Genomic DNA, 62584 nt, shown 5'->3' on the forward strand with positions numbered 1-62584 from the left:
GTTTTTGTTGACGATGAACAGTCAGCGTCATATTATTATAGTTCGTGACATTCAAAGTGGCCAAAAAGTTGACAACACAACCTTATTCCAACTGTAACAAAAACGTGTTGCGAACATAATAATATTGGCTACTTTGGGTGTTAGTTACGAACTATTTGACGCTGAGTGTACCAGTAATTTAATAATGATGTTGGAATGCAAATGGAATGAAATGACAAGTTTCAATACGGTTCAGCGTCATGACAACAGTCAATTTGTGGCTTTTTGGTGTAATATCCACTGGTATTAGTACTATTTTGGAAGTAGTTTTAGCCAATAATTCCGTGGTTAGCATTGCCTATTTCAAATTATAACGGATTAGACGTATTCCACTTTGAGCACCCGTTCAAATAGCACCTGGCCTATTAGCCAGCACTAGGCTTCTGTATTGTAGGTGCTATAAGTGGAATACTTAAAAATAAATTTAAATTGACATTTTATTAAATCGATATTTTGGGCAGGTGCTTCAAGCACCTGCCCAAAATATCGATAGGTGCTCTAAATGGAATAGTCCAGGTGCTATTCGTGCAGGTGCTTTGGACGGGTGCTCTAAATGGAATAGTCCAGGTGCTATTCGTGCAGGTGCTTTGGACGGGTGCTCAAAGTGGAATACGTCAGAGATTATATCAAACAAATATAAATATTATAAATGCGAAACTTTCGATGTCTGGATGTTTGTTACTCTTTCACGCAAAAACTACTGTAAGGATTTTGATGAAACTTTACAATATTATTGTGTACTAGCGGCCGCCCGCGACTTCGTACGCGTGAATCTCGTTTCCCCCCCCCCATTCATCTATCTTACGCGGTTCAGATTTTTTCATACAAATATTTTTTTCCGCTAACTCCCGTTCCCGTGGGAATTTTGCAATATCCTGTTGTTACTAAGCTTTAAGTTTACTAAGGTACCTGCATNGGTACGATCATAATAGGCTTAGGATGCAAGGCGCGATAAGCTTTTATCGCGCCATTTAATCGTTTTTACGCGATAAGCCCATACATTTGTCGTCTAAAATCGACGATATGATTTTATCACGGTGCGCATCCTAGCCCGGCTGATTGTCAATACATCTGCTAATGGACCTTAGGCATTGCTAGAAAAAACGCTAAACGCGTGAAATTTTGTCTCTTGTGGACCCCCATGTGCGAATTACTTTAAGAATATAAATTCAAAATCAACTTTTCCTGAACTATGTCTTTTTTGGATAATTATAAATTTTTTATTATTCCCGGAAACCTCTGAAACGAATTAGAAACGAATAATAGTAACTACACTTTATGTCCCACTGTCACAAATTTCAAAGCCACCTTTGTTTTAAATTTCAAAGCGTTTTCATAATTCACAAGACTTTTACACTTTACGATTACACGCCGCAGATGTCATCGCATCGGCCCATAAATTCTTCATTACAAAGTACAATCTCGCTAATTAGATTCTGTACTTTTTCCTTCTGGTTCTAATTAAAAAGCGATAATTCCTTGAAATGAGTTTTATGATTTACGACTCTTTTATTCTGTGCGGCTACATTGTAGTTTTATTAGTATTTGCCTTTATCTTTGGTTGTTAAAACGTTTTTATTACGTCATGGTGGATTGAAATGTTTTTGTTGACGAAGTATACAGGGTGTTAGGTAAATGGGTATATGAGCCGACACTAGCCCATGTTAACATGGCCATATAAATGGTATGGTGAAGTCAGAAAATTGATACCTTCATTTTAATTATTTTAATTTTCATACCAATCGGATTTTATACAATTTATTTTGTATGAAAATTAAACAAAATAAAATAATGATATCAAATTTCTGACTTCACCTTACCATTTATATGCCCGTGTTAACATGGGCTAGTGTCGGCTCATATACCCATTTACCTAACACCCTGTATATGTAATAGTTCGTGACACCCAAACTGGCTAAAAAGTTAAATAAAAACTTTATTACAATTGTAACAAGAACGTGTAGCGAACTTGTTGGCTACTTTGGGTGTCACGAAATATTTGACGCTGAGTGTACCAGTAATTTAATAATGATGTTGGAATGCATATGGAATGAAATGACATGTTTCAATACGGGTCAGCGTCATCACAACAATCAATTTGTGGCTTATTGGAGTAATATCGACTGGCATTAGTATTATTTTGGAAGTGGTTTTAATCAATTATTTCGTGGTTAGCATTGCCTAGTTCAAATTATTTTAGGTGTTTATAATTCTGATGAAATCAAACAAATATATTGTTGCCTATCGAAAAAATAATCATTTTCTGACTTGAAATAACGATAGACGCATAGTGTTACAATAGTGTACAAAACGTCTAGTCAAATGACCTACCTACTTACTAGTTAATTACAAAAATCTCTACTGCACTATAGATTTTTTTTTTCATTTCAACCGCATACATAATTTTAAAACCTAACTGAAACGAACTTTATTTGTTAATTTCTGTAAGTTACAGTGATAAGTTGCGCAGTTAAAATTAAACAAAGATAGTTACTGGAATGAAGACGTTCAGCTTTCGCGCTTTAATTAAAAACTTGGATTCATTGCGGCCTCGCCAGATGGCGTGGCAAAGGCTGCAATTAATAATAACAATAAGTGATTGTTTAGTTTATTCCACTTATTTTACGGTGGAGTTTGTTAGTTTAAATGAATGTTCTGAGCACACTATTAAATGATTCCTTTATACCAAAACGTATCATCTCGCGTACTCTCACATACACTGGCGACTGTAAAAAGGTTGTGTGATTAGGATTGCATTTGAATAAATCTGAAAGGTGTTTCCGTTATGAGTTTTTCTACAAACTAACAAAAGTAGAAGAGTATGTTTAATTACTTATGTGGTAGGTAATAAAATATGTATTTTGATTTGATATTTCATTGCCATCGGTGCTATATGTCAATAGCATCATGGTTTTGGTAAGCGGTTCGCAATGACATTCTTGAATTGATCGATTTGACCGCACTTTAAGAATGCTTTCAGAGTCACTTTATTTGTCGCCTACATTGCATAATATCTAAGCAATCTATTCTATCAAAATTATTGTTAATTGACGTAGTATTTAAGCACTATCACTGAATTCAATTGGATCAAATGAAGCAATTACCACAGGCTCCAACTGATCTAAAATTCCCAATTACCGGTGTTAATTTCGTTTCAATGAAGTTGGTAAATTCTTGTGTAAACGAACCTGGAAACAAACTGGACGGAGGTGAGACCAGACGGCGGACGGCGAAATTGCGGGTATTTGTCAAAGTCCCGCGGAAATGGTGCATAAATAAAGTCCAGTTGGAAAAAATATTTGGGCGCCGCTACCATCGGATATTTGGGAATGAAATCTGTATGAGGATAGAGCAAAATAACAGTTGAGGTAAATATAAAACTGAATTATACATCCTCCTTTTTTAAGTCGGTCAAAGGTTAATTCAGATGCTACCTAGGGTTACGAGCATTCAGCAACTGTAAGAATCGTTTGTGATTGTTCAGTCTTCCAATATTTAGTATCGATAGGCAATAGTTGGAACCCCAGATCGATTTTCAAGACTTAGAATAGATCCTATAGACCTACTGGCAAACTATGTAAAACTGCATCTTACTTTGCTATGGAGAGGTAGGATTTTTTTTTCTTTTTGAGCCCATGTTGCGTATTTTACAACTTTGATACGAAGACTATCTGTACTTATGTAAATTGCGACTATTAAGTTGAAATCATGCAGTCAAAGGCAAACATCCCGTTCAACTTTCAATGGTAGGGGTAATGATCTATGGCGTATTTTTACGAAATAAGCCATAAAATTGGGAGTTAGCCGGCGTTGTCTTGCCGGCTTACTTTGTGCACTCTGTTTAACAAACGGTTTTATTGCTTGCTGATATTTTCAGGATGGACACGAAAAAGTATTATTTTTGCGACTTTCAGCCCGAAATGGATTGGTATTCCGTATTTTGTAATGAATTACATGGGTAAAAAGATCGAATAAGATAGTTCTTTTGGTTTTTTGTAATTAAAACAGTGTTTTGAAACATTGACGTCATCGGCTTGTATTTCCCTACAAAATCTATGGGATATTTTCGATTTGACATTTCTTAAAAGTACGTCAATTGATTATGCTGTCACCACAAAATCCCTATCCTAAAACACCGCAATGAATTGGAGTACCTAAACCGCAAGTACATTGCAGAAGCACTAATATACAAAATACCCCATGCTTGATAACATTACCGAATTATTGTAATTCATGTAACATTTAATTAAATTAAATAAATAAATAAATAAATTCTTTATTTCCACCACAACATTACATGTTCACTATATTGCATTACATAATGAAGTTGAGAGTTATTAAGTTGAAAATAGGGTAAGTAAACACATAATATTGGAGAGGACTGGAGCCTAAACTAGGAAATTCCTGTATTTCAGGCCTCCAGACTCTCCGCCCGAACCGTGTGTTATTGTTTAATTTTGCTTAACTAGTATACAAATATAGAAAAAGAAATAAAAATATACCAGAGAATCTAAGATAATCTAAGCCTAAGTAACTCAGGAGGTGAGAGTGTGGATGCGTGTGTGTGTGTGTGTGTGTGTGTGTGTGTGTGTGTGTGAGTGTGTGTGTGTGTGTGTGTGTGTGTGTGTGTGTGTGTGTGTGTGTGTGTGNAGAGAGAGAGAGAGAGAGTGTGCGAAATGATGAGTGTTGTGTAAGCGTGTAAGTATAGTGTGTGAGTATGAGATGGATCTGTATACAATTGTGATTGTTATTGTGTAAGTAGTGCTTCCGTTTGGTGATAATTTAGTTCCAATAAGTAATTACTAAGGATTGTCTTACATTCATATAGGATTTTGGGATATATATTTAGTGCTGTGTTTCATATTTTGGTAATATTGGCAACTAGACAGTGGGTCATTTGTTTTATAGCAGGACCAGTTCCGTATTATTGTTATGATAACGTTACCTTAGGGCGGCTTATAACGATAACAGTTACGTCGTTATCGCATCGTGTTACATTTACCGTTATTACCGTAATAACGGAGTACGAGATGGATATTCGGACGAAAATAATAATTATTATTTTGACACAGATGTTCCTAATTACATCTAAATTCGTCCAAAAGTTGAAAAAGCACCTTAAAAATCGCAATATTCGTAATCGGTACCTTTCACTCGTACCTTATTACTTTAGATAATAAAATTAAGAAAGGAAAAGTTGTCAGCTATAGTTAGGTTCTAAAATGCGTCAGTATCTTTTTTTCTTTCAATTATTAAAATTTGTATTCACGACTACCAAAGTCCCAGACGTACCTACACGTACCTTATCATAATTGCTATCCCTTTTAAAGATAATTCAGTTAACATATTTCTATCTTTTCAAAGAGAATTAATTTCATTTCCATGTTTGTTGCACCTGACAATAAAAACAAACAACACAAATGCACGCCATGTCGGGCATCGTTGATTCTATTAGTAAAATAGAGTAGAACAAGAAAATAAAGGAACAGCATGTAAGGGTGTAAAAACGTGGACAAGCCCACAAACTGTCACAGCTCAGTAAAGAACAGTAAGACCACCTGTGTTAAATAATAAATATTTATCCGATAAAGTGAAAATATAATCCGGGCCTTTTCAAGGCGAGAGTGAATAAGCACTTACAGGGCAGATTATGTATCATCCTACACAGCATATTATTATCATCAGGTGCGATTGCGGTCAAATACCTGCTTTGTTCTGCATAAAAAATATAGGTATCTAATTATTGTTTAGTGTTTATTGTACTGAACTACCTACAATGCCAGCTGTTATTTTGAGATCATACTAATTATCTATTTTAAAGGGGACAGTTGTTCTCGTTATCCTCACTTAAACATTTATAATTAGGTATTCAGGATCTAGTGCTTCGATCCAATAAAAGACGGACGTGTTGATAGGTAAGTTGAGTGCCGCGAAAAGGTTAATCAGAAGTACAGACGAAAGAATATCCAATTATCCAGCTAAACACTGTGAGATCTTTCGCAGTTGTAATAGGCGTAATAGGCGTTACTTTGCAACATAAGTGTACAGTCCGATGGTCAGTCAACTGTATAAAACAACTACCTATTATTTTCTTCTGAAACATGAAAAAAAGACAAAAAGGCCTACTAGATACAACCCTTTTTGACTGTGGCGTTAATTAAACGCTTGTGTCGCGGCCGCGGCGCGCGGACTAGTAAATCAATCAGGCGGCGGCCGGTTTTCATTTAATCAAGCGTTTATCGGTCGCCAGTAGGGTCACTGTGCATACACACAGCGAAACAAGAACAGCTTAAACACTTCAAAAAAGATGTTCAAATAAAAACGTTCATACAATAAGACTAACAGTTGAGCGTTCGTTTTAAAAACATAACCCTCCTTCTGGCGCAGTCGGGTAAAAATATGATTGATCTTAGGTTGAACTTGCAACCATCGGCTATTTTGGAGCTTGAATGTCAAGAGAGAGCCAACTTAACAATGCATTTGCTCTTTTACTTAGAAAATACTCTAAAACCGTTACGGATTAATAAGTAAATAATGAGTCACAGAGCACGTGTTGCCTTACAGCGCCCTCTATGCTGCGCTTGCGCATGCCTCAGTTTAATACATAGCTGAGTAATTTAGTTGTAGCTAATAATTATGTATAATTTAACTAGGTCTAGAAATTACCAAAACTACAAACCTATTTACATATTTCAGTAAATTAGTATTCAGTTGTTCAATGAATGGTGACTTCAGATTGAGAACTACATAGCAATTCCAATTAAATCCAATCAACTAATGACGTAACGTTTGTGTTTACTGTTCAGTTTGTGCTATGTCGGTTCCGCTGTTTCGTCGCATGATTGATTCGTTTGTGATTATATTTCAGAGTTCAACAAGTTAATGGACTTAGTAAGTATATCTGCCGCGTTTTAACGCGAAATTAATTTGCCATTTTACCTTGTTATTTTGGGCGGCTTGAGATAATTTTATCCAGATTAATTTCTTTTTTAAATATCTCGTCCATCGTCAAGGGATGTCTTATGTATGTAACTGAGTTTGAGTTTGAGAGTTCTGAGTTTGTTCCGGCGTTTCTTCTCAGCACTTGCCATTATTATGTTAGTCTCGAATATGCAATCGTTCGTTCGTTCGTTCGTTTCAGCCGAAAGACGTCCACTGCTGGACAAAGGCCTCCCCCAAGGATTTCCACAAAGACCGGTCCTGCGCCGCTTGCATCCAGGTACTTCCCGCGACCTTCACCAGATCGTCGGTCCACCTAGTGGGAGGCCTGCCCACGCTANGTTATTGTTTAATTTTGCTTATTACCAGTATACAAATATAGAAAAAGAAATATAGGTATACCAGAGAATTGAAGATAATTTAAACCTAAGTAACTCAGGAGGTGTGTGTGTGTGTGTGTGTGTGTGTGTGTGTGTGTGTGTGTGTGTGTGTGTGTGTGTGTGTGAGAGAGAGAGAGAGAGAGAGAGAGAGAGAGAGAGAGANAGAGAGAGAGAGAGAGAGAGAGAGAGAGTGCGAAATGATGAGTGTTGTGTAAGCGTGTAAGTATAGTGTGTGAGTATGAGATGGATCTGTATACAATTGTGATTGTTATTGTGTAAGTAGTGCTTCCGTTTGGTGATAATTTAGTTCCAATAAGTAATTACTAAGGATTGTCTTACATTCATATAGGATTTTGGGATATATATTTAGTGCTGTGTTTCATATTTTGGTAATATTGGCAACTAGACAGTGGGTCATTTGTTTTATAGCAGGACCAGTTCCGTATTATTGTTATGATAACGTTACCTTAGGGCGGCTTATAACGATAACAGTTACGTCGTTATCGCATCGTGTTACATTTACCGTTATTACCGTAATAACGGAGTACGAGATGGATATTCGGACGAAAATAATAATTATTATTTTGACACAGATGTTCCTAATTACATCTAAATTCGTCCAAAAGTTGAAAAAGCACCTTAAAAATCGCAATATTCGTAATCGGTACCTTTCACTCGTACCTTATTACTTTAGATAATAAAATTAAGAAAGGAAAAGTTGTCAGCTATAGTTAGGTTCTAAAATGCGTCAGTATCTTTTTTTCTTTCAATTATTAAAATTTGTATTCACGACTACCAAAGTCCCAGACGTACCTACACGTACCTTATCATAATTGCTATCCCTTTTAAAGATAATTCAGTTAACATATTTCTATCTTTTCAAAGAGAATTAATTTCATTTCCATGTTTGTTGCACCTGACAATAAAAACAAACAACACAAATGCACGCCATGTCGGGCATCGTTGATTCTATTAGTAAAATAGAGTAGAACAAGGGAACAAGTAAATAAAGGAACAGCATGTAAGGGTGTAAAAACGTGGACAAGCCCACAAACTGTCATAGCTCAGTAAAGAACAGTAAGACCACCTGTCTAATATTTATCCGATAAAGTAAAAATATAATCCGGGCCTTTTCAAGGCTTACAGGGCACTTACAGGGTTTGCGGTCAAATACCTGCCTTGTTCTGCATAAAAAAATATAGGTATTTAATTCTTTTTTGTGTTTTTTGAACTGGACTACAACGTCAGATGTAATTTTGTGAGCATACACATTGTTTAGTTTATCTATTTTAAAGGGGCTGAAACGAACATACGAATAAACGAATTCAAAATCTACTGATTGGGTGCAATAAAAGATGAAAGTAAGATGATTGCCGTGACAAGGTTAATCAGAAGTACAGAATATCCAGTTATTCAGCTATACACTGTGAGTCTGTGACATCTTTTGCAATTGTAATAGGTGTTACTTTGCAACACAAATGTATATTCCGATATTCTGTCAACTGTATAAAACAACTACCTATTATTTTCTTCTGAAACATGAAAAAAAGACAAAAAAGCCTACTGCATACAACCCTTTTTGACTGTGGCGTTAATTAAACGCTTGTGTCGCGGCCGCGGCGCGCGGACTAGTAAATCAATCAGGCGGCGGCCGGTTTTCATTTAATCAAGCGTTTATCGGTCGCCAGTAGGGTCACTGTGCATACACACAGCGAAAATAGAACGGCTAACCAATTTCATGAAAAAATCTTCCGACAATCACAATACACGCGGACATCTTTGACTTATGATGAGCGCTCGTCTTACAAAATAATATTGAGCAAAGTAGGAATCGAACTCGCGACCACTGACCATTTGGACGCTAAGAATTCCAATATGATGCAGAATAAAATTGTAATTCAAAGTATTTCTGTAATTTTCAACATCTTTAGTATTTTAGGCGAGATATAGGAGACGACGAGACGAGACCTAGACGTCTAGAGAGAGTCAAGGAACTAGATGGTACTCAAAAAAATAGACCTAAATAAAATCGTTTACCTAAAACTTAGTACTTATTTTAGAGAATGGATTTTAATTCAGTCACAGATTTCACAAATATAGCAGTCTTACATATTAAATCCAATCAACTAATGACGTAACGTTTGTGTTTACTGTTCAGTTTGTGCTACGGCGGTTCCGCTGTTTCGTCGCATGATTGATTCGTTTGTGATAATATTTCGGAGTTCAACAAGTTAATGGACTTAGTAAGTATATCTCCCGCGATTTTACGCGAAATTAATTTGCCTTTTTACCTTGTTATTTTGGGCGGCTTGAGATAATTTTATCCAGGTTGGATGTCATTAGTAACAGACTTTTTGACAGAAGGACTTAACACATATATATATATATATATATATATACGTGCTATAGCAACTCAGCCTAAGCTTCTATCTGTAAATAAGCTATACTAGCTATAGCTAGTATAGATAGAAGCTTAGGCTGAGTTGCACTACCTAACTTTGACCATAACTTTAACGATAACCGGTGTTTTTGTATGGAGTTTGACAGATTTTTGACGTTTGTCAAAGTTAAAGTAAGATGGTGCAAACCAGCTTTAGCTATACGACGTTACAGTACCTATGTATTTTTATGTTAGGCACATTTGAAGTTTTCTCAACTTGATATTTTACTAAAATGGGATCAATCTTACATGTCTATGTAAATCATCTTAATTGAAGGCAGGTATGTCATGTTGGTTGATACATAAAATAATATTAGGTAGATTTTTCATCAGATCAAATGTGAACTTAAATAGAGAAAATAAAGCTAACTTTAAAGCGTTAACTTTGAACTCCTAATGCTTTTAAGCACCAGTTCTTATCACTGAAAATCTCTTTCAAACGCTAACCTATTGTTTAAAACCACTGCGTACTTTTAAAAGGACCTCTTGTGCTAAAGACAAAGATAAGGTCTGCTTTCCAATGAAAACTAACAGGTTCTTTGTAGAGGTCGTTCTGTAGATAACGCTGTCCACACTTAGTTTGTTATAGGTAATTGTGGATTGGGAGCTGAGTACAATCTTACTCTGTTTATTGTTTTTTTAATGTAAAGTCGACAACACATTATTTATACTGGGTTGCACCATCCTTCTTTGACTTTAACAAACGTCAAAAATCTGTCTAACTCCATACAAAAAACACGGGTTAACGTTATAGTTACTGTCAAAGATAGGTAGTGCAACTCAGCCTTAGATTTCATCCATATTTTTTTCAAAATCGCACTAATTACAAATTATTATAATGATACTGAGCTTAATATGCTTTTATCAGTAGTACAGAATAGCTCTACCTATTCTTTGAATATTTAAGTTGAATACTTGTATTGATGCTGGCGCCAGAACTTTGGACTCTATCGACTCTGTGATTCAATTTCCAACTGGTAGCATGGCATACACAGTAAAATTAGTTTTTACAGGTATTGTACAAAGAAAAGCAGAAGAATTGTTCAAGAGAAAGGTGTTTTGCAAAGGCAAAACTGACATAGTGATCTATCAACGCACAGCCCAAACCATTGGACGGATCGGGCTGAAATTTGGCATGCAGGTAGATGTTATTATGACGTAGACATCCGCCAAGAAAGGATTTTACGAAACTCCACCCCTAAGAGGGAAAAACGGGATCCACGCGTACGAAGTCGCGGGCGGCCGCTAGTTATAAGAATAAACGCTATGTCATATATTATGATAGTTCCACCTACCGCATTTTCGATAGCCTGTAAAGTTAAAATGTTGTGTACAATACGTAGGTATAAAGAGGTTTTAAAATACAAATAAAGCATGAATGACGACTTCAACAATAAGAAGGCGGCATAAAAGATAACAGCCGCGGATGAAACACATACATTGTCACTTCAGAGTAATGTCACGTCATTGTCACAGAATTATTACACTCCTAGACTTCTCGTCATTACACGTAAGATGCATTTTTGCGGCCACTTACATTTTAGAGCAAATAAGTGAAGGATTTTAATATACCATAAACCAGGGATGCCATTATCAATGCGGCAAAGACAATAAATCAACCTTATTATTACTGTGATAAGGCAGAGTATCGGTCAGTCTTCGACGTGAACGCGGTAGGCGCGATTCTTGCAAAGTTGCCTTGCGTCTGAAGTTTTCAGGTTTTAAATTATTAGTTCTTAAGGGTTTTCGAATAAGGTTGACAATGGATTGTGTAGAGTTCTTAGTGGTTTCGGTTAGAGAGTTCACAGACGAGCGACTGCTTGCGATAGTGGTAGCCAGTTGTCGGCGACTATTAGCAGACTCGCGCCTTTCGCTGTCATGACAATATGTTGACATTCTTACTCTTACTAAGTATACGTTAGTCATTGCGCCCGTCTTCGACACTGCCACTAGAGGCTGCGTGACCGCATTGAATAAGAAAACGTCAAAGAAACTATGGTGGCTTGCAGTTTGCGGTTGCAGCTTGCAATCTGCAGTGCATCTTGGACTTGTAACTTTAACCCCTTATTAATATAAAGTTACACCTAGGATGAACACTGGATTTGGTATGGAAATGACATTTCCATACCAAATGACAATTTAAGCCAGAGTTCAACTACAACTTTCATTAATAAGGGGGATAAGTCTCAAGCAGTCGCCGATATACTGTCGCTCGTCTGCGAGCTCCCTTAGTGGAACAATTTGAGTGCACACTGTCCTTGCAGCAGCTTTATGTCTCAATTATCAGCAACTGTCGCAGACTTAAGTCGCAAGTAGTCGCCGGTATACTGTCGCTCGTCTACGAGCTCCCTTAGTGGAATAGCTAGAGTGCACACTGTCCTTGCAGCAGCTTTATGTCTTGATTTTATCGGCAACTGTCGCCGACTTAAGTCGCTAGCAGTCGCCGGTATACTGTCGCTCGTCTGTGAGCTCCCTTAGTGGAACAGTTAGAGTGCACACTATCCTTGCAGCAGCTTTATGTCTCAATTATCAGCAACTGTCGCCGACTAAGTCTCAAGCAGTCGCCTATATACAGTCGCTCGTCTGAGCTCCCTTAGTGGAACAGTTAGAGTGCACACTGTCCTTGCAGCAGCTTTATGTCTTGATTTTATCGGCAACTGTCGCCGACTAAGTCTCAAGCAGTCGCCTATATACAGTCGCTCGTCTGAGCTCCCTTAGTGGAACAGTTAGAGTGCACACTGTCCTTGCAGCAGCTTTATGTCTCGATTTTATCGGCAACTGTCGCCGACTTAAGTCGTAAGCAGTCACCGGTATACAGTCGCTCGTCTGCGAGCTCCCTTAGTGGAACAGTTAGAGTGCACACTGTCCTTGCAGCAGCTTTATGTCTCCCCGAAGATGCTGCAAGCGGCTTACTGTTTCTCAGTAAAATGTTTTCCTAGTAGAACATCGGACGTGCCATGCACTTATTTCTTTGCTTGAAGCGTTAGAATGTTGCTGTTTTAGTTCATTTCATATCATTGGGGTTTCCATTAATTTTAGAATTTAGAGTTTCATAGAAATATTCTCTAGATTAATAGTTACCGCAATAGACATCTTAAAAATCGACGGAAAAAATTTGCTGTGCCTTTTTCACTATAAGGTTTTAAACTTTTTAACTAATTCAACGATCATTAGTGCCAAAATACTGGTCAAAATTGAATAAATATTTTTGATTTGATTGTGTATTTTTCTACTATGCTACATACGAGTAGGCACATACGTGTGTGAAAATAAACACTACCTACGAACTTTTCAAACAATCATTCAATTTATAACACTCACACAATGCTGCCTAAAACATCGAGCGTACCTGTAACAAAACAAAAATATTAAATTAGATACAAAAATTCTGTCAGTCATTAATTAGGTCAGCGGACCGTGGGCCTTCATTTAATTACGAGAAAGATTAAATTTTCCGTGTCACAGAGTTATGGCTTTCATATGCAAATCGCTGGATGAGAGGAGAGCGATGAGTATTTGTGACACACGGGCCGTTAGTTCGGAGAGCTTTGCTTATCATAATTAAATCAAATCAAATGATTTATTAGCATTACATGTGTGGTTTGACAGCTAAAACTTCATCACCAAGCTCCATTCGCAGACTTTGGCCTTATTTTTAAATCAAATCTTGTTTATCTGCTTGTTCGCTACGAATCAGTGGTAGAGTTATGAACGACGTTCTGTGTACTTACCATGAGTTTACGTTAGGTGTGCTAGCTAGCGACTGCGGCAAAAAATCTATGAAGACTTTAGTTCTTGAAAGCTGTACAATTTGTCAGCACACCTAACGTAAACTCATGGTAAGCACACTTCTAAGTAGCTGTTTGCTTAGTATATTAAATTTTGACATGTTACACCACACTACAATAGGTACACAATAAAAATAAGAGCCAATAGTTTTTTTTAAACTAGATTCCAGTAGGTAACCGTCCTCTCCAGTACTTATTATGCTTAAAAAGACAGCCGCCTGATTAGTGTACTTCTCACTTTGTTTGATTGTTTCGTGCAACTGCTTGGGGTAAGTGTAAAAAGTAACAATTGCTTTTTTTAGCACTACAAAGTAAAACTTTAATAATATCATGAACTTTTCATTGCATTCCATGTACTCGTATGATAGGTCCTTATTTTTGCTCGCCAATCTGTGCGGCTGTGTGTCGAACCACAACAGCCTATGATGTAATATTTATTTAGTCTTCATATCAATTCCCTTTTGTTGAAAAGCGAATAGCCAAATTTGCATTGCAATAACCCGAGCATTGTGTATTGTGGGCTCTATCAAAACTTAAAGTAATTCAAACCGTATGTATATTGGATTAAGTATCAATGTTGATGTGATCAACCCTCAGTTTCAGTTTAAATAAACTTACTGTATGAAGGTCTTACCATTACTAACGGTGATTAAAAGTATACAATATTAGTCGTTTATCGTATAGTATGTTTATATGTTTGACTTTAATCACCAGGAATTTTATCCTTTTCAGAAAAAAATCAGCTTTATTTGAACGTAGATTTTCAATATTTTAAACACATTATCATTTTAACGATTACTTATCGAGACAGGTATTAGTAACATTTAGTGATTGCGCTTAAAGTTTTGATAAACACGTAAATAATTTTGTTAAAAGATACAATCTATGCTTGAGTTTGTTTTTCATCGTTTTGGCATACGAAGCTTTGATGTCTGAATTCACATCGAATTTTTCATTACCTACTCAGATGAACAAAAAGCGTACAGACTAACATTTTTATTATTTTTCAAATACAAGCAAAAAAACCCTTAATGCATTCCATTTGCAACGGTCCACCTCATGTAGTTTGAGTGACAAAAACGTGACAAAGTTTCGAGTGCTTTCCAGAATCTTCCATTACGAAGAACGAGCGAAGTTCCTCCGGCCCATTTAGGGCACGTTAAAAACAATCGGACGCAACTGTTCTGTGCCGGAGTGGCACACAGGATCAAGGTTTCAGAAGACCCGTTCCTAGATTATCTTTGGGCATATAAAACCTGCGTAAAGGGATTTCCAGAATTCGAGAATTTTACCACCTCTTGCTCCTACTTTTTTAGAAGGGGAAAAATGATTCAGACTGTATAACTTGCCATAAGTTGTGTAGAGAAGACTATGAAGGGCTCACCAAAACAGAAAGACGAGTTATACCTACTAAAATGACCCCGTTGTTCTACTTGCTTTGCTTGGGAGGTCAATATGGGATTCTAGACAAAGACTAGTAGCCAGGATTTACAGCTTCATCGCCAAAGGGATTCCAAAAGCGTAAGGTAACGTCTCTCTCGAACGACCCATGTTAAGCACACAGCTGGCATTAACTGAATGAGAAAAGTCCTAAGAGGTACTGATCCTTGGGGGAGGCTCACGTCCAGCAGTGGAAATGATGACGAAGGCTTCTTTTCGTTCCGAAATCATTCTTTGTGTGACATTGAGTTGGTTAACTACAATTAATTTTATCTTGGAACCGGCAAGGAATTACCTTACTTGCTCGGAATAGAGGTATTTTGGTACCTACTACTACTACCGGTCTTACAACGCTACTCGTTTAAGGCTTGGTATTTCTTCTAAAGTAGGTATTTCGCGCTGTCAAAATCTGCGCGCGCAATTCTTCGCCGAAAACAGCGCGTCAAAGAGCTCCCGCCACAATTTCCAGCTACACAGTATAGAAATACGCAGTTGGTTAGGTTAGGTTGACTTCCTTCCCTTCAAGCGTCACACTCACAACACTTTCTAATAGAAATCATATCCAAGTGATACAAATTAAAACACCTTTCAGACTCTTTGGGAATANTGTGTAGGAGACTAGGAGTGTGTATTTTATGAGAGTGTATGTGTGTGTATATATTATTTATGTGTGCGATAGTGAGTGTATATGATGTGATGTAGTATTGATATCAACTTCGAAGAAAATGACTGCCAAAATTACTTTCTACCCGTTCCACACGTCTTTCATGAATTATATTAAGGTATTGTTAAACTAAATTTTAAGTAGATTGAACCAAGGAATCACTTTGTCCCATACAAACTTTGCCCCCTTTTTTCACCCCCTTCATTTCATGACCCCATTTCGGAAAATCTTTTCTTATGAGATGCCTACGTCATAAAAAGAACACACCTTCCAACTTTCAGGTCTCTACGATATCCGTCAGTCATTTAGGAAAAAGCGTTTTTATTAGTTGTTCAAAACTCTTGAAAACGGGCATTAGTCCTTTTCGGCAAAAATGAAATCAACCTTTGAATTAAATAACAATACACCACAAGATATTATTAAAATTTTGTAACTATAACTATAAATAAACCATATCTAACTGAAAAAACGTCTTAATGTCAGCCAATAGCTATTCGTTTTGAAAAATCATATTTTCTGACATTTTGTGAAAGCGCCCTCAAATAGCATTTTTTTGAATTTTAATTTGTACTTAGAGCTTTCATCATCGTTTTGTAATACAAAGCTTTGATGCCTGAATTCACATCGAATTTTTCATTAGCTGCTGAAAAATTCGATGAAAGATGAACAAAAAGCGTACAGACTAACATTTTTATTATTTTTCAAATACAAGCTAAAAACACTTAATGCATTCCATTTGCAACGGTCCACCTCACGTAGTTTGAGTGACAAAAACGTGACAAAGTTTCGAGTGCTTTTCAGATTCTTCCATTACGAAGAACGAGCGAAGTTCCCCCGGCCCATTTAGGGCACGTTAAAAACAATCGGACGCAACTGTTCTGTGCCGGGACGGACCGGAGTGGCACACAGGATAGAGGCACAGAAGACCCGTTCCTAGATTAATTATCTTTGGGCATAAGAATTAAAACTAGCTTAAAGGGATTACGAGTATTTCACCACAAAATAAAAATTCATAAAATTCATTTATTTTTGCAAATAGGCTTTTAAAACGCGCTTTTACACGTCCCAATATTAACCCTACCACTGCTTCGGGACCATAAATGGGCCAGTGCTGAGAAGAAGCAGCGCAATAAACTCGCTCCTACTTTTTTAGAAGGGGAAAAATGAATAAGACTGTATAACTTCCCATATTATTATTATGTTGTGTAGAGAAGACTATGTTGGGCTCACCAAAACAGAATGACGAGTTATACCCACTAAAATGACCCCCTTGCTCCGTTAATTTTTTTGCTTGGGAGGTCACTATTGGATTCTAGACAAAGACTAGTAGCCAGGATTTACAGCTTCATCGCCAAAGGGATTCCAAAAGCGTAAGGTAACGTCTCTCTCGAACGACCCATGTTAAGCACACAGCTGGCATTACCTGAATGAGAAAAGTCCTAAGAGGTACTGATCCTTGGGGGAGGCTCACGTCCAGCAGTGGAAATGATGACGAAGGCTTCTCTTCGTTCCGAAATCATTCTTTGTGTGACATTGAGTTGGTTAACCCATTATAGACTGAGTTTTCCTAAAGTGTCAGATTTTTGTTTTTTTGAATTAGGTTCATAATTATGGTCTACATAATGCTATACAAGCATTAAAAAAATAATCCGACCTGTAATCTAGAAAAAAAATGCTGGTACCATATGGTACCGCTAGCCTCTTACCGTGTCAGTCGGTTAAAACATAACTTTATCATGGAGTTTATAAAAATGGGGTAAATTATATATTTTACTATTATTATAATATGTATTAATATACAAGCAAATAACAGAAGTTATATTAAATGTAAAAAAACTGTATATTGGGTAAGCAATATTCATTTTTATCTTTGAATATTCAAAAATTTGGAATGGAGCTTGGCATTGCACGCTGCACATCGTCTCACGTTACATTTTCTATACTCTAATATTGTTCGAGAGTTGCAACTATCTTGAGTTCATTCTATAAATATCTGCTTCGTCTTGGGACCTTCATCGTCCTCCAAAACTGCCAATGTTTCGTGTAAGTTACATCTAAAATAAATAAAAACCCATGGTTTTGTAAAGTATGGGAAACTATTTTACTTTATCTTCCTGTATACCTTATATACCATTGAATATATCACACACTTCCCAATAAATACAGTAAAAACTAAAAATCATAAAATAATTAAAAAGACACGGTAAGCGGCTAGCGGTACCGTACGGTACCAGTAATTTTGACATACAATATTTCCCATTTTTATTACCTATCGACGTAACTTTACACCATTTCACAATAAGAGCACTCATGGAGAATACAAGATTGTAACAAAATCAGTATTTCACTATCACACAAAAAAAATATGATCACTTACTTGAATGGCGCGTCAATTTTCAAGAGAAAATTTTGATGCGCTCATTTCAATCAACAATTACACACAACTGAAAAGAATAACTGTCAATTTTTATTCCTAGAAGCATAGACCATATCTATTGGCTACTACTTGCATCAATCAGAGCACTGCATCTTTTTACATGTTAATGTATAGAGCCAAATTAAAACACACAAAAAAGTGGTACCATATGGGACCGCTAGTCTATAATGGGTTAACTACAATTAATTTTATCTTGGAACCGGCAAGGAATTAGGTACCTTACTTGCTCGGAATACTTAGTGGTATTTTGGTACCTACTACTACTACCGGTCTTACAACGCTACTCGTTTAAGGCAGTGTGCACACTGCCCTACAACGGGGTAAACATCGAACTGCGAACTCGATCGAGGCTACCACGTATCTTAACGACTTATAAAATATCGCCCCTGTTTGTCTTTTGTCGCCGCTGCACTAAAGTTTACTGCACTTTTACGACGCTTTAGCACCAAAGGCCAGACAGGTTTATGTGCAAGTAAGTAACATTAAAATTTTAAATCAAATAATACAGGGAAATGGTACTGATATTTACAAAATGGGGTCTCGCACGGAACTTTTGAATAAATGTTTGTATTTATTTGAAACAATAGTGTGCCTATACATTTATAAAATTAGTGTTAATAGTAAGTAACTTAATTATTAGTATTTTTCATTCCACATGAATTTATAAAAAATATTTGACCGAGAGAAAAAGCTTATTATTAAATTGTGTTACTGAGTCTTGCGTTTCAGAAGTACTAACAACTACGGTTGTTTCTATAAAGATCTTTTTTTGTTAAAAATGAATGTTAAATGATTTAATTTTAGTGGTCTCTTTAATATCACAATGTTTTACCTAAAATCGAATCCGTTCAACATCGAGTATCGTTCGAGAACGACTAGTACCGTGCGCTGGGGGTAAAGTGCACTTGGAACGAAATGAAAGTTCTTGTTTCTTCGCGTCGATCTGATTTATCGTTCGCGGCGGCGCCACCGTCGCTGTTCGCTGCAACATGTTGCGATGCGAGAAAAAATTGCTTTTATTTGTTGGGCCACTGTCGCACCAGATGTTCGAGATTAACATTTGCAAGTTCTATGATATTTTATGTGCTTTAGAGTTTATTTAGAACTTAATAAAATTAATGTAGGTTTGTTGTAACTTAATACGAGTCTTTCTGAAACTTTTGTTACTGTAAACTTTCAGATATACAATACGTATTTGTGATAACATGTTCTTTCGCCTGAAATTCTACATAAGTGGGACATGTAACTTTCGTTTGACTGACGTCTGTTAAATAGGTGAATATTTAATTGATATCTTTATTAAGGAAAAAGGTCGTATAAAATTAGATTTTTAACTTCTATTTTATTTTATTTATTTGATCACCAAAAAGGTTACATCGTAGCATTCACAAGAAAAACTTACAAAAACGACACTTGTTAACTTACTTATATCAATTGACTTGCACTCTTTTAACTTAGTATCATTTCTATGTATTTGATTTGAACAAGAACGATATAGTACGAGAGCCCACGACCAAAACCATGTCTCATAGCAATACGGCAAAAACCCTATAAAATCGTTAGATTGTATGATTCTGAACCCGACTAGGTGTGTAGTAACGGTCGAAAGTGTAGCAACTGCGTAGGAGGCCATTTCTGCTGTGTCAAAAAAAAAGACAGTCGGTATTAGCAATACGTCTGATAGTGAAAATGTACATATATTTTATAATTGTAGATATTACGAAAAAGTTTGTTTTCAGACATTTTGCGCGTAGCATATAGCCTGTGCGCATTTTTGAAAATGTCAACAAATTTAGCCAACCTGTATCATAGCAATACGGANCGCAGTGTGCACACTGCCCTACAACGGGGTAAACATCGAACTGCGAACTCGATCGAGGTTACCACGTATCTTAACGACTTATAAAATATCGCCCCTGTTTGTCTTTTGTCGTCGCTGCACTAAAGCTTACTGCATTTTTACGACGCTTTAGCACCAAAGGCCAGACAGGTTTATGTGCAAGTAAGTAACATTAAAATTTAAAATCCCATAATACAGGAAAATGGATAAATATTTACAAAATGGCGTCTCGCACGGAACTTTTGAAATTATTATAATATTTATTTGAAACAATAGTGTGCCTATACAAAATTAGTCTTAATAGTAAGATATTATTATTTTTCCTTCCACATATTTTTAAAAATTTTTTGCCCGATAGAAAAAAGCTTATTTTACTATTAAATTATATATTTGTAAGCTGTTTGTTTTCTGAATAAAACAAAATAAAATAAATAATTAAATTGAGTGATTGAGTTTTTACTACTATGCGTTTTGAAGCACTAACAAATACGGTTGTTTCTATAAAGAATTTTTTTTTGTTAAAAATGAATGTAAAATGATTTAATTTTTAGTGGTCTCTTTAATATCACAATGTTTTACCTAAAATCGAATCCGTTCAACATAGAGTATCGTTCGAGAACGTCTCGTACCGCGCTGGGGGTAAAGTGCACTTGGAACGAAATGAAAGTTCTTGTTTCTTCGCGTCGATCTGATTTATAGTACGCGGCGGCGCCACCGTCGCTGTTCGCTGCAACATGTTGCGATGCGAGAAAAAATTGCTTTTATTTGTTGGGCCACTGTCGCACCAGATGTTCGAGATTAACATTTACAAGTTTTATTATATTTTATGTGCTTTAGAGTTTATTTAGAACTTAATAAAATTGATGTAGATAAATAGTTTTTTTGCCTACCTAATACGAGTCTTTCTGAAATCTTTGTTACTATTAACTTTCAGGTATACAGTAAGGCTGAGTTGCACCACCTAACTATAACGATAACCGTGTTTTTTGTATGGAGTCTGACAGATTTTTGACGTTTGTTAAAGTTAAAGTAAGATGGTGCAACGCAGCCTAAGTATTTTCAATACTTAACACGTTCTCTAATCTGAAAAAGTCTACATAAGTAGGACTTTGACTGACATCTGCTCTGACCAACAAAAAAACTAAATAGGTAAGCACTTAATTGAGATCTTTATTAATAAGGAAAAAGGTCATATAAAACTAGATTTTAAACTTTGATTTTATTTCTTTGATCACCAACAAGGTTACATCGTAGCATTCACAAGAAAAACTTACAAAAACGACACTTGTTAACTTACTTATATCAATTGACTTGCACTCTTAACTTAGTATCATTTCTATGTATTTGATTTGAACATGAGCCTTCATCAATCTCTCAGCACTAACCTTCCTCAATCATTCTATTTATTACATACAACTGTAAACTAAAAACGTATATAAACAAAATTTAGTCCCATTCAAAGATATCCATAAATCATACAATAATTTACACCGTCACCGCCACAAAGGCTAGTTACTCGGTATTGAACATTGACGATAAATTGCAGGTAGTGCAATATTAATCTAGAATGCTACGCGTACGTATGAAATGTACGCGTTACGCCAGCGCGTAGTAAACACGAGAGCGGAGACGAATTTTCCAACCAGTGAAATATTTTCTAAATATCATATTTCCAGATCGGCGGTAGCGGCTTGCAATGAGGGCTATCGTTTTAGCACTCGCCAGTTAGCGCCACTGTAGAGTACGGTCCTGTCACTTGCTAGTAGCGAAGACAGTGGCGCCGGCTGGTGAGCGCTAAAGTGGTAGGAGGACTATCGCATTTGCACTCATCAAGATGGCGCCACTGTAGAGTAAGGTCCTGTCAATCGCCAGGGGTGCCAACTGTTAAGTATAAAAACGATAGCCCTCATTGCATCCAGCCAGTGCTTTCTTGCAAATTTAGAAATCATGGGGAGGCGTATGTTCAGCAATGGACATCCTGTGGCTAAAATGATGATAATGATCCGGAACCTACAATCTGAAAAATCCGTCTTCAAAGCTCTCCCTTTTCTAGGTTGATTGTTATTTTATTATTTCAGATCTGATAACAATAATAATTGTCTCGTATTAAGTTTTCTGTAAAGTTACACTGGTGGGTCTGATTGAGGTCCTTACAATAGGGTAGGGAGCTTCCGATATAATCAGACACCTATACGGTGGTTCAAAAAGTCAGCCACCATGGTGTCAAATCCCACTCTTAACTCGTTACTGTAAACACGCGATTTTAAAGCTTACAACCATAATTATGTGTTACCATAATGTTTAGCAAACATGAAAAAGGAACGGTCAATCTACGTCAGCGATAAATCAAATGGGTAATTAATTGTTGTAAATGTGTCAACAGATTGAGCCATTAGTCAAATATTTACCTGTGTATTATTTACCAATAGATGTTCTAAATATTATTATTATGTAACAAGTTTTAACACACTTGCGATAAAACTAGGAGAGCATCTTCCAAAACTGTATGGTTGGACACATACATCTTCTATTAGATTTTGCTAAAACACCTAAATGAAACCAGGTGTAATTTGTGTGAAAAAAATAAAATCTATCGTTTTAAATAAACGTGAAACATGGTACCATCAGCAAACAAATCGTCAAAATGACAAACAACACAACCTACGTTTTGGAATTTTTTTGGCTACTTTGGGTGTCACTAACTATTTGTCGCTGACTGTAAATAACCTCTTTGATCAATAAAAAGTTTAGTTTTCGTATTGATCGATTTCTGTTATTTTTTCCTAAAGGGAATTTCCACTGGAAGTCAAAACGTCAGGCTCAAACTGCCAACCCTTGGGTATTCCAGCTCAGCAAAGGCACACGATCTGGGAGCAAGCATTTTTTGTGGAGGGATGCATTATGCATACCTTCTGCCGAGGACGACTGCGCTCGCCTCCTTTGGAGTCTACTTTACATAGAGTCAACGTTATCCTGCATACCACTTTTACCCTATTCTCGACTGAATTTTTTCCAACTTTCAAAAGTTAAGTTTCTCACTTACGCCCGTATTCACAACGATGCTTGCTTGAGTGAAGCAGCAACTCGAACGCACAGCGTTGAATAGAGCTCTGTGATTGGTTCGTGTGTCACCCTGTATTAGAGACCTAAGTACTTATTATTATTCTGTGGCATTAGTCAAACCTTGTGAACGTGAATCATGTCGTTCAAAATGGATAGTTCTGTTTGTACTACGTGCCACTTAATTTTTAAAATATAATATCCTACTTATGATAAAAGCCCGAAAGTTTGTGTGCAGATGATTATTACTCTGGAATTTGATGAAATTTTTCAGCCGCGGGCAGAAGCTATAGTTTTATAAATTACTTTGCCAGGAATTGAACAGATTAACTGGTGATTGTTGGTGTAAGTCACATATTTATCGATTCTTTTCGTCTCCTCGCATGGTCGGTACCTACTGCCGACAGTCGCGACGTTCAGATTTGCAATAGCTCACTCGTTTCCTCTTTGGAATGATTTAGAGACGGTAGGAATAGTTTTGTCGATAGGAAAGTAACTAGGTAACGATCGCTTATCCTTGAAAATTTTGGATAGAAACATTTGAATATAACTGTAACTTTTCGAGTTTCTGGCGATAAGTTATTTCGGTACGGCTAGCACGAAAAACTTTCGAGTTCAAATCGTTTGCGTCCTCGAATCGCCATCAAAAGACTTAGTAAGAGAACTACAACAGCGCCCTTGTGAACGTGTCGTAAAGTGAACTTAGTATGAGATGTGGTTGCACGAAACTTATCTTGAGAGTCAAAATTGTCACGTTATCGTTTAATTCGAAGATTGAGTATCGAATTTTATCGAATACGCAAACGATTCGAAGACGAAAGTTGTTCATGCTAGAGGTACGGAATTAAAGTTTCGCAGAGCTAAAATCATTCAAGAAAATCTTGTCAAAGTCTCTAAAATTAACCGAAACATAGACCGTAGGGCAGACCGACAAATAACTAATTGATTTATACACCGTTGCATCTAANACATCTAAGTTGACAACTTTACTGAGAATACAAATTTATATTTTCTTTTGGCATCTAGCAAGCAGTTCTAAACGAATGTTTCCACTCTAATCTAAGTTTCCTGATTACAAATCACATTACAGATTATGCATGGCACTCAACTTCCGATAATCTGTAAATAGCCCCCATCCATCTCCCACTTAAAAATATGTCGGCGCTTGCTGCCTTTGATGCCGCCATCATAACAACCGTCTGCAGTGCATCACGGACCATTATAAAAAGATCTTTTACACAGGGTGGAAACGATAAGAAGAACTATTCCCAGATACCATCTCTCGTTCCCACCGCTGCAACTCCTGTGTAACTAAGATCTACTACAGCTTGATTAACAATAAAAGCCCAACCAGTGAATAAAGTTTGTTTCGGGGGAAAGTTAAACTGTCATTGGACCCGCATCGAATTTAATCAGAAGAACATAGGAGGAGTTCAAAGTTAAGGTTTGGCTTCAAAAGTGGAAACAATAAGTGATATCATTCGATTATTTCTTAACTATACAAGATATCGAGAAACTGGTTTCTGGTCCTGGAATGCTTCACGAGCACTGGATCTATCCGAAAATTCAATGTTTCTTTCACAGCTTTCATACATTTAGTACAGCCACACAATAAATAGGTGTTAATTATTTTTATTAAATAATAAACTGAAAATAAACTCATGAATTTTATTGCATTCTTATTTAAAATTATTTATAGAAAACATTGTTTTCCGGTTGATACTGTTTGATAGAGCTCGTGAAGCTCTTTCAGGAGCGGTAACCAGTTTTTGGATAGTTCAGAAATAAACGAATCGATTACTTATCGTTTCCACCCTGTATATTTGTAGGCATAAATCGTTCCTGAAATCTAGAGATCGGGGGAGTAGAGGGATCAAGTAACTTTGGTGGAGTCGTTCTGAGAAGTACACAGTGATGCATCAACAATGTTACCGTTGCTGTCAAGTGTTTTTAATTGATCTGTATTGCATTGTAATAAGGTTACTAATACAGTGGTTTGATAATCTGACTAATATGGCTAGGGTGGCTTTTAGTAGCTTTTAAATAGATGTTGAAAGAAGTCGACAGCCAGTTCAAGGAGCCTAATAGGCGTTGCTGCGCCAGAAATAATTTACAAATTACTTTGCTGGTGGCTGGTGGGTCTTACGCTTGTAACGGTTTTCGGATATTTTTGGAATTTAATTACCTATTTGTCAAAGTCAATGCGAGCTATCAATTTTGGACTTGGAATAGGTTTTGACTAAAATACAAATAGAGCCCGTATCGCGTCGGAAAGTGTAGAAAAAGAGTGTAAAAAAGAGTATTATGGAAGGTTCGTTAAAGCCGAATTCAAAATTAATAACTATTGAGATAAACTTAGTAGAGAAAAAATACTACAAAACAACATTATTTTACTAGACCTTTTTAAGATTACCGGGGACAGATTAGACTAAAGTCGAAGATAAGTAGATATTTCACTATTTATCGTAAACATCTATATATATAAAAGAAAGTCGTGTTAGTTACTTCGCTTATAACTCAAGAACGGCTGAACCGATTTAGCTGAAAATTGTCAGGGAGGTAGTTTAGAGCCAGGAGAAGGACATAGGATACTTTTTATCCCGTTCGAAATTTAAAAAAAAAAGTCTACTTATTTATTGCCATTAAGGCGGAACAAAGTTCGCCGGGTCAGCTAGTTAGAGATAAAACTTTGCTCTTTGATGTTTCGAAAACATTTTACTATCATGCTAACTTTATTATTATGTCCTACATTTTATGTCACTTAGAACACGCTCCCAATAACTTAGGACGCTTAGCTGGGGGCATTCCCAGCCGTAAAACGTATAACAGAAACATATTTCGTGAAAAATAAATAGAAACGGAGTCTGTCATAAACTGCTAAGTGACGTGGAACTAGGGCTGCCATCAGTCCGGGTTTCCCTGGATTTTTCCTAGTTTAGAGGGCGTCCGGGCGGGGATTCTTTTGGTGTCCGGGCATTAAAATATTAAGTCTTAGGCCAATACCGAGCGATGCGACAAATTTTTATAAAAATCTGTTGACATATCCGGGTTCTAGGCTCTAAAATCCGGGGTTTTCACGAGTTTTGTCCTGGTTCTCAAATTGTAGAGATGGCAACCCTACTGGAGCGGACCCGCCACGTGTCGTACTTATTTTTAGGGGTCCCTGGAGATCGTAATTCTCACTGGAACAGTAAGTGACTGCTGTATTTTTGACGTTTGTAATAAAAACATGTGGTAATAATGGTTAAAATACCTTCAAGGTCTAAATTTGCGCTGGAAATCAGTGTTTTGCCCTTTTTAGGGCAGTGTGTACGCGGTACAAACACACTTAACGCAGGAAATATAATTATAATTTTTACTCTTAATTTTTATACTTTTGTTGCTTTAGTCTCCTGTTGTTGGTCAACTAAAACTATGCTAACTATTTATAGGTTAGTGTTTGCAAATAGGTATCAATTTATGAGATCTGCCTGATATCTCACTTAAAATTTTAACAATTAACCTGAAAACTTCATTTCTGAATTGAATTCAACATTGTGATTACAAACACCCAAAATGGACACAACACCCACAACTCGCAAAATGCAAAAATAAGTTGAATAAGTAAGTATCTATTTTTATTGTTAGCTGAAAATTTATATTGGCGTAAGTAATTGTTTTGAACTTTACCCCTAATTCTCAGGAAAACCCGCAGATAAATTTTTAACTTTTAGTACAACGCGTACATTAAACCTGACAGATCCAGTTTGATTTTGACCCTTATTGCTTACCACTTAACGGGATAAAGTTCAAACTGTCACGTTGACATGACACCACACCCTACTTTTCCCATACAAAATAGATTAGCTCACGACTCGACTGAACCCATGCAAATTTAATAAGATGTGAGACTGTCTGTCAGCCTGTCTATGTGACATGAGATTGCTTTCCATCCACTCTGCCGGTGTGTCGGGCAACCCACGTGGATAATCTTTGAGATTTGGATACACACGGTTGATCAGAATGGTCAACAAAATAAGTACGTAACTAAAAATAAAAAAAATATATCAATAAAGAAACAAATTAATAAGAATGTATTTCCATTACACCAAAAGAAAACTAAGTAGGTACTTAGGAATGTCTGAAAAGTAGCTATTATCGTAAATAAATAGGTAATTTCAATAAATATTAACTTTTCTTTATTCAAATCATTTACACTGTCATCGAGGAAACTGTTCCTGCTACATGTCCTCGTAGTTCGAAATATCCGGTATGGTTCACTCGTGGATTAATAAGGATGATAAGAGAAAAGGACAAGATTCATAGAAAGTTTAAGATCTATAAAAATCCTAGAGATAGATTAGAACTTAAGTTATGCAATCGCCGCATCAAATCCTTGTTGTCAACATGTTACTCTAACTACGTTAAATATACAGAGGCATCCATACANTTTACTAGTATAATCTTCGCTACCAGTCTTAATAATAGTTACAATTTGTTCATAGTTATACATTGATCGGGACCCATGCATTGATTTGTGATTAGTGAACTGTGATAAACGTTATTTCTTAATTATAAATAATCCAGTGAACAAAATAACGCACAATCATTCTAAAGGTGACAAGTGTTGGACCGAACGCGTAAGCGACGCCGTTTGCCCGGCGGTTACGACCTTTTTCTCGCGGCATACACAGTACGAGTCATCGGCTTCGCTTGGACCGGGCTCGGGTGGCATTCCGACGCTGCTTTGAGTAACTTGCCTATTGCTACGCATTAGAACACATTTTTGGTTGACGGAAAACTGCAATTATGCCGCCGAGTAAATCTGCTGTTTGTGCGGCTTGCGCGAAGAAAATAACAAATCGCGAGTTTTTGGTTTGTTGTCAATGCGATGGAACTTATGAGATTGAATGTGTTAATTACTCTTACAAGATTTTTACACTTATGAGCAGAGAAAAAAAGGATAGTTGGCAGTGCCCCGCCTGCAAAGGCAAACAAAGGAAGATGGACAACACAAACACTCCTGTTCAAGGTCAGCGCATGCATCCTATTCCTGGTGCTTCCGACAGGGCCACTGAGGATTGTAATGTGACTCATAGGAGACCTGCGGCGGATAGACGGCTTAGTGATTCGTCGCCGTCCGTTTCATCTCCGTCTCCTATGGCCGACGACGCCCTGCTTTCTACCATTCGGAAGGAAATCCAGTGCTCTGTCGCGGAATCTGTAGAGGCGGCAGTAAAGATGCATTTTACCAAAGAGTTTAACGAAATTAAGAGGGAACTGGCTGCTTTGAGGGAGCTTCGCGAGGGTTTGGAGTTTCTCAGTGCAGATTACGACCGTTTGAAGGCAGATTTGAAAGATTCTCAAGAGAAAGTCTCCCTGATAAGTAAGGAAAACTCGATACTGACGGGTAAGGTGGCCGATCTAACAAATAGAATAAATCTTATTGAGCAACATTCCCGTGAAAGAAACATTGAAATCAATGGCGTCCCTGAGAAAAATACCGAGAATTTACTAGCTGTTGCTCGTCAACTATGCACAGCTGTATCTGTTCCGCTATTGGACTCTGATGTCCTCACCAGTACCAGGGTTAGAAAGTTGCATGAAGAAAGTGAACGACCACGTTCAATTATAATAAAACTGCAAACGACCAAGAAGCGAGACGAAATACTGGCTGCAGTCTCTAGATTCAACAAGGCTAACCAGAACGATAAACTCAACACCTCTTCTCTTGGGTACGGTGGCAAAAAATTACCGGTTTTTGTATCCGAGCACCTTTCTCCCTTTAACAAAGCGTTACATGCAAGTACCAGAAAAACAGCGCGCGACAAAAATTATAAATACGTATGGATACGCAATGGAAGGATATTCGTACGTAAAGATGATCAGGCTCCTGCTAAACTTATTAAATGTCATGACACGTTAGCTGGCCTGTGAATAGGCTAGTTGTAGCTAAACTAAGTAGTCTGTGTCCGTGTGTCAGTAACAAAATTCCTAGTGTACTATCAAAATTTTAGAGGCATGAAGACTAAAACGAACGATATAAAATTGGCAATATTGTCTAATAGCTTCGATATTATTGTGGGAACTGAGACATGGTTGGATGATACCATAAAGGATGGTGAGCTGTTTGGCAATAACTACCATGTTTATAGACGTGACCGCAACTCAACGTGTCTGACGAATAAACGTGGCGGTGGAGTCCTTATAGCCGTCTCCAAGTCCCTAAGCTCAAAAAGAATGAATGACTACGAGAGCACTTATGAGGACCTGTGGGTTTCAGTGAAAGCAAAAGTTTGCGATAAATATGTTGAGTACTTCTTTTGTGTGGTGTATTTGCCCCCTCCAGTGACAACAAATACCTTGGAGGTGTATCTCGAGAACTGTAGTTCAGTGATGCAGTCATATAATAATAGTAATACTGTCATTTTGGGTGATTTTAACTTAGGTTTTATAGATTGGACAATAAGTTCAGATGGTAATAAATTAGCTCCTTCAAACTATCACTGTGCCTTGGGTCATCAACTGATTGACTTTATGTCTCTGAATGATTTGTCTCAGTACAATTATGTTAAAAATTATAACAACAGGATCCTAGACCTTGTTTTATGTAATTCGAGTAATTTGAGTATTTCGGAATGTCAATGTCCTTTAAGTAGACTTGATTCTCATCACCCAGCACTAGAAATCGAAATCAAAGATTGTTTTATAACATCATTAAAAAAGAAAATGTTTGCTACACACAATTTCAGGAGGGCGGACTATTCTTCGGTTAATCTTAAATTAAGTCAAATTGACTGGGTCTCTGAGCTGGACCAGTTGGGTGGTGTCGATGCTACGGTTTCAAAATTTTATCAAATCATTTACACTGTCATCGAGGAAACTGTTCCTGCTACATGTCCTCGTAGTTCGAAATATCCGGTATGGTTCACTCGTGGATTAATAAGGATGATAAGAGAAAAGGACAAGATTCATAGAAAGTTTAAGATCTATAAAAATCCTAGAGATAGATTAGAACTTAAGTTATGCAATCGCCGCATCAAATCCTTGTTGTCAACATGTTACTCTAACTACGTTAAATATACAGAGGCGTCCATACAGCAAAACCCAATAAAGTTTTGGTCGTTTGTTCGTCAAAATAACAGTGATTCTACTGGTATTCCAGAAGAAATGCACTTGAACGGGAAAACTTCGGACAACGGTCAGGGAATTTGTAATCTTTTCGCAACCCATTTCTCCTCGGTATTTACTCAGCCGGATTTTTCAACGCTCCCGACTTTGATAGATAGATATCCACAGTTCTCTCTTAGCAATGTGGAAATAACTGAGCATCAGATCCTAAAACTATTGAGGTCAATTGATGAAAGCAAGGGCCCCGGACCCGATGGGATACCCCCGTTATTTATAAAAAAAACATCACAATACTTAACATTACCATTAAAAATCATTTTTGAACAGTCTCTGAGGTCAGGTATTTTCCCTTCTAAATGGAAGCATTCAAACGTCATACCCATTCATAAAAAAGGTAGTAGGGAAGACATTACTAATTATAGGCCGGTCTCAATCATAAGTATAATCCCCAAGATATTTGAACGAATTATTTGCCCTGTTCTGACTGAGTATTTGAAATATATCATAGTTGATTTTCAGCATGGTTTTTGTAGAAACAGATCTACTGTCACTAACCTGATGGATTATATTACAGATATAACCAAATCAGTGGATGGTCAGCTACAGATAGACTCTATATATACCGATTTTTCTAGCGCCTTTGACAAGGTTGATCACGGGATTTTGCTGGTTAAACTAAAATGCTATGGAATACATGGGGACCTTCTACGTTGGTTGGCTTCGTATCTTGAGGACCGGGTACAAAGTGTTACCGTGCACGGTTTCAAATCGGATGAGTACATTGCTCGTTCGGGTGTACCCCAAGGTTCGCACCTTGGGCCGATCCTCTTTTTAACATTTATTAACGACATTTCTGATGTTATCAATCATAGCAGTTGTTCCATCTTTGCTGACGATTTAAAATTATATAAGACTATAAATAACCAGGACGATGTATCTCTCCTGCAAATGGATATTGATGCCGTTAGCAAATGGTGCTCGGTGAACAGGATGGTACTTAATCCTCAGAAATGCGTCCATATAAAATTTACAAAAAGGAGGAATCGTATCGAGTCATCCTATACTGTGCTCGGTCAAACCTTGAGGGATGCGTCCAGTGTTCGTGACCTCGGTGTGTTGCTGGATCGTAAGTTGGGGTTCGTTGAGCATATAGATAATATAGTGACACGTTCTTGGCGAATGCTTGGTTTTCTTAAACGCACGTGTGGAAGTTTCAAAAATATTAACACTTTACTAACAATTTACAATGCCCTAGTCCGCAGTAATTTAGAATACGCCTCAAGCACATGGAATCCAACTTACAAAGTCCACTCCCATAGAATAGAACGCATCCAAAAAAACTTTACACGATACCTTGCTTTTAAAAGTCGCGACTGTCCCCGAGGTGCTAATTATTCCACTAGACTTTCTTTTTTCAATATGACTTCCTTGGAGAGTCGGCGGAAACTACTGGATCTCATGTCTTTGCACAAGCTCATTCATGGTAGATTGACTTGTCCCGGTCTGCTTCAGCGGCTTGATCTCGCTGTTCCGTATCACATTCCAAGACATCCATCTACAAAAACATTCAGATTGCCACACTGTAGAACCAACCTGGGTAAGGGCGCCCCCTTGTATCGATGTATGCGTACTTATAACGACGTCAACGACCATGGCATCGACATCTTCCTGGATTCAGACCGTTCATTCAAGAAAAAATGCATGAGCTACTTGAAGTTGTGTGATGGCTAATGGCTAAATAGGGAACTGTTGCCAAATTTTATTTTTACTGAGTTATTATTAATTTAACTATTGGATTGTTTTGTTAAAAATTGTTTTTTTTTCTTTTATGTGTAACTACCTAGATTAATTGGTTAAAATCTGTTCTTTTTTTTTCTGTCGGCAAGCTTATTTTCCTTGAATGCTGTATTTACCTGTAAAGGCATATCTTTTAGATTCTAGCTTTCTAATAATGTAACGATGCATGTAAATTGATATGTTGTTGGTAAATCTTAAACAATAAATAAATAAATAAATNCAATAAATAAATAAATAAATAAATCTGGTAAACTGAGACTGACTTCTGTCTGACATTAAACAAAGCGGCCATCTTGCAAATTCGTTAGATGGCGTCGCTTACGCAGGATTCAATAAACTGTTTAGCCATTTTAATTAGAAGTGAGAACCCAAAATTCCTCTGTCTCACTAATAATATTGATTATATTACTTTAAAAGAGAAACTGTATAAAAAATATGTGCATTTTTCAACTCAGTTTCATGAAAGAATGATTTTTGTTTTCGGTTCCATTTTTCGCCGTCTGCATTGCGAAGTTGGTAGTTGGTAACGATACCTACTTACTAACGATAAACATGACGGCTAAAAATAGATTATAGTGTAAGCACTTCGGGGTAATACAGTCTAACCTGGAAATCCCTAGGGCCTAGTGTGAGTTTTTTTTTTATAGTAAAAGTATTACGGATTGTACAGCGCCCCTAGCGGGAAACTTTCAAAAACTAAAATTTTCATACATTTTTTAAACTCACACTCAGCCCACTGGTTAGGTAAGCCAAATCTGGATAGTGAGAAAAATCTATAACTGACAAAAACTGATTTAATTATAATCAGACCCCGCTTTTTTAAGTCCTGAAAACCTCAACGACTGAAAAAAAATCATCAATCATCTCCCCTACATGTAAAGTGGGGTAATTTTTTTCGTCATCTACCCCATTCTGTGGGGTATCGTTGGTTAGGTCTTTAAAATTACTTAGGGTCTTTTAAGATTATTTTTCGATAGGGAACCGTTTGCGAAATGTTCAAATTAAGAATCGTCGTTTAAAATAAATTTTATTCCACTTATGCCCGTTTTCACCATCAATCCCTAATTTTTAAGTGATACATATGACATCAAAATTTATGTTAATTGTTACCATAGCGCTCTCTTAAAAATTAGGGATTGATGGTGAAAACGGGCATTAGAGGCTCTAAGTTAGAGCACCTGCTGAAATTATTGATAGGTGCTAATTGGTGGAATAGGCCAGGTGCTATTTGGGCGGGTGCTCAAATTCAATGTGGTATCTGTATGGGGTCCCGTACGTAGAGGCGAAGGTCGATTTAGCGAAGTACGTTTTGGCGAAAAACATTCATTGTGGTACGCTGGAGCGAAAGGCCACTGAAGCGAAACACTCGCGGCCGAAAAAGTAGGTACCTACTTTTGCTGACCTAGGAGAGCTTAGTTTTGATTTTATTTTTGATCAATGACATTTAGTAACAATTTAATTTCATCAAAACACATCATGTTATTTTGTACATTGTTACCTATTGTCAGCAAAAGTACTTTTTCGGCCACGAGTGTTTCAATTCAGTGGCCTTTCGCTCCGGCGTACCACAATGAATGTTTTTCGCCAAAACGTACTTTGCTAAATCGACCTTCGCCACTACGTACGGAACCCATCTGTATGAGTTCGACTGTACCTATCAGAATTAACTACATACATTTGTGTGCGAGCGAAACGACGCACGCGCAGCACAGCAAGTCACTTCAATCAGGCATCTCATATGAGAAACACGCGCCAAATTATAGCTACTCGAATCCCTATTTAGTTTGTTAAATTTTTATTTTTATATCTTCATACCTACTCATCCGCCTCAGACCTTGAAAACGTAAGTAAAACACATTTTTTTGTTGTAAAATGAAAAACATTGTCTCTGTTTGTACTATGTAAATATTATATTTACATTTTTACATTAATTTCAGCGCGAAGTGTGTATTAGACGTGTAGATGTTTTTTATTAATTTTTAAAGTTTAGTTTTTAAGTTTAAAGTTTTAGGTAAATGTGTTACAGGTACCTACTTAATAACAATAATATTATCAACAGTCTAGAAGTATGTTTCTTTCTATAATAATATGGACTATCTCTGATCTGATAAAAGTATCATGTATTATCATGGTTAATAAAATAATAAATGGATCTAAGACTTCATACATTAGGTATGCGCTTCGTTTAAAGTATGCGCACACCGGTGATTTTTAGTTGGCCGATAGTTGTGCCCGATTTTAAATTGTATGAAGAATCGGCCAAATCGAATCGGCGTAGTGTGCGCCCTCCCATACATGCCCATACTGATCAACTGCCCGACTAAACTATCGGCCAACGAAAAATCAACGGTGTGCGCCTACTCGAGTAAGGCGATTCTTTCTAAGGTGTTCGAACGGGTAGTGCATATTAGACTGAGTAGTTTTATGGATAGATTCAACATCATTAGTCAGGAACAAAATGGCTTTCGGAAAGATCATAACACAACCTTAGCCATTTTTACTCTAGTCAAGTCGATAATGGAAGGTCTTGATAGTAAGATACCAGTAGCAGCTCTTTACTTTGATTTAAGCAAAGCTTTTGACTTCGTCGACCATGACCTGCTCATACGGAAACTTCAAAATTATGGCATCAGAGGAACAGCTAAAGACTGGTTCCAGAGCTATTTACAAAATAGGCAACAGTGTGTGGAAATAAGTAAGTTGGAAAAAAGAAAACGTTCCTACATGAAAATGACATACAGATCTGATTACAGGGTAAATGGGTGTGGAGTTCCGCAAGGAAGCATACTGGGCCCTATTCTTTTCATATTATACATCAATGATCTACCCAAAATAACAAAACACAAATCTATTCTCTTTGCTGACGATACTACTCTAATTATAAAGGGAAGGGATGCGGACTATCTAGAGACTGAAATAAATACAACTGTTAAGCGAGTTATTAAATGGCTAAGCGAAAATAATCTAAAAGTAAATATTGACAAAACTAAAATAATGCAATTCAGGACATATCAATCTCATACACCTAATATTAAAATAGATTATGANTAATAAATAGATATCATCACTTTATTTTTTTTAATTTTCATTCAAAATAAATTTTATAAAATCCGATTTGTATGAAAATTAAAATAATTAAACTGAAGATATCAATTTTTTGACTTCATTATACCATTTATATGCCCATGTTAACATGGGCTAGTGTCGGCTCATATACCCATTACCTAACACTCTGTATATGATATTAATATTTACTCTTGTCCACCTTTAATGAGCCTACATAGGCGTTTACAATGAATCACAAATCAATTGTATCGCCGGTTTTAGCTCCTATCGAGACACGAAATCGAATTCCTCGAGGTTAACCCTTCCATATTTCTCATTGACACATGATAAGGGAGAGTCCGCTAATTTGGACCAGTTTTTTTCAATCCCATTTTACACATAGTTTTCTTTTGTTTTTGCTAATGTCCATGGTATATAATAAAAGATACATTATTCAACTTACTATTTCATAAGNATCTACAAAAACATTCAGATTGCCCCACTGTAGAACCAACCTGGGTAAGGGCGCCCCCTTGTATCGATGTATGCGTACTTACAACGACGTCAACGACCATGGCATCGACATCTTCCTGGATTCAGACCGTTCATTCAAGAAAAAATGCATGAGCTACTTGAAGTTGTGTGTAGCTAATGGCTAAATAAGGAACTGTTGCCAAAATTTATTTTTACTGAGTTATTATTAATTTAACTATTTGGATTGTTTAAATTAGGAAACGAAAAGGAACAGTTGTTAATAACATAGACAATCGATATTGTTTTACACGTTATCACGATTTTGAGTACAAGTTTTGTAATTCCAATTATCGTAACGCACACTTGTACCTAATCTACTTTGCCAGTCTTTTGCTTTCATTTATTGTTAGTCAAACATAACTACGCTATTATAACTTCAAAATATGATTTACTAAAAACAAAAATTCAAAATCCTTTAGTAAAGTTCCATACAACTTGATGTGGTACAATTTAGCCGACTAGGTGATAGTGCTTTTAAAAAATTGGTAAAAAATATAGCTTATAAATACCGAAAAATGTTTCAAATAATTGTAATCCACACTAATTTACGCTTCTAAATAATATATTAGAAACACCCTGTGATTAAATTTAACAAAATTACAAACTAAACATGTATTGTCAAAAGTTACATGAAAACAATGAAAAAATACTTTTCAAAATAAAACACACGTGTTTTTTGTCACGGCAAAAACCACATGGCCGATATTAATTGATTTTAGTTGTGTATCGCTGAGTGTGGCAGTTACAGACATTCAATAAATACTTTACGAAATATGAGGGTGGTACAATTTACCCGGCGGTACAATATACCGAACTCTCCCCTAAGTAGGTAAAATCACATCAAGTGTTTCGCATACTACACTTCGTGACGCCCTGAACCGTTGAGACTTTACGATTCCATGCTAGGGCCGTCGCATGCGAATATTTAAGGCAGTATAAATGATAATTTAATAAAATATTCCCCAGATTCGTGATAGACGAAGCGCACTGCGTCTCACAATGGGGTCACGACTTCCGACCCGACTACAAGCGGCTGTACTTACTGCGACAACGCTTCCCCGGCGTCAAGATCATGGCGCTAACTGCCACCGCCACGCCGCGCGTGCGCATCGACATTCTACACCAGCTGCAGGTGCGTGGGCCACGGAGGGCACTGGGGGTCACTGTCAGGGGCGCGGGGGTCAACGCCTCGGGACACGGGAGACACAATTGGAGTCACAAGGGCCACTTATGGGCGACGTATATTGTGGTATACGTCGATACGTGATTATTAGAATGTAATTTATTTTCTTCTATACCTAATTTAATTAATTTATCTTTTCCCACAGGTGAACAGCTGCAAGTGGTTTTTAAGCAGCTTCAACCGGCCCAACCTGGCGTACAGGATCTTAGAGAAGAAACCCAAGAGCGTGAATCAGGATGTGGCCAATCTTATCAAGGAAAAGTTCTTTAGGTAAGCCCTTACAAATGACTTTCTTACTATTAATTTTTAATTTAGTACTGATTTTAAATCCTCTATTACACTGTGTAATAGCTACGCTCACGAGACACATTGGCTAATGAGGAATCACTTTGCCATAAATGAGAAGTGGAGATATACTATGCTCCCGTGTCAAATTGATATAGTGGAGGACGGAATTATTATACTTTATTCCTTACCGCTACAACTCCTGTGTAGTCAGGATCTACAGCTTGACCACCAATAAAAACCCACCAGTGAAGTTTGTCCAGGGAGAAAGTTAAATTGTCATTGGACTCGCTACGAAATTAATCAGTCGATCCTTAATTTCGAACTCCTATCTTCTTCCATAGGAGAAATTAATGTGTAGATTGTATTTCCTTTTTTGTATTTTTCTTGAATTCAAACTCGTCCTCCAGGGCCTCCGGCATCGTGTACTGTCTATCGCGCAAAGACTGCGACAACTTGACTCAAGACTTACGGCGTTCCGGCATTCAGGCGGCGTCATACCACGCGGGGCTCAGTGACAAGCAACGCGAGGCTGTCCAGGCTGGATGGGTCGCTGATAAGCACAAAGTGGTCAGTGGATATATTAGTACACTTTAAATTTATTTATTATTATGTATTTGTCCCCTCATTAGGTGGACCGACAATCTGGTGAAGGTCGCGGGATGTACCTGAATGCGGGCAGTGTACCTATCTTTGTGGAAGGCCTTTTGTCCAGCAGTGAAGGAACGAATGAAAAAAATGTTCTAATTCCAATTCTATCAATTTCAAATCCATATCTCAATTAATTATTAGGACCTGCGCATAACTCGCGTGATTGCCCGCAAGCGTGTCTGGATGGAAAAATTGTATAAGCCACGTCAGACGTCCGGAGTAGGCACCCACCCGCTCCGTTCACTCGTGCAACGTAGCCCCTATGCTACTGTAGCCGTTAGCAACCACAATAGCCGAAGCCACAAGCAACTTTCTGCACAGAAACACCATATTCGTCATCATCATAGAAACAGGGTCACCTGACAATAGCTCTGAGAAAAGCTGTTTCTTGAGGTGGTCACAACAAAACAGCTCTTCTTAGAGCTATGCAACGGCTCTTGTCAGGGTCACAATCTTGTTTCTATGATTCTAATACTAACCAACCCAACAAACCGAGCACTGTAGCTTAGTTATAATAGGGTTTCTTTTCTCTTAGATCTGCGCAACGATAGCCTTCGGCATGGGCGTGGACAAAGCTGACGTGCGCTTCGTGGTGCACCACAGCATGCCCAAATCCGTCGAGGGATACTACCAGGAGGCGGGACGCGCCGGACGAGACCAGGAGCCCGCCGCCTGCCTGCTCTACTACTCCTACTGCGACGTGCTGCGCCACCGCCGCATGATCGACAGTGAGTGGGGGGCACCCGGGGGGCACCGCCCGGCGCGACCAGGAGCCCGCCGCCTGCCTGCTCTACTACTCCTACTGCGACGTGCTGCGCCACCGCCGCATGATCGACAGTGAGTGGGGGGCACCCGGGGGGCACCGCCCCGCGCGACCAGGAGCCCGCCGCCTGCCTGCTCTACTACTCCTACTGCGACGTGTGAAAGTCAAAGTCAAAGTTTTTTATTCAGGACTTAGGCCACTTCTAGGGCGCTTATACACGTCCCAAATAGCTTACCCTACCACCACTTCGGGACAACATAATATGGGCGTGCGTTGAGAAATCTATTGCTCCTACTGCGATTCCTACTTCTAAAAGTGTAAATCTTAGCTATACTTGAGTTTGAATAGTGGGAAAGAGGAGCGATTCGATACCCCCAACCTCCCATCAATCCATCTTGTGGCCGTACAACCCTCGGTTACGCCTGACCTAAATTAGTGCATGTGCTTGGAATTGCATTTTATTATCGTAGGTAGGTTGCAGACAATCACGCGGCGTGATTCACGCCACACTTCGTCACATCCTACCATAGAGATATAGAGAGATGCCAACTAATGCGCTGAGTTCGAAACTCAGTGTCGCATTAGAAATTACACAAAGAAATCACAATATGTGCTCATTATCCACTTTGGTATCAGTACTCACCGTTCGAATAATCTTTAGTACTACGCAAGCAATGTAAACTGTTTACATTATGACGTCGCAGCTGTCATTATTGCTTTCACGAGTACCGTGTTCTGTTTTGGGCATATTGCTGCGACACCGGCCCCGCCCCCTTGTCACATCTCCCTTTAGTTACTGTGATCTGTGCATCCTATAGTCCGGGCACGTAGAATATCGTCCAATGACCCCAAGCTACCCAAACTTATCGTTTGCGCGTAATTATGCGGCCGCAGTGAGTGTGCGAGCGCGACAGCAACATAATTACGCGCGAGCGATAACGATGGGTAGCTTGGGGTCATTGGACGAAATTCAACGTGCTCGGCGACCGGACTTTACAAATCCTTTGTAATCTAACAACTTACATCTCCTTTTCCAGTGGAACGCAACTCAGTGGCGGAAGCCAAACGGGTCCACATCGAGAACCTCCTTCGGATGGTGGAGCTATGTGAGAGCGTGACGGAGTGCCGCCGCGCGCACGTGCTAGCGTACTTGGGAGAACGGTTCAATAGGGAGCTGTGTATGGCTGCGAAAGAGACTGCTTGCGACAACTGCTTGCAAGCGCACGATTACAAGGTCAGTGTTATATCGAACCTTCTAAGGATTAGGCCCCTGCCTCACCTCACCGACGAGGTGGTCAGACGCGGTGAGGAAGTCTGTGACCGCGGTCTGTGGAGGAATACTATACAGGGTGTCCCAAAAAGTAGTGTCAAGCCGAAGCCCAGAGGTAGAGCATCACTAGGGCTATCCAAATCACCCCCATGTACGTTCCGCGATTTTTGGCAGCTTTCGAGTTATGATTGTTTTAAACTGTGCTTAAGCACTTTTTTGGTCACTGTGGCGCGAATAGTTACATGACTGATTTTTTATTATTATTATTCACGCAGCGGTCCCTTGGTGCCCTACGAGTCCAATATAATAACATTTTCAGGGCTCTATTTCGACTACCTCGGTACTGTAGTGCCTCGGGCATGTTCGCGGATGCTCATATTGACGATTTTCACTCAATTATGCGCAAAACAACTGCGTCTGTGTTACAAAGACTGAGGACAAGTGGGAATGGAATCCTGAAAATGATTGCTGAGAGGCTGGACTCAGCCGTCTATGGTCGCTTTGTTGACTTACACATTAGGCATGTGAAGCTATACAGCGTCCATAGATAAAGAGTCAATATACAGAACCCATGATGTACGACTAACATATTTCTAAGAACATTGTTACTAACTCTACTAATATAGTCTCTAAGTTCAAATTGTTACTAACCAAACTATGGACTGCTTTTGTCTGATAATAAATGATTTTTATTTTTATTTTATTTTTATTTTTTATTTATTATTACATTGGTACTAAGCCTAGCTGATTCAGAAGTATTTACATCCATAACACGAATGCAAACTAAAATCCTGTATGTTGTAAAAAAAAAGTCATAACTCGAAAATTCAAAAGTCACGATGAAATCACCATGCCCAAATGGGTAGCCCTAGTGATGCTCTACCTTTGGGCTTCGGCATGACACTACTTTTTGGGACACCCTGTATGTGGTCGTGATCCTCATCAGTGAGGGACCGAGGAAGTAAGGATGGTGGAGCTATGTGAGAGCGTGACGGAGTGCCGCCGCGCGCACGTGCTAGCGTACTTGGGAGAACGGTTCAATAGGGAGCTGTGTATGGCTGCGAAAGAGACTGCTTGCGACAACTGCTTGCAAGCGCACGATTATAAGGTCAGTGTTGGATAAGAATTCTTTGCGCAATATAAATTGCTAAAATTCTTTTGTGAAATCCATCCACAAGGTGGACCGACGACCTCATAAAGATAGCAGGTAGGCGCTGGATACAGGCCACTACCAACCGGGCGATGTGGAAATCATTTTGGGAGGCTTATGTTCAGCAGTTTTTGTCCTGTAGCGGCTGTAGCTGAAATGATGATGATAAATATTCTTTAAGAAAATTCCAAAGACAAAAGGGAGAATTTGACCTACACTCCTCACAGAGGGATGGGGAGGCCTGATGACCCTGATGTTCACATATTTCTCCCTTCGTTTCTGACAGGAAGAGTTGAGGTGGTCACATTATATTCTGCCGGAACCACACAAATACCTGCCGGGACTAAATGGCTAAGGGCCTCCGCTAAAACTGTATCGAAAAATAATATGCGCTGCGTAGTGTAGCGCGCATGCGTGTGACGTTTTCATACACGCAGCAAATGCCCGCTCTATGCGCCTGCGCAAGTTTTAGCGCCGGCTCTAAATGTTGCACTGCTATCGTCACTTAAATAAATATCCTCAGACATTTTACACTGCGTTTCTAGTCCCAAACTAAGCAAAGCTTGTACTATGGGTACTAGACAACGGATATAAACATACTTAAATACTTTTTTTTTTTTGTAAATTCATACTTATTATACATAGAAAACACCCAGTCCAATACAAACAAATATGTTCATGCACACAAATGTTTATACTGTGCGGGAATCGAACCCGCTACCTCTGGAATAGTAGTCCGTTTCGAACCACTACACCAAACGGCCGACTATATAAATAGTAAGGTGGGGCACAATGTTACACGGGGTACAATGTTACAATGCATATTTCTCCGTCCTTTTCTATTACTTGTATGATGTTGGTATACACGTTTGTCAAGCTCATAAGAGCTGCTGAACTGAGCCGCTGAACATCATAGAACTATAGAAAGGGACGGAGAAATATGTATTGTAACATTGTACCTCGTGTAACATTGTGCCCCACCTTACCCTATTATGTAATCGCGCTTATTTACGTCACGTCACTTTGTATCCAGCCGGTAGACGTGACGGAGGAGTGCCGCGTGATCGCGCGCAGCTTACGCGACGCGAGCCGCTCGGGGCGCTCGCCCTACACGCTGCTACACGTGGCCGACGCGCTCAAGGGCTCTATGCAGCAGCGCTTGAAGCCGCTGCAGGACTCGCCGCTGTTCGGAAAGTGAGTTTTACCACATAATAATAATATATTCGTTCGTTCGTTTCAGCTGAATAACGTCCACTGCTGGACAAAGGCCTCCTCCAAGGTTTTCCACAAGGAACGGTCCTGCGCTGCCCGCATCCAGGCTCTTCCCGCTACCTTCACCAGATCGTCGGTCCACCTAGTAGGAGGCCTGCCCACGCTACGTCTTCCAGCCCGTGGTCGCCACTCGAGAACTTTTCTGCCCCAACGGCCATCGTCTCTACGAGCTATGTGCCCCGCCCACTGCCACTTGATTTTGGCAATTCTGCGAGAGATATGTCGGTCACTTTGGTTCTCCTGCGGATCTCCTCATTTCTAATTCGATCACGCAGGGAAACTCCGAGCATAGCCCGCTCCATCGCCCTTTGGGTGACCTTGAGCCTTCTTATGAGGCCCATCAATAATAATATGTACACGTACAGAAAGTTTTCACCGCGAAGGAATTAAAAAAATACTTACTCAATGTCGTCAACAATGTGGTGTAATTATTTAGCTTGTGTCAGAGTCGAGCACCATTTCGTTTACATGCGTCAGTGACCAGTACTGTGCCGATGCGATAGGGCTGACTGCTACAAGAAGCTACTGTGTCGCCATCTAGCGTACCACACGCTTTTCTTCTTTCCATAGCGAATATTTTTTTTACAATGGGTGAACAATACGCGTGCGTACGTCACTCACTACTCGCTCGTGAATCCCTTGTGGATTAAGGGCTATATTTCACCGGGACACCATGGCGGCGCAACCAGTCGCCGGCTACCAACAAAATGTATGCAGCTTTGCGCAACCAAACGGACACCAGGTAGGTAACTCTCTATAGAACTGCATACGTTTTGTTGGTAGCCGGCGACTGGTTGCGCCGCCGTGGTGTCCCGGTGAAATATAGCCCTAAACCTGCTAGCAGGTACGCCGCGCTTGTTTTGTTTTCGATGCTTACTTGGGAAGATGAACAAGCCAGGTATCGCCTGCTAACCGCATCGTGTCACTCAGTGTGTGAAGTTCGTATAAAACCGATTCATAATGGCCATTGTATTCCTTTCAGATGCAAGTCATGGCAACGAAGCGACCCTGCCCGCTTGCTACGCCAACTGGTGGTGCGCGGGTTACTAGCGGAGCGCCTCGTGGTCACCAACGACATCGCCGCCGCCTACCTGGCGCTCGGGCCCAACGTCGACAAGTAAGATATTCGGAAAGTTAGTCGGCCCTACACCTTTTTCAGGAAATGCCGTCCCCATTGGCCAAATCCACCACCACCCATGGCCATGCCTACCTTAAGGGTTATAAATGTTGCGCGTGGAACTGGTCTGCCTTGGCAGGTTGCACTCGGTCGCACGCCTTTCTTGACTCCCTACAAGTTTTTTAATCTACGTCCTTTATCCCTTGTCCTCCCCGTTCTGAGGCTACTACTACACGAAACATGTGGCATCCTCTCTCTCGCTCTCTCCCCATTGGCCAGTGGGTATATGTGGGAATCTCCCCGCCAAGGTTTGTTCACCAAAGGCCCAAGCGGGGCTTACCAACTAAAACCCGATGGTGTCCACCGGAGCCCAATGAAACTGAGCCGCGAGTTATTGTCCTAAATTGGACATTCGTCCGCAGCTGTGGCTCGCTCTCGAGCGAGCAATTCTGGCTACGAGAGGACCTCCAAACCCCTTCTCCAGTTGTTTTTTATAGAAGTTTTGCTCCTCGTGGCCCTGGTAGAACAGGATCCCAGGCTCGCTCTAACCGGTTATGGTCTACTCCATGAATATCCAGTTGAAACGTCTTATAGTTCATGCAACTCACGAGTCACGAAGGCGAGTGAGCTTTATTTGTGTACGTGCATATAACAATAGTATAATGTCTATCAAAACTTTTGAAAAACGTACAGTAGCGAGCCACCACCACACATGTAAAGCTCACTCGCCTTCGTGAATTGCAACAACCATACTTAAAATTATCCTAAGAGCATATTTTTTTGTCCTCAGACTAATGTCAGGCAACCTGCGCATAGTGTTCCCTATGAAGTGCGACAAGAAGGCGTCTCTACTGGCGCCAGCCGCGCCCGCCGCCGCCGCCGACTCGCCAGTGGCTGCCCTCGTCAAGCGCATCGAGGAGCGCTGCTACGCCGACCTGGTGGAAGCCTGCAGGTAGCTAGCAGTGCGCTGCGCACAGTGTTCCCTGTGCAGTGCGACAACAAGGCTCGCTCCTGCCGCCGACTCGCCAGTGGCTGCCCTCGTCAAACGCATCGAGGAGCGCTGCTACGCCGACCTCGTGGAAGCCTGCAGGTAGCTTGCAGTGCGCTGCGCACAGTGTTCCCTGTGCAGTGCGACAACAAGGCTCGCTCCTGCCGCCGACTCGCCAGTGGCTGCCCTCGTCAAACGCATCGAGGAGCGCTGCTACGCCGACCTCGTGGAAGCCTGCAGGTAGCTTGCAGTGCGCTGCGCACAGTGTTCCCTGTGCAGTGCGACAACAAGGCTCGCTCCTGCCGCCGACTCGCCAGTGGCTGCCCTCGTCAAACGCATCGAGGAGCGCTGCTACGCCGACCTCGTGGAAGCCTGCAGGTAGCTTGCAGTGCGCTGCGCACAGTGTTCCCTGTGCAGTGCGACAACAAGGCTCGCTCCTGCCGCCGACTCGCCAGTGGCTGCCCTCGTCAAACGCATCGAGGAGCGCTGCTACGCCGACCTCGTGGAAGCCTGCAGGTAGCTTGCAGTGCGCTGCGCACAGTGTTCCCTGTGCAGTGCGACAACAAGGCTCGCTCCTGCCGCCGACTCGCCAGTGGCTGCCCTCGTCAAACGCATCGAGGAGCGCTGCTACGCCGACCTCGTGGAAGCCTGCAGGTAGCTTGCAGTGCGCTGCGCACAGTGTTCCCTGTGCAGTGCGACAACAAGGCTCGCTCCTGCCGCCGACTCGCCAGTGGCTGCCCTCGTCAAACGCATCGAGGAGCGCTGCTACGCCGACCTCGTGGAAGCCTGCAGGTAGCTTGCAGTGCGCTGCGCACAGTGTTCCCTGTGCAGTGCGACAACAAGGCTCGCTCCTGCCGCCGACTCGCCAGTGGCTGCCCTCGTCAAACGCATCGAGGAGCGCTGCTACGCCGACCTCGTGGAAGCCTGCAGGTAGCTTGCAGTGCGCTGCGCACAGTGTTCCCTGTGCAGTGCGACCACAAGGCTCACTACTGGCGCCGCCGACTCGCCTGCAGGTAGCTACATTATCATCATCATCATCATCATCATCTCAGCCGTAGGATGTCCACTGCTGAACATAGGCCTCCCCCAATACTTTCCATGCTACCCGGTTGGGAGCAACATTATAGTAAAGTTTAAAATAACATTTGTAGGTAACGGGACTATTCTCACTGCTGCAACTCCTGTGGTCATGTTTGTCCCGGGGGAAAGTTAAACTCTCATTGGACTCGCAATGAATACTTGTAGGTAACAAACAATATGGTGACATGACTAGACAAAGCATAAAACCTGAAGCAGCTGAAATATCTGATGTTTGACCTTTGACGTCACAATAACTTCCTGTGTCGCTTCCATACCTCAAGCACCGACTAATTAAACGCTACATCTGCTGTATTTGTCTAACTAAATTATAAGCACCAACTGGTGAGCGCTGACGCTGTATAAGGACTATCGCATTTTCACTCACCAGTAGACTTATGATACACGTTAGGATATAATTTGATCCAGGCATTGCTGATTTTAAACGATAAGCATATCGTCTGTATTGAACATGACTAGACAAGGTATAAAACCTGAAGCAGCTGAAATGTCTGATGTTTGACGTCACAAAAACACTCCTGTACCTCAAGCACCGACTAATTAAACGCTGCACCTGCTGTATTTGTCTAACTAAATTATAATCCGCAAAATATTTATTACTCTATTAAACCTCCACAGAGAAATGGGTGCGGCGCGCGGTGCGTCCCTTGCGGCAGTCCTACCACAAGCCGCTCTCAAGGCTATGGCGGTGCGCCTGCCCGAGACAGCTGAGGACATGTTAGCGCTGCCTCACGTCACGCGCGCCAACTACGACAAGTACGGAGCCGACCTGCTCAAGATCACCTCGGGATATGCGGTCGAGAAGATCGGTAAGTTTACTTTCAGGTCCTAAAGTGACCCTTGTGAGAGCCCAATCCTATCCTAAGCAACAGATAAGGGATTAGACGTGTCCCTTGTGGGAGCCCTGCCTTAAGCAGCAACAGTCAAGATACTAAAGGTGACCCTTGAAGCGGCTCAATCCTAAACAACGCCGCAAAGCGGAGGACAAAGCCTTATTACACGTCACTTCGACCAATGGCGTCCCTTGTGGGAGTGATATTACATGCCGCTCTCAAGGTCATGGCGGTGCGGCTGCCCGAGACAGCTGAAGACATGTTAGCGCTGCCACACGTCACGCGCGCCAACTACGACAAGTACGGAGCAGACCTGCTCAAGATCACCTCGGGATATGCGGTCGAGAAGATTGGTGAGTTTATAATACAAGTGCTAAAGGCGACCCTTGTGAGAGCCCAGTCCTACCCTGAACAACAGATGAGGTACAAGATCGGTGAGTTTACTTTCAGGTCCTAAAAGTAACCCTTGTGAGATCCCAGTACTTGCCGGAGCAACAGATAAGGTACTAAAGGTGACCCTTGTGGCAGTCCTGAGTGACAACAGACAAGGTGCTAAAGGTGACCCTTGTAACATTCCTGTCTGAATGGCAATAGATAGGGCACTAGAGGTGTCCTATGTGGGAGTCGCTTTAAGCAGCAACAGAGAAGGTGCTAAGAGTGACGCCGACCTGTTCAAAATCACCTCGGAGAACCACCACCACCACCAAAAAGTCGGCAAGTTTAAAATACAAGTGCTAAATGTGTCTCTTCTGGAAGTCCTATTCTAAGCGATCTAAATGAGATGTACGAGGGGCGGCTGAAAAGTTTTGAGCCTAAGTATCTTCAAGTGTTATTATTGACTCGGGCTAAATTTAATTAATTTGCCAATAACCTCATTAGTATATGTACAAAGTTTTATTTCATTAGCGTCATCACTCTTTTAGTAATTCATCCGTAAACATCATCATGTCTCAGTCATCCGCGCAATGTACGAAATTGAAGTACACAGTTGTCTTAAAATACCTCAAAAAGAGGAACAAAACGCTGACGGTAACATTTGAAGAGATGTCTACAGTTTATGGGGAGTCTGGGCCTTCATTTGCCACCATGAAAGATTGGATCCGATAATTCAAGCATGGCAGGGAGTCGCTAAAAGATGATCGCAAGTCAGGGCGGCCAGATTTCACCATTAACGAATAAAATAATGAAAATTTAAAGAATTTTGCTTTAGAGATCAGCGAATTAAGCTGTGACATATAGCTGAAGCCATAGGCATTAGCAAGGAACGTATTGGCGATATTTTTCATACTCATTTGCACATGAAATAGGGGTGCGTGCGATGGGTGCCAAAAATGCTCACGCCGTTCGACAACCAGACTCGACGCACAACTTCGCAGGAGTTTTAGGACATCTTTGGCCATAATTGTAACGCGGCAACGCTATTTTATAACGTTTATAACGTTATCGCGCGCGAACAACGCAACGTTAGTGTTATCACGCCATCTCGTCTAATAGCGAATCACGCGGAAGTATGGTGCCGCGCCCTTTCCTCGGCCAATCGGCGCGAGGCAGTCCCCCCGCGCGTCTCGCGACTCACGCGGAAGCTTCTAGAAGTTTCCTTCTTCCCGGTGCGCGACGCCAACGTGAACGGTCGATTTTGAGCTAGCCTATTTTATATGTGGAAATATGTAAATTCCCGTGATTGTTTGCCACGAAAAGTTTTGTTTAGTCGTAAGCTTAAGTTTCAATAAATGATTATTGTGAAACCACGATTAAAAAAGTTATTATGTAGCCAGATCTTACAATAATTGTTTTTAAGGCACAAATATTTTTTAACTCTTTACTAATTAATTCAATAACATATTGTAATAAGTAAAATTCGAAAGTAACTGTATGATTTTGTATTTCTCGCCTTAACTAGCTAAACTAATATCATGAGATTTACACTCTTAATATCAACAGTAATTATAGAAAGGGCTACTTTTTTCTCGGGAAATTGCACAGTTACCTCGGAATGTGCGATACCAATTTTGTGACCCTATCGGGCAATCGCTAGTTCAAATTTTACACGAAGCCTCATAAATATTTTGTAGCGATTCTTTATTGGGTTTCAAATTGACTAAAATGCGACGTTGCCAAACGAGCGCTACGGATGCGGGTAATAAGCAATACTCAATCCTAAATGCTTTACATAGAGCTTGGTTTGCTAGGGCAAACATCTACAGTGGTGCGCCGACGCTGCTTAGACCCGAAACATGAATGAACGGGGGCGGAGCATAATCGAGCGTGTGTGTGCAAACAATTTAGGCCCTTAAGGTGTCAAGGCGTCCGAGTCCCCGATAGTACCTTGTGTAACAGTTATATCACAGAATAATAATAAGTACTACGTACAGAAGTTTTACTTCGCGAAGGTATTTAAAAAAATGTATGCTCAATGTCATTAACAATATGGTGTAATTTAGCCTGTCTCAAGAGTCAAGCACCATTTTGTTGACAAACGTCAGTGATCGGCACTGCGCCGAAGCTATAGGGCTGACTTCGGTAAAATGATGTGACGTGAGGTGCCAAACTGCGGAAAATGGCGGAGGAAATACATGATTTAGCATGAATTATCATCAATAATATTAACTACTTATTTACCTCTCAGTGTCTTGAGGCAACTTAAAAAAGTACATTCTGTGTTTTTATGATTATTTAGGCAGTTAAATACTGTACAGTATATTTTACTACACGATTTTCTTTATTTTCTTCCATCATACACAAGAACACGCGTGCGTGAGTTGCTCGTATGTGAGGCCTTGTCGAATAGTATCCTGTAGGTGGGCCATCGTGCGTGTTTTGTTTTCGATGTAAACTCGCGGAGATGAATAGGCCTGGTTATATCCTAACTGATACCGTATAGAAAGGTGACATGTCACTAGAACCAACTGTGTGTAGTAAAGCGAAGGCCTGATGAAGATCGCCGAAGCGTTTACAATGCAAACTTATCGCGGACTTTATTCCCATTCGTATTTTTTACGGCTGTACTTTTTAAATTGGCAACAAATTCTCTTCAACAATATTTATCCACAGGCCTGCTAATGCAGTACCAAGACGAGCTAGAAGAGGAGAAGCCAGCGGATGACTTCCAGGAGTCGGGAGGTGACTCCGACACGGACTGGGCGCGCCTGGGCCAGGCCAGCCAGAGCAGCACGGCCAGCCAGCGCGGACGCAAGACCTACCGCGGCGGCGTGAGGAAGAGGTGAGATGTTACGACTGGCTTATTAATGAAAAATAGATAATTTACACCTTTTGTGAATATTAGTATTCATGTTTAGCTGACAGAATAAACAGAGCGTGTGTTCTTTTTGGTACTTTTGTTATTATTTGTTATCTCATTTTTTGTGTCAAAATATACTCTTCGATTCATTAAATCATTATTTCAAAAACATGTGCGCTAAATATTATTATTTGATCTCCAAAGAACTGCTGACCCCCGTAATGTATCAGGATTAGCCAACATGAATAAACCCTCCCATATTAGCCACTATATTATACTATTCCTAAAGCCTGGTCCGTGAGCACGTAGAATTTTGTCCACGGACCAGGCTTTAGTTACTGAGATTAACAATAATCTGGAATTAAATGGAAGGATTTTACTGTCTCACACTGACCAAAAATCAAATTCACAAATTCCTCTAATCAGGCCGATCAACAATAAAGGGCCTATGCTTCAGTTCTTGTGACCACAACAAAAAAAATGTTTTAATTACACTAATTTTAATTCTGTATCTCACTAGATACAAGCGTAAAGGCACGTCGTCAGCCAAGAAGAAAGCCTACCGCAGTTCCTACACTCGCGGACGCGGCTCCAATAGCACCTCTACTGGTTGGGGCAGCGCTTCTACTAGTAGGGGCGGAGCTAACACTAGTAGGGGCGGAGCCAGCAGTAGTAGGGGCGGAGCCAGCACTAGTAGGGGCGGAGCCAGCGGTAGGGGCGGGGCCAAGCTAGCGAGAACCGCTGCAACCAAAGCTCGTGAGTACTTACTTTTTACGGCTGTGTAAGCAACTAGACCAGTGGTTCTTAACCGGTGATCCGCGGACCACTGGTGGTCCCTGGAGGCATTCCAAGTGGTCCACGAAGACATCGTAATAAACAAGTGACGTGACGTGATGAGTCGAGTTAACACAACGCAAACGGCGCACAGTGGGCGAGAAATCGACCTCCCCTTTTATAGGATTTTGAAAAAAAAAGTAATCCCTGACAAGACAGAAATTTGGTAAAATGGTCCCTCGTGACTTAAAGGTTAAGAACCACTGAACTAGACAGAAATTACGATAAGCGATTTACATAGACTGTATACATTTGAAATTTCTTTGTCGTAAAAGTAAAATTTATAAGTGTAAAGGCGGTTGAATATAACATTTCTAATATTTGACGATGAAATATGGCCAACTATTTAACGCTAAGACTGTAAATTTCGATACGTTGTAACACACTTATCTTTCTTTACAAATTGACATCTAACATACCTATTTAATTCAAGAAAGAAAACGTACAACATCTTAAGTATTTGTCTGAAGACAAAAGGGTAATATTTACACTTGAAAAATACTAAACACATGAATTCTGTTTTCAGCGAGCAAGCTGGGCAGTATGCCTGTCCCGAGGACCAATTCCGCCGTCATCAACACGCGGCCAGGAGTCTTTAACCCTTCTAAGCTCAACTTGCTGTGAAAAATGTAAAGAACTGCTACATTGCTATAATCTACCTACAATAATTTAATACCAGTAAGTTGATTTATTTGGCCCAGTCAATCGCTGCCGGTCATCGATTGAACAGGGGCTCAAATGTACCTGATATTTCAATATAATTATTATTTAAATTCGATCTGGACATTTCAGCTTGTGAATCAAAACTCGATTCAAACACCAATATGTGTAAGAATCTGTGATTAGTTATTTAATCTAATGTTGAAACTTATCACAGGCGCCATTATTACTTTTTGTCTAGTTTAGATTTATATTGTGACTGTAATTCTCTATAACTTTTTATTTATTGAATCGAATTTAAATACTGATGTTTTACTGATAATATCAATCTCGAAAGAAACTCGGAAACTTTCATTTATCTCCCCAATAATAATCCAACATGAAATTATCTAAATTAATTCAAACCAATTTATTAAATTAAATTAATAAATTTATTAAAATAAATGTGATAATTGATATTACCTGTAAATATTAATAAAGCAATTCTTCTCAAACTGTACTTCATTTATTAACATACCCGTTTTGTAAGATGAAATATCATGTGGTCAACAAAACAGCTGGGAGAATAAAGCAAAGGGATATACCGATATTAAGTATACGGGACCTTTCTATCTATTTCAATTCACCCTCGGCAGGTTTTGATGAATTTGACGCAGAATGTGCACTTCGCAAAATGAGCATTCGATTCAAAATATACTTTTTCGTAGTAATTTCACACACATTTTGAGTGAGTGCTCATTTAACGAGGTTGTCGCTCCACGGTGAATGTACTACGCTGCGCTTTCTGGTACGTGGCCTCCACTCCAGAATCTCATAAGTAGCAGGAAGGCGATGTATAATAATTTGGGCAATGATTAGAAGTTGTTTCCACATCAGCCAGATAGTTTTGACAGTTTGAACTCCTAGCCAGACATTTTTTTAGGGTAGCTGCCAAAGCCACAATGACCCAAACTTCATGATTCACCAACATTCTAACTTATATTGAGAGTATACGCTGACAAACTTTCAGCTTTTATAAAATGACGTAGGTCTGGCGTTCACTAGCTCTTAGTCTATATGTTCTGCAGTGGACGTGCTATGACTGAAATGATGATCACGATGCTCATTTTGCGAAGTGCATATTGATGACCGAGGGGGTTAATCATGCGGGTGTATGATGATCTTCATGGCCTGCCCGCTCTTGGCCAGTTCAAGCGCTTCTTTGGCGCGCTCCAGCGGCATGTGGTGCGAGATGAACCGCTTCAGGTCGATGGCGCCGCTCGACACGGCCGCTAGTGCCGCTGGGTATCTGGAATTAGGATTTTTTGTCGTTGATACAATTATGCTGTGCGAAAATAACTGCCTGTCTGTTACTTTTTCACACAAAAACTTATGGGCTCGTAATTATAGCTTGTTCCCAACGAGTCACACCCAAACGAGTAATAACCCTGTTACTCATTGGGAAAAAAAAATCGTCACACCGTTACTCGATGGGATATCTCTTTAAAATGTTTTTTCCCAACGAGTTTTGGTTTAAAAGTGAATGAAAAGCTATTTTTTGTCGCTAAAATAAAACTTGAAGGAGGTATAAATGTTTGTCAAATAGTGCGTGACCTCCGAAACAGCCAAAAAGTTCACAACACGTCTTTGCTAAAATTGGAATACGGTTGTGTTGTCAACTTTATGGATCACTTTTGGATGTTACTAACTATTTGACCCTGACTGAACACATATTGTGCTATAGTATATCTTACGGGCGATGGAGCATGCTATGCTCGGAGTTTCCCTGCGTGATCGAATCGTAGAGCTGACGGCCGCTGAGGCAGGAAAGTTCTTGAGTGGCGACCACGAGCCGGAAGATGTAGCGTGGGCAGGCCTCCCACTAGGTGGACCGATGATCTGGTGAAGGTCGCAGGAGGCGTCTGGATGCGAGCGGCGCAGGACCGGTCTTTGTGGAAATCCTTGGGGGAGGCCTTTGTCCAGCAGTGGACGTCAGTGAACGAAAGAACGAACGATATCTTACGTGTTGGCGATGCGGTTGGAGCCTCGCACATCGACCTCTCGCAGCAAGGCAGCGGTTAGAGGCACCTGCGACGTGGGCTCGCCGATGCCCACCACCAGAACCGTGCCGCCCGTGCGAGTCACCTGGAAAGACAACGCTGCATGATTGTATGCTCCTCAACCGGATATGAACCGTATGTTAAAGGAGTCAAATTGATAATGAATTAGACAAATTCTCCTAAGTCGCTTTTAAAACTTGTACAAAAATGACTGATGATTTCTTATTCGATATTTTGTTACGTTACTAATTGAGACTAAAATTTAAAGCCGTTGGCTTGATTTTTCCGGTTTCATGTTTAAGAGTTTATATTTACTTTTTAAATGACTTATTCTAACCAGAAATGAGACAAAGTACCTACATAGAGAGGCTCGGGTTCCGGTAATGGAGAATGGATGACCTGTGTGCTTACTACCATGAGTTTACATAAAACGTACTGGCTAGCAAATCAGCGACTGCATAAAAAATATATGACGAAATATACAGCGCCCCTAGCGGTTACTTTCAAGAACTAAAATTTGTTATAGATATTTTTAAGCGCTAGCAATAACGTTTAAAGTTAAAGTAAACTCATGGTAAAACTACTGATGATAAAGGGAACGTACCATCAAAGAGTGTAGCGTGGGCAGGCCTCCCACTAGGTGGACCGACGATCTGGTGAAGGTCGCGGGACGTACCTGGATGCGAGCGGCGCAGGACCGGTCTTTGTGGATATCCTTGGGGGAGGCATTTGTCCAGCAGTGGACGTCTTTCGGCTGAAACGAACGAACGAACGTACCATCAAAGAGACCCTCTGCGCAGAAGGAAACGCGCACGCGTCAATAGTGACATGCGGCTGCGCACCCAACGTTAACGTAATACGATCCACGACGTCTTGGTCCGGTTCTTCGGGCTTCACTAACAGGGCGTGGTTTACCCCCATCTCCTTTGCTGTGTCGAGGCGAGACTCGACAGTGTCTGTAAGGATTTGAATAATAATATTTTTTATTTATTTATAAATTGCGTTCATATTATCACATGCACCTTAGGTGCATCTATTATGATGGACTACTACCACTCCTGTGTGCCAGATTCTGCAGCTTATCCACCAGTAAAAATTCAACTAACAAAGGCCAAGTTAGACCCTGGAGAATGTGAAATTGTCATAGGACCTGCAACGACAACGCGGCAACGTTAATCAAGGGAATGTTGAAGAAGTTCGAAGTTGAGGATCGACTTCCCTCCATCCAGCGAAAAGTGGATGACAGGCAATATCTGCGTTTGACACCATGGATATAACAACAAACATCCCCTCGCACGGTGGATCGAAATGGCATTAAAGTGGACATAGGGATTTTTTCCGGAAAATTGAATTTTAAAAATTGCCAGTCGATAGTCCTTTGCTCACTCATCACGACATGTCATATCACATTTTTCTCTAAACCTGATACTTTAGCTTAAAAAAATAATTTGTGTTTTTTTTGTATGAAACGAGACATAAAGTGCTAATTTTCTCCGAAGACCTGCTAGATCGTGACTTAAAACAACCTAGGTCGGTATAACTGCATTATTTATTAATATTCTAAGCTATTTCCAGCGGCTCCAAACCGCAACTTAGCCTGTTAAACGATTCCGAAAAAAATTAAAATTGACTCTTCTTGTAATTGTATTTTAGTTCTTTTTTTTTAGAAAAAGCGTCGATTACGGTACTAGAAAGTGATTTTATCGTTACGTGACATTGTTATCTATTCTCAGAATCTGTTAAACCCTTTCTTTCCTATCAGCACATGACTTTAAAACAACAATGAAGTTACTCATACCTCGTAAATAACGTGTTTTGCGAATAAGCAGATAATGGTCAGGGGTGGGGGTAAAAAACAGATAAGGATTGTTTATTTGTTTTAAATTTAGTTTGGGCTGTGTAACGTCACCAATAACATTCAACTTTAAATGCGGTTTTTAACATGTAATTACAATGGAAGCTATTGTGAATAATATAGATTTGTTCGTAGTCTTAAGAAATACCTTAAAACCTTTCATGGACAGTGAGGAACTTTATAATCACCTTTAGCAGAAAATGGTACATTTGTCAGAAGAAAACAGTGTTAAGTTAAAAAAAGTTTGCCGGAATTTTCGTACTAATCTTAATGGACGATGGACAACCTGTCATCTATCTCTTCCCCAATTTTTAAGAAGAAACAGTGATTGCCTTGAATCTCCAATTAACTGGGTCTGGCAACTAGTTTTTGATGAAGACAAAATTGAGGAAAATGTTGGTTCAATTACTGAACCTAGTGAAAAAACAACGTCAAATATAGATGCTATTACAGAAAACATGTCAATTTCTACACTACATGCTTCGACTACTTCCTTTATCCCGAGGAAACCGTTACATAAATTAACTCAGAAACAGAAAAAAAGATGAATTACACGTTACATAAATTAACTCAGAAACAGAACATTTTCCTCAATTTTGTCTTCATCAAAAACTAGTTGCCAGACCCAGTTAATTGGAGATTCAAGCCAATCACTGTTTCTTCTTAAAAATTGGGGAAGAGATAGATGACAGTTTGTCCATCATCAAGAAGAATAATGGTGTAAAAATCACTTTGATTTTTGGGTATTTCACGTTCTTTGAATTTGTGATTTCTTATTGTAAAATGCTTAAATCTAAGAATTTTCTCAACTAACTATTTGCCTAAAGACCTATGCTATAGGATATAAATGTTTGTTATATCGTTTTCACAGTATTTTTATAAAAAAATCAGCTTGTAAACTGACGCTAAAGTGGAAATTTGAAAACCTGTGAGGACTTATCTTGATAGAATTCTTAAATTAATACTATACTAATCGAAATATTATCTCAACTAACTATTTAGACGACAAAATTGCCTTATTATTTATGCCTATAACATATTTGTAATGTAACTGGTTAATGATTGTAACGGGTTAAAAAAGTACTTATCGGGTTAAAAAAGTACTTATCGGGTTAAAAAAGTAATATGTCGGCCGTTTGGTGTAGTGGTTCGGAACGGACTACTATTCCGGAGGTAGCGGGTTCGATACCCGCACAGTACAAACATTTGTGTGCATGAACATATTTGTTTGTATTGGACTGGGTGTTTTCTATGTATAATAAGTATGTATTTACAACAAAAAAAGTATTTAAGTATGTTTATATCCGTTGTCTAGTACCCATAGTACAAGCTTTGCTTAGTTTGGGACTAGAAGCGCAGTGTAAAATGTCTAAGGATATTTATTATCATTTATTTATTTTATTATTTACTGTTTTTGCGCCAAACGGCGTAAACGCTCTTAACACTGTTTTCTTCTGACAAATGTACCATTTTCTGCTAAAGGTGATTATAAAGTTCCTCACTGTCCATGAAAGGTTTTAAGGTATTTCTTAAGACTACGAACAAATCTATATTATTCACAATAGCTTCCATTGTAATTACATGTTAAAAACCGCATTTAAAGTTGAATGTTATTGGTGACGTTACACAGCCCAAACTAAATTTAAAACAAATAAACAATCCTTATCTGTTTTTTACCCCCACCCCTGACCATTATCTGCTTATTCGCAAAACACGTTATTTACGAGGTATGAGTAACTTCATTGTTGTTTTAAAGTCATGTGCTGATAGAAAAGAAAGGGTTTAACAGATTCTGAGAATAGATAACAATGTCACGTAACGATAAAATCACTTTCTAGTACCGTAATCGACGCTTTTTCTAAAAAAAAACAACTAAAATACAATTACAAGAAGAGTCAATTTTAATTTTTTTCGGAATCGTTTAACAGGCTAAGTTGCGGTTTGGAGCAGCTGGAAATAGCTTAGAATATTAATAAATAATGCAGTTATACCGACCTAGGTTGTTTAAAGTCACGATCTAGCAGGTCTTCGGAGAAAATTAGCACTTTATGTCTCGTTTCATACAAAAAAAACACAAATTATTTTTTTTAAGCTAAAGTATCAGGTTTAGAGAAAAATGTGATATGACATGTCGTGATGAGTGAGCAAAGGACTATCGACTGGCAATTTTTAAAATTCGATTTTCCGGAAAAAATCCCTATGTCCACTTTAATGCCATTTCGATCCACCGTGCCTCGCCCCTCAGCCAAGTTACAAAACGTGACAGTTGTAATAGAAAAAGTGACGAAAACATTCGCTCCGTGCAGCGATTTTGAATGTAAAGTCCGGTCCGGATAAGGATGGGTAGCTTGGGGTCATTGGACAAAATTCTACGTGCTCGCAGACCAGACTATAGTCAAGCGCAGCCTGTTTCTTCTGATTAATTTAGTTGCAGGTTCAGTCTCAGTTAATTCCTCGGTTTGAAGACGTACCAGTGATAAGAATGTTGGTAGCGCCCATAGCGCGCGCCGTCATCGCGCACAGCACGCCGACGGGCCCGGCGCCCAGCACGACCACGCTGTGCCCGAGCGATATCCCGGCGCGCCGGCACGCGTGCACCGCTATGGCTAACGGCTGCACCGCCGCGCCTTCGTCCATTGATAGGTTGGCGGGGATCCTGGAGGTGACAAACGAAAATTGGTTGAATATCAATACCATTGTTAACTGATAGGCCTTATAAATAAGCTGAAAGTTGTGCAGCGTACTATGGAGAGGGCTATGTTTGGTGCTTATTTACGAGATCGAATCAGAAATGAGGAGATCCGTAAGCGAACTATAGTTACATAGTGGCACATAGTACGCAGAACTGACGGCCGATGGGGCAGCAAGGTTCTGGAGTAGAGGCCACGAACCGGAGAGCGTAGCGTAGGATGTCTACTCACAAGGTGGACCGTTGACCTCATAAAGGTAGCAGGAAGGTGCTGGATGCAGGTCGATAGCAATCGTTCATTATGGAAATAGTTAAAATGCCTATGTTCAGCAGTGGACGTCTTATGGCTGAAATTGTGATGTAGAAATGTAGAATTAAAAAGATTCGTAGTCTCACATGTGGCAAAAGTCAGCGATGACTTGTAGTACCGGCTGAGGTTCTCATCTCACTAACACAGAACTACAAGTACAGAAATAAAGTCTTGAAGAGTGTCACTAGTGGCAGTAGTCAGCGACGTGCTTATGGTACCAGCAGAGGTTGCTCAATCCGTCAGACTAGTAGGTACGATTACAATTTTATTACAGAATTAAAGTCTCACTTGTGGCAGAAGTCGGCGACGTGCTTGTAGTACCGGCTGAGGTTGCCGGGGGCGGCGGGCGTAGAGCAGTAGCCGGGCCGCGCGCACACGTTGTAGCGGCCCAGCCGGCAGTGCTCGCACGCGCGGCACGGTTGCGTCGGCTCGATGGCCACGCGGTCGCCCACCTTCAGGTCCGACACTTTGGAGCCCACCTAGGGAACATAAACCTTCTTTTAAACTGCGATCTCTAATCCACCTGCCAGGCTGGAGATTATGGCAAAACCTTCCACTAAAGTGGAGGAGTGGAAAGGGATGATGGTGGAGTTGGGTGGAGGTCGTGATGCGAACAAATCACAACTCATGATGAACGATTACTGTCAAGAGAGTCGCACGCCCGGCACGGCTGCGTCGGCTCAATCGCTACGTGGTCGCCCACTTTGAGCGAGGATACTTTGGAGCCCACCTGGGGAAAGAAAATAACAGGGGTTTGGGGCGTGCAACATCCGCCTACATTCATCACAACTCATGACGAATGACTACTCTGACGCTCCGAGTCACCCCGAGTGGTCTCAAGTCTCAAGAGTGTGGCACGCCCGGCACGGCTGCGTCGGCTCAATCGCTACGCGGTCACCCACTTTGAGGTTTGACACTCTTGAGCCCACCTGGGGAAAGTAAGCCAGGGAGAAATATGGTAGGATATCGTAAGGCAACATTCGCCCACAACAAATCACAGCTCATGACGAACGACTACTCTGTCAAGAGTAGGTACTACACTCTTACACACACTACCTACCTAACGATTGTTGTTCACATGTTACATCTCGCTCGAAATTCAATGTCTTTATTTATTTATCACTTCACATCACAACACGGCCATAAAATAACACCAGTTTGTAAAATAAGTTAAACGCATTAAAACAGAACGACAGTGCTTTTCGTTCAACTACCCTCCACAAAATCAAGACAATATCTTGACACTCTAGTTAATTGACATACTTTTTATCTATCAAAACGCGGCTTCTCGCCGAATCAATTGAGCAACTTTTTTATTGACTGTAGATTTTAGACGAATTGTGAATAAGCATTTGTCTTCTAAAATCCGTATACCATATAATTTTAAAATACTAGCCCGGCAGGATTTAAGTTTTATCTTGACTATGTACTTAGCCGGTGCCTTCAAGACCGAGACATCAGTCTAGCTAGTCATCTAAAAACTAAGGAAAGAAGAAGTTAAGCAAAGGCTTTCTTTACAAAGATGTAGGTACCTTGACAACGTAACCCGCGCCCTCGTGGCCGATGACTATGGGACTGGCCACCTGCACCGCGCCGCAGCGGCCCGAGGAGTACAGCTTGACATCGGAGCCGCAAATGCCAACGCTGGTCATCTTCACCAGCACTTCTGCAAACACATGGCATTGAGCCACGATAGCCGAACGGTGAAGGGGCCGTCTCGAGATCCGAGGAACGTGGGTTCCAATTCCACCGCCGCTCGACTATTGTGGTGAGCCCACTCGTAACACAAGCATATTTAGCTTACCACGAGGGGCTAACAGGACTATTAGTAATCTTAAAAAAAAAGAAAAATATTTTGATTTGGAAAAAGGAATAAACATACAATGGACATAAGTATTTGGGAGTGCATTACCGCAGCAAAATTTTTATAAATGTTGTGCTTTAGAGAGTCGAGAGTATAGCAGATAATTAGTCCATCGTGAGCAGAAATTTGTAGCAGCAGGACGTAAGTATGTATCCTGTTCTAACTTTTTTCCGCGAAAAGTTTAAGACATAATAGTACCTAAATTAAATAACTTAATTAAATTACCATAATCGTTGATCTCCGGCATCGGCCATTTTTCCTGAAAATAATAAAAGTGTAAATACATTATTCATGTAAATTGGTATCTAAGGCGAAGTTAATACGAACTTAATTTCATTTCATTTATATTTTATTCAAGAACATCTTTGTCTTTTTACTTGCGGTTGAGATGTTCAGTAAGTTTAGTTTTTTTTGTTGTATTAAATCTAATCTCTTGGTTCTCCTTTAATTTCTGGTTAAATTAACTAACTTACCACCCTAAGGTCGTTGGGTCCATAGAGCACAGCAGCGTAATTTTCAGCCATATTCCACTCTTCACGGTATAACTAATGTAAATGAATATTATTTCCATCTCCACAACAATCGTGCTGATAAATTAAAACAAACAATGTAAAACATTAACGTGGGTTAACGGGCTTGAAATTACCTACGAAAATATTTACGAACTTGATAAGATAAGTCGTATTATTGAAGAAACTTACGCAAATAATTTCAGAAACATCTCAAATTGCCCGAAAAACTAATGATAATAGTAGGTTGTGTTCATGGCGGAATAGTGAAGACTCGTGTTATCAGTTATGTTTTATTTTCTAAAATTCCTGTTTAGCTGACTATTAGGTACTATGTAATAATGGTGGATTATTGACCATTAATTGTTCGTGAACGTGCACGAGTGTAGGCAAATGAGACAAAACAGTGCAACATCAGTTTTCAAGTTCCCTCAAGAAGTCCGCGTCTGGTTTCGGTAAAGGTGAGTATAGACTAGAGCATTTAATTTTAACAGAACAATGAGCCGCTTTATGATATCAAATCAAATCAAATCAAATTTCTTTATTTGCGTAATTCCAGGTACATAAGTGGTCTTATGTACCTGGTGATAAATTCTAGTGTTCACCCTTTCGCAAACCAAACGTCGTAGATTATACCTGTATTGTACCATTCGTATGCACGTTACATTCATAGGAACGCTCGAGAAAATGCTCTAGTCTATACTCATCTTAATGTTGCCACATCTTTCTTTACTGAAACTCAAAGGGTAGGGGGATATCATCTCATCTACCATTATCAATTATCATTCATTATTTCATCAATTGGAATCTACCATAAGGAATAATCATTAGAAAATAACAGATAGGTAGGTACTATCAACAAAACATTTATTATAAAAATAATTTATTCTACAAAATGTATATTTCTGTACACCACCTTGTACTTTTTATTTACATAATCAAGCTTAATCTAAATAAAAGTGTAAATATTCATCTTTAAATGTTGTATGTACTTTGTTTTGTATTTCTTTAGGAACTTTTTTCTGTTTTAATGAAATGCATTCAACAGCAAAATTCACGGTTAATTTTACAAACAACACAACCAACTGAAAATATTTACTTAAACTATTAACTTATTTACTACAATTCAATTTCGTTTCACATAAAATATTACATTGATTGATTTCATGCAAACCGCGTATATTAGATATAATGTATAACATAGTGCTTTTTATTGTTTTTGAGATGTCTTAAGATAACAATGTATCCTTTTTTATTTTTGACCGATTTAAAAAAGGAGGTGTTTCTCAAGGGAGGTTATTGTTACCTATGTTCCACATATAAATATATGATTTGATTTCAATTCGGTTGGTTTGATTTTTGCCAAACGAATTTCAGCCCTATCCCCCAGTCGTCTAGAACTTGTTCGGGTTGTTGGCGTCTCTAGGCTGGACGTGGATCATGACCTTGATGCCTTGACCCTGGCGAGCCACTTCGTAGGCGGCGAGAGTCTCCTCCATGCTGAAGTGGTGTGTTACCAGCGGTTTGACGTTGAGCTGGCCGTTGGCCACCATTGATAGAGCAATGGGGTATCTGGCGGGAGGAGAGTGTAAGATTAGTTTATTTTATAGTTTATTAGATAGTTCAAGATGTAGGTAGGTATTTGTTTTTATTGTCACTCAAAAGGACTGCACTCATAATTCTCCCTCGTTTTGTTCGTTCGTTTCAGCAAAACGTCAACTGCTGGACAAAGGCCTCCTCCAAGGTTTTCCACAATGCACCGTCCTGCGCTGCACGCATCCATGCTCTTCCCGCGACCTTTACCAGATCGTCGGTCCACCTAGTAGGAGGCCTGCCCATAATTTCCTCTCGTTTACAAATTCATACTTCATTCGTATTCATACGTAGCTCTTCCTGACTTACTCGTAATTGCAATACACCAGCAACCCATTTTCACTCATTCATAACCCATCATCACTCACTTGTTCTCTCGCTTAACACTCATTTACACACTCGGGTTATGGCTGGTTTACACGTATTAGGTAGTTAAATTTTAATTTAATTTTAAGTGATCAAATTGCATCGTAACTAAATTTTAACCTAATTCCAATCGTCAAGCTCTTGTTTACTATGAAACTGCTTGTCAAAACGTGTCAAGTGACAAGCCCCGCCTACCAACTTGACAGAAAATCAAGTAAAAATTTAGTTACTGATGAATTTAAATAAAAATAGTTTAAATTTAGCAGACGCAGTTTTATTGCAGAGAGATTACCACAGACAACAAGATGGCGACATAGAGCGATTTGTCTATTAACTAGAGACGTAACTATACTAGTGTAGATCAGCTGAATCGGTAAATAGGGTTCAATATTAATAAATACAACACTCTCACCTAATTTGAACCCTTGTTCTTTAAACACAATTACTTTAAAACAAATACAAATAACATTTTGCCTCTAAAGTAAACTTAAAGACATAATGTAA

The 62584-nt window shown here is 39.7% G+C and overlaps 2 protein-coding genes across 2 annotated transcripts; one reads left to right on the plus strand and one right to left on the minus strand.

Moving 5' to 3' along the window:
* Nucleotides 1-36468: 36468 nt before the first annotated feature.
* On the plus strand, nt 36469-51166 carry LOC114355942 (Bloom syndrome protein homolog; the record flags this gene model as incomplete). Its single annotated transcript, XM_028308997.1, has 12 exons — nt 36469-36645; nt 36842-36966; nt 37392-37551; nt 38168-38360; nt 39433-39629; nt 41849-42009; nt 43070-43204; nt 43995-44156; nt 45909-46099; nt 49175-49343; nt 49882-50117; nt 50722-51166. Coding segments are annotated over 12 exons (2004 nt in total), but the record flags the coding sequence as incomplete, so codon positions are not given.
* LOC114355970 (sorbitol dehydrogenase-like) lies at nt 51116-60203 on the minus strand. The gene is made up of 8 exons (XM_028309041.1): nt 60086-60203; nt 59838-59871; nt 59281-59414; nt 58037-58227; nt 57221-57405; nt 53672-53850; nt 52858-52979; nt 51116-52143 (listed from the first exon to the last, which is right to left on the minus strand). Exons 1-8 carry the CDS (start codon nt 60134-60136, stop codon nt 51993-51995), a joined length of 1047 nt encoding a protein of 348 aa, XP_028164842.1. The 5' UTR covers nt 60137-60203; the 3' UTR covers nt 51116-51992.
* Nucleotides 60204-62584: the final 2381 nt, after the last annotated feature.

This window comes from Ostrinia furnacalis, unplaced genomic scaffold (assembly GCF_004193835.3).
Source record: "Ostrinia furnacalis isolate ACB-3 unplaced genomic scaffold, ASM419383v2 OfSCF0208, whole genome shotgun sequence".
Lineage (NCBI taxonomy): Eukaryota > Metazoa > Arthropoda > Insecta > Lepidoptera > Crambidae > Ostrinia > Ostrinia furnacalis.

Bases quoted from the DNA above. Each gene is read 5' to 3' on its own strand.
- LOC114355970 (XM_028309041.1), bottom strand. From the start codon at position 60,136: ATGGCTGAAAATTACGCTGCTGTGCTCTATGGACCCAACGACCTTAGG. The intron at 57,406-58,036 runs GTGAGACTTTAA...TGTCACCTCCAG, and splicing joins GTCGCCGACTTCTGCCACAA to GATCCCCGCCAACCTATCAA. The intron at 52,144-52,857 runs GTAAGATATCGT...TCCTAATTCCAG, and splicing joins TCCAACCGCATCGCCAACAC to ATACCCAGCGGCACTAGCGG.